Raw genomic sequence first — 72,089 nt, 5'->3', positions numbered from 1 at the left:
CTATATTCTGTTCTGAATGCTTCTTTATCTAATTTCCATTTGTGACCCCTGGTCCTTGTTTCTTTTTTCAGTTTGAAAAATTCCCTTGGGTCGACATTGTCAATACCTTTTAGAATTTTGAATGCTTGATTCAGATCGTTGAGTGGTCTTCTTTGTTCCAGACTGAATAGATTAAATTCTTTAAGCCGGTCCGACACGCCTTTTAAACCCGGAATAATTCTGGTCGCTCTTCTTTGCACTCTTTCTAGAGCAGCGATATCCTTTTTGTAGCAAGGTGACCAGAACTGAACACAATATTCAAGATGAGGTCTTACTAATACAGTTTTAACATTACTTCCCTTTATTTGAATTCAACACTTTTCACTATATACCGAAACATCTTGTTGGCTTTTTTTATAGCTTCCCCACATTGTCCAGATGAAAACATTTCTGAGTCAAATAAACTCCTAGGTCTTTTTTCATAGATTCCTTCTTTAATTTCAGCATTTCCCTTATGATATTTGTGATGCACATTTTTATTGCCTGTGTGCAGTACCTTACACTTTTCTTTGTTAAATGTCATTTGCCATGTGTCTGCCCAGTTCTGAATCTTGTCCAGATCATTTTGAATGACCTTTGCTGTTGCAACAGTGTTTGCCACTCCTCTTATTTTTGTATCGTCTGCAAATTTAACAAGTTTGCTTACTATACCAGAATCTAAGTCATTAATGTAGATTAGGAATAGCAGAGGGCCTAATACTGATCCCCGTGGTACTCCACTGGTTAACTCGCTCCATTTTGAGGTTTCTTCTCTAATCAGTACTTTCTGTCTCCCAGGATACTATTACCATATAGGCAATTTTCCATTTTGGAGCTTGTTATAGTTTCCATAAGTTTACATATAATAGAAGTCAAGCTTATTGGTCTCTGGTTATCTGGTTCAATTTTGTCTCCCTTTTTGTGGATCGGTATTACGTTTGCAATTCTCCAGTCTGTCTGTACAACCCCTGTGTCAAAAGATGGTTGCATGATCTTGGTTAGCAGTTTGTAAATAACTTCTTTCATTTCGTTAAGTACTATTGGGAGGATCTCATCCAGCCCCGGGGAATGTGTTTATTTAAGAGCTCCTAGTCCATTTAACACTTCAACTCCAGATGAAAAAATGAAACCCGTCCCCAGCTACTAGATTTTGTAAATAATAATAATAATAATAATAATAATAATAATAATAATAATAATAATAATAATAATAATGTTTTCAAACCTTTAATTTCTATAAAACATTAACATATGATGAGTAAAACACAAATAAATGTTCCAAACTGTGTTTTTCATTAACGCTTTGTACTCCTCTGTACTACATACCCATGTTCAATATAGAGATAAAAACAAAAACAAAAATTCTGCTAATAACGCTAATAACAATAATAATCAGTCAACAGTAATTATCAAATAAAAATCAAACAACTTCAAAACCGGTGCCATTATCGACATGCTCTGTGCCATTTATTGAAATGTTCAATACAGCAGAACCCGGGGTTGCCTTTGCAAACCACTGTACATTTTTCTTGTGTCCTTTTCTTTTGTTTTCATTTTCGTAGTAGACCCTGCACCTTTTTTGCAGTCTCTGATTCCCTTGTGTTGGAGGGATAGTCACCAATGCGTGTACAGGGCTACTTTATGCAGGCAGTGTGATGGATCTGGCTGGCGCAGACGCCTGCTTTATTGCCTTGTACCCAGTGCTGTGTTTTGATAGTATTTCCTCATAGCACTGCCATTTCAATCCAAACAGCTTCCCGTTTGCAGCTGGCTTGCCTGTAAAGTAGCTGCATGCTCTTTTGTTGTACAGTTTGTACTGTTCTTGGCTCCACATCCTCTTCATCATCATCACTGAGTGATAAGTCAGCATCACTGTTGCTGGTATTGAAATCCTCCAAACCAACTTCACTCCTGTTGCTCATTATAGAAAGAACACGTACATTGCCATGTTTAGCTTTCACTAAAAACTACAGAAACTACAACTAAACAAGTACAATTAATAATATAACAAAAAATAATAATTTAAAACACTATTTATATATAGTGTAAAACTTTAATGGCTTCCCTCAATATATTTTAGTCTTCTAAACACCCACAGGTGTCGCTACATGACACGCAATTGGAAACAAATGTCACCTGACCCTCCCCCTACTTTCATTGCACATTCCACAGTACTAGCACTGCTTTGAGAATGAAACCTGACATGCAAGACTGAGAAACTAATCATAGAATAGAAATGGAAAACTTGACGTACTTAGAAAAAACATTTTGGAATTGGTTTTAGCCCCCTTATCAATGCTCATTTCTATCTCTCTCTTTGCCTTTCTATTTCCTTTTTGACTTGTGTTTCCAGTTCCTAGTACTCTTTCTGTGTACTTTGTTCTTGGTCACTTTAAAATGCTCTGTAAAGTGCCTGTTTTCTCTGAATATTTTTTTTTAAAATTCATCTATTAAACCATTTTGGCAATTTTGTTTTAGATTTTGATTTGTCTACTTTTGAAATGTAATTGTTTACATTTTTAAATAACAGCCAGCCTTTTGTTTTCTCAATTTTACTCCATTCTACTTCTGTTAGTCTCTGTTTCATACCTTCATAGTTTGCTTTTCTAAAATTGTAAACCTTACCTTTAGTCATTACTTTTGGGGTTTTAAAAAGTGCTTCAAATGAGACCACGTTGTGGTCTGAGTTTGTCCATGGTTTTCTGACCTCTGTTTTAGTTATTCTGTCTTCGTTATTTGAAAAGACTAAATCAAGGCATGCCTCCCCTCTAGTCGGTGCCTTGACAAATTGCATTAGAAAGCAGTCATTTGTCACTTCAACCATTTCAATTTCGTCTGTTGTGCTTCAGTGAATGGCACAGAGCAAGTCAATAATTGCACACTTTTTAATGTTGTTTGATTTTTATTTGATAATAATAATAATAATAATAATAATAATAATAAATAATAATAATAATAATAATAATAATAATCTTTATTTTTATACAGCGCCTTTCATATTGGACCTCCATCACAAAGTGCTTTACAAGATACAAAACTAATTACTGTTTACTGATTATTATTGTTATTAGCAGTGTTTTTGTTTTCATGTTAAAAAAAAAAAAAAAAAAAAAAACATGTTTTTATCTCTATATTGAACATGGGTGTGTAGTACATAGGAGCATAAAGGGTTAGAAAAACACAGTTTAGGAGATGGAATTGTGTTTTATTCATCTTATGTTTACATTTTATAGCAATTACAAGTTTGAAAACATTATTATTATTATTATTATTATTATTATTATTATTATTATTATTATTATTATTATTATTATTATTATTATTATTATTTTCAAAATCTGATACTTGGGATGGGGTTTCATTTTTACATCTGGAGTTGAAATGGTTAATATATTTTGTAATTAAAGCAATTAAAGGTTTAATTTCTCCTTACTGCTTTGTATTCTATTGTGCTGGTAACTCCTCCCCACCCCTTGTCTTAGAAAGGGGCCAGATTTGAATCAGCTGCTGTGAATTCAGCTTGTTAACAGAAAAAGGCCCACAGCTGTTAAAATTTAGGTTGCAGTAATTTCACAGTTAATGTATTTTCTAATTAAAGCAGTTAAAGGTTTAATTTCTTCTTACTGCTTCCAACTGCTCTGCACTTTTCAGCGATGCACTTCTCACACGATGGCGCTCCCACGCTGTCACTGGAAGAATTGCCCAGCATGGAGGAGGCGAGCTTCCGTCACTCTCAAAGCAGTGCATCATGGGAATGCAAAGAGTTCCGGTAGCGACTTATCCCCTATCTGTATAATGTAAAATCTGCCTCATTTCTTATTCCAAGCCTTCTCTTTTTAAAACAATTTCATTTTTAAATGCAATTAACCTAGATTTAACTCCCAGGGTTCATTCAGTACATGGTTTTTGATCTAACCAGCACTGTAATATTTATTTTACTATCTTCACTGATTTATATTGCATTTAAAACATTCAAGAGTCATAACAAATATCAAGATGAAATGAATAAATGCAGAATGTTTTCTATGCTACAAATCATGTGTTTATCATGTGATTAACGTTACATGTACAAATATGTTTATATTAACATCTGTTGTTCTTTTTTAACAGAAATGTTATGATTTAATTTTTCCTACCACTTGCGAAAAAGTCCCACTGGATTCCTACAGGAAATCCTGTTGAATTTGCAGGAATTGTGAAGGTGTCCTGCAGGAACTGAACCTAAACGCATTTTTAAAAAAAATATTTTATATGTTTTGCAGACTTCATATGGCCCGAATATTGACTCTCCCATATTTCCGATATCAAAATCTTTCACACATTTTTTGCAGTGCACAAGGTTTATAACCGAGTCTTTGATTTTATAAGTACAGTATTTTCTAATCACATTGAATGTCTTCTCATGCAGCTCTGTTATTATATTTTCCATGAGTACACTGCACATGTAGATTACTGGGGAAATCTGTGATTATAGTCATCAAACATTACCAGCTGCTGGGACAATACGTTCTTCGCAGTGTCCCCCCAAGGACTTTTCTCAGCAAATTGTTGATTTTCCAGGTTTTCCAGTACTTGAATTTCATTAGGTGAAATTCAAGCACATTCTAGGACTTTAAGGACCTGTGCGAACCCTGCCCTCCTTAACACATACATGCAGTTATTTCTATGATCAGTGTTTTCAGCTTGCCTGACACCGAAGTGCTGTCAGAAACTGCCACTGATATGCATATTCATTCTGATGAAAACAATCCAACCACAAACTGTGGACTATACTGTTAGGTACTGGCTTGTACTGTCTAAATAGCAAAAGTTAACAAATGTACATTACACAGAATTAATTTGGTGAACAAAAACAATAATAAACAGTTTACAGTTTCACACAGAAATCAAACAATATCGATTGTTTTGCATGAAAAACACGCGTTTTGAAAGTTCTGCTGACAAGCTTGTTATCCCGAATAACCTGAACTTTAAAGCCAGTTGAGTGAGATTCACTAGAACTAATTTTTAGCTTTTGACTCATTGTGGAGAGCACTGATACTGTAATCAGCTGCACTTGGTAGTTGCGAAGGAATGAATGATTTATCCATTTCCAGTCAGAGTTCATTCATTTGAAATGGCAGTATTAAGTTATCCACTAGTCTTTTTAATAGTTTGTATCCCTTCGGTACCGATAATAAGTGTTGAGTTACAAGTAAAGCGTGGTGTGGAATTAAAAAATGTATATATTTATGTATATATTTTATATGGAGAAAATCCAGGACTAAGACTGTCAAATTAAGCAAAGGTGTTGAGTTATCCACTAGTCAAGGTAACCAAGGTTGACTGTATATTGTAAGGTACCAGGGAGGGGGTTAAAATCCTTCCCTGCGTGAAACCTTGTGAGAATGCACATTTGGGTATTATGGGGTTTAATTGGGTAATTGTTTAATTGTTGAGTAATCCCCTGCACCTGATGGTAGTTGTAAATTAGAGCCAGGTGCAGGGTATTTAAGAGAGGCAGCCAGCCTGTTCCAGGCTGCTGCTGAGAGAAGAGCCCGACTGTATGAGTGGGCAGTTGTATTGAAGGTGAAGTACGGAGTGAAGCCCGTTTGTATTTGGTGTTGGTGTCAGGTAAACGGCTTAGCTGTCCTGGATGTTTAGTTAGGTTCCCGTTAATGTTAGTTAGAGCTCCAAGAGAGAGCTAGGTGTTTGTTTCTGTTTTGTTTGTTATGTTTAATTTATTTGATTGGTGTTTATTAAAAGTGCGCGTCAGTGCTAAAGCAATTCCATTTCTGGGTCTGGTCTTAAAGGGGCAACGAGCTCCATGAGTGTGAGGATCGTTTACAATATATTAAAATAGTATTAAATAGGTAAAGTGAAGATGTAACAGAATGCATTGTACAGATGACATTTACGTTTAACAAAAACAATGTTATTTTGATTCTTGCACCCTTGCATGTATAGACGTTATCCTTTGGGTTCCCTCTGCTGCAGCAAACCATAACTCAACTCCCGCTATTTATTTGAATAATGTTGCATGACTCTCCCAAAGTATAATGCTAGAGAGCTTGCTGAGAAGATGCTACAAATATTTAAATCAGTATATTGCGACTGTCTTCGTTAACATTTTCTCTTGGTACATACAACTAAACGTTTACTTTGTTAACCCTTTGTGGTCCTATGTCGGACCAGGTCTGACATTCCAATTTTCCCTTTCCAGTCCAATGTCGGACCCTGTCCGACATCATCAAAAAGACATAAAGCACAGGTCTGTAGAATATCGTGGACATTTACAGAGCTTTTTGAGATGTTATAGTAATAAAATCATGACTTGGATCGCATTATCGAGTTTGGTGATAAAACAAGTGATCAGGAGAGGAATTATCAGTATGCACGATTATGAAGAGGTATGTGAATAATACAGCGAACAAGGAGTGGAGTTTGGCTGGAGATGCAGTACTGAGTGTCCTTGTGCGATTCAATGCCTTTTAAACCTGTTTTATCCTTAAAAAAAAAAAAAAAAAAAATTTAAAGCGCCCATGTAAAGTAAACAGCACGTGAGAATAAACTGGACCTGATGCGCCTGACAAGCGCTGAGTAAATGGAATGCATAGGGTTAAGTGTCGCAACGAAAATGAAAGTTGCGGTATGTTTGCACTGCAACTGGCCCATCTTAGTAAACCTACCCTTTAATGCGGAACTTAATTGTCACTGGTTGGTACTCAATTGTAAAGATGATGGAAGGTCAGCTTTTCTTGTTTTGAAATCATGATGTTCATGACTGGATTAATTTAATAGGTAAAGGTTATTAATGATAATTATTTTGCAAATACGGGTTTTGGCACACATCTGATAAGTAGTAATTATTTTTTTAAGAAAAACAATTTTAAAAAATGTAGTAGAAATAGGTTAAGAAGAATGACAGTGCTGTGTTGAAACTGTGCACATTGCAATGATTGCTACTCTAATGTAGTTTAAGTCAATGTCAACAGTGCTTTAGATCTCAGTCTGGAGTGTCAGCCGGGATCTAACCCATGAGGTTCAGAAGCTGTCTCTGACATCCTTTCTTAATTGTGAAGTTCTTGTAAAAGTGTCATTTGGATTCAAACATAATGTTCTTCACAAGCTGCTCAGGCTTGTCTAATGAAGGTAATTCCAGATTCATCAGACTACAGATCAAACAGCATGGGCAGTCTGGCATCCATACTCCTTGGCACAAGGTATGAGAGTATGTTTTACCCAGTGCTATAAAGAGTCAAGGTTTCTGTATTGAGATAGGATAACAAGTATTTGTATTTAGAGGCGTAATTTACACGGGGGACGCGGGGACACGCCCCACCCCCTCACTTTTTCAATGATTGAGAATTGTCCCCTTCACATTGCATGAGTACTACAACTTTTATTTCATGATAATTTATTGCTATCATCACTAGTCAGTATAGAAGGCAATTGGAAGAAAAATGGACTCGGATCCTGGATCACTGGAGCCGGATCACGAAATTGTTTTACTACGAGGATCTGGATCAGGCTCCACTGATCTGTAATGTTGATCGGATCCTGGAGCTGCACACACCTTAACTAGGGAAACTGACCACTGAGAACTGAACATACATGGCACGTAGTTTAAAGACCCTGGATGACAAATTTGTATACAGCCTGAATTCACAGTAATGTTTGGAGGGAAAATGGCAAACGGATGGACAAAGATAGAGGAGGATGCATTATGTTGCTGTATCCAAAACACAGGAAAATGTTTCAACTTTGTAATTCGCCATAGCTTGTGTTATTTACTAATGCTATCACACAGAGGTGCCTGTCTACTTAGAGTTTAACTTTTCATTTTAAATTTAAACAGTAAACTTAAAACAGCAAAATGACCTTTGTGCAAATAATAGACATCAATAAAAACTAAATACATTATCAATAACATTTTACACAACTATTATACCAAATTAATCACCATATTACTGATTCTAAATTATTTTGCGTGTTTAAATACATTGCATAGACTCTTGCATCTCTATTTATCAATGCTCCAAAAACTTACTCTTGGGCACATTTTACAAAACATTTTTAAACTAATAAACAATTATCATAACGAACATTATCGTATTCATCATAGTAAAGTTGAGTTTTTACCTGTAAATAGGAACACGTTTAAAGTTTGAAACTCATTGTCTGGATCTTAAGATTATTTACACAGTACACAGCGGTTTGAGTTTCAAGCTAAATCTGCATATTAAGTGGATGGAAGCTGAAAATACTTTTTAAAAAGACCCTTTTCTTATACCAGTACAGTACAAGCATCATTTTATCAGCAAAACTGTATTTATCTTAAGTATTTCAATTGTTGGGAAAACCTCAACATTTTTAGAAATATATTTCAAGGGCAATTTTCATCCCTCATTAAATCTGCATTATGCCACACTCGCTTTAGTGCTCAACGCTGCCTCAGGGGCCGGTTGTAAAGGGATCTGATCCTGGATCCAGGCTCCGATTTGAGCGCAGCTTCAGTGCTCTTCAAAGACTAAAGTCATGGCTGCTTTGTAATTCCATAACTCAGAAGCAGCTGAATAATATAGATATTTGCCACTTGACAACATTGTGCCAACAATATATTGTTTTGAATGATTGCCGCAGGAATGTCTTTGGATCTTTTAATTAGATATATAAGGGATGCAACGTTTTGTTATACTTGTTTGTAACATATTTTATTATTTCAGGTAGAATAATCATCATGTATACCCCAGCTACAGAAACTGTAAATATTTCCTGTTTTTTCTTTCTCCCATTTCTTAAATTGCTCTTTAAGAAATATTGGACCCAATATTTCTTTAACAGCAGTTTAGCTTACCATAGTCACTCTGTTTGCTGTCTGTCTGAGACTAGCGCTCATCTTGTGTGGAAAGCTTTTATTCTTAGTTTTGTTTTCTTTATTAAATGTGACACTAGGGCTACCATTGCTGGTACCCTAGTGGCAGCACCTGTGTTGTTAATAAATCTGTGTGACTGTGCGGCATGTCAGCACTCAATGCTCTGCATCTGACTCATTATTCAGTGATGACCCACACACGTAACACTTCCCCTGTTACAGGGTCAGTTCACATAAATAACGTTCTTAGGGAAAAATTCTGTGCATGACTGCGTGGACATTATTTATTTTACTAAAAACACACACACAGAAGTCACACAACACAACAGCCACCTTGGCAATGTGATGAAGCAGCTGTCACCAGTCACCTGTGGCCATCCTGCAGTAACCATGGCAACAACATAGTTTCTATTGAACCAGCCAGGGTGTTGTGTCATGCCTATCGGCTCTCCAATCATAGCTCCACTATGATTGGTTTTTGGGGAGGGAGAGGGGCTAGGGCAGCCTACCATGAGAATAAGATTCTGATTCATCTCACATTGGCTGACATTCTCACCAGAGAGCCATTGTTCTGCTAAATTGAAGCAGTATGTACTTTCTCTGAAGGTGAGTTAGCAGTTTGCCCAATACAGCTAAGAGTTGAATAATATGCTTAACACCTTTTTTTTCATAAAGGTCGATGTTTTTATGTAATACACAGAAAAGAGCAATGAAAGACATCTGAGACAATTGTAACCTGTTTATGAAGGCTGTGAAACATGCATCTAATGCAGATTGGGGTTTTGTGTGCTATACAGGAAATGAATTGCACAGGTGTGTATGATGTAACTAACTGTAAAAGTTGATATAAACTTGGTAGAGGAATAGTGAACTTACAGATGTCAGTACAAAGGACAAGATTTTTTTTTGTCTGTAAGTGATGGCAAAAAACTAAATATTTTTATTTAATTTATTTTAATATTACTACCATGACACATGTTTGCACCTTAATGGAATTTACTCTGGCATATATAGATATATATCATATATATATATATATATATATATATATATATATATATATATATATATATAGATAGATAGATAGATAGATAGATAGATAGATAGATATGCCCGCTGGAAGGTTGAAGTGCTTAACTGTGAATTAAATTTTAAATCAATCCACGCAATACCGGCTTTTTCCCTTAACATATTAATCTTCTACCACACGGTAGAGCCTGCATCGAGAGGGCTCTATTGCTATTGGAAAATGATTTATTTATTTATTTATTTTCTCTTTAAAAAAAACTTTAAAACTTATTTACCTTGAACTTCTGATATTTCATCAGTTAACATTCCACTGAGGAAAATAGTCCCTAACATAATAAGAATAGAAAAATGACACACTGGTAGAGAAAATGTTGTTGTTGTTGTTGTTTCTAACATAGTGTAGCGCGCACAGGGAAGAGAGCAGCAGGGCTGGTAGGTGACGTAGTCACAGCGGTATCAGGGCTATGTTTTAGTGCGAGAGGTCACGCGTTCGCGCCGGCCCTCCGCTGTTGTGTGGATTTCCTTACCCTGTGTGATACGCCTGCCTGTGTTAACCTAGATTGCTACAATATATATTTTTTTATTGGTGTCTTACTCTTTCTTACTATAATTTATCTGGACATGTACAATTGTTGAATAGTCCGTATAGTATTGAGTCTGACTTGAAACTTGTTGCAGGACCTTATCTATCTACCAAGTAAAAAAAATAAATAAAAAGCCTATATAAATAGTAAAAATACTATTTATTAAGCCATTCAAATGGGAGGTGGAGTCTAAAGTGCATTATTTCAACTTGCACCACTCAAGATAGGATGATGTTAATGACATGCAAAGTTCTCAGGATACTGCATATTCAATTTGTATCTTTAACAAAGTAAAAACTTTAAACACAGTAATTAATTTAGAATCCTATTTATCTTGGACTTGCAAAACTTTAAGACTCCAAGCTTAGAAGAATAAAAATAATCTAGAAAAACCGCAGTAAACACCAGGTACCTGAGTCCCCCAATGAACCTTCTGAGTTGCTTATTTCTATATTGAAAGAAAGCATGACCTTAATAAAAGCTGGCTCAATGCCTTTACCTTCAAGAACAACATAGTTGTGTTTTTTTTTTCCTTCATAGCACTTAAAAAAAAAAAAAATAACAACCTCTTATGTGTCATGTCGTCACCGTACCTTGCATTTGTTTATTTTTATTGTCACAGTGCTGCATCAAAACTGACCCCCGCTCTGAAGTTTGCTGTCTGCAACCTGACAGCCCATCCATCACTGGCCTCAATTCCTGTCAACAAACAATTTGCTCCAGCTTGTAATTCTCCTGCATTCTCCTCTGCTCCTTTCAATAGTCACTGCCTGAATGTTAATCTAATACACTATTTGCCTCTTTGGCAAGTACATGAAACTCGTCTTATAGGCCTGCAAAACAATACATGACTCCCTGTTAACCCAGAGGGTTAAGTCTTAACTGCAGCCATTATGTGGCATTTAAATGAGCCTGCAGCCTTCTTTGTCTCTTTTCTCTATAAAAAAAAAATCCACTGGAGCCAGGCTTCTTTCTCTTTTACAAGCAGCTCATGGCTGAGTCTGATTGCTAATGGTCACTGTGACACTCATTCATTTGGCTCTCACAGTCTGCTGTCTTGGAGTTCAATCTCATTACAACCACTGTAAACTATTGTATAATGAATCTGGGGCATCATGGTGGGGTGTACAGTAAAGATATTTGCAAATAAACTTTGGAAAGGTACATCAGGGTTCAAATTGTTGTATAGAAGCAATGAATGAGGGTCAGGCTCACTGACCATCTAGCCACACTGTCAAAAATACAATTGTTGATCTGGCTCTTTAGGTTTAAATTGTTTTATGAATTAGTTGAATTGCATGCAAATCAGTAAAAAGTGTCTGTGGACATGGTACTGCCAGTAAGAACTCCTACCACCATGGGAACCTGGCGGTACATTTTTCACACACTGTAACCTCCACTGTCCTGAAAGGCACTCTATAAATAAAATGTTGTTTATGTTGTAATTAGGAATATTGTAAGCTTTTGCATTCTGTTGTGAAGGTATATACAAGGAAGGGATTGAAGTACACCATGGGGACTCCTAGCCTAGTGTATATGTTAAGATAAAAATCTGAATATTGGCAAATCTCAAGGTCTACTGGTAAATGTCATAATTTACCAAGTGGTAAATGTCTGTGTGATACGGGAGACCTGTGCTGGCTATCAGGCGCATGCATGATCCTGCAGGGGGTGGTCCAGAGCCCTGTGGGATTCGCCTGCCGATTATGGCAACGACACAGAGCGGTTGGGTGAGGGTGTGTTACATCTCCCTCTCTCTCTGAGTTGTCGGAAGGCGGGTCTTGGGGGTCGATCTACCAATAAAAATGACTCTTTGTTGTTCCTTTGTTCACCCCCTTCTAAGAGAAACAACAATGGGAGCTGGGTTCGTAAACCTGGAGTACAGAAAATAAAACCAGATTGACAGTGTTTTGAACAAGGGGCAAGAAAGCCCAGCTGAGGAAGACTACCAAATATTTAATAAATTATTATATACCCGAGTGGGACATTGCCAATTTAAATGGGGGAAGTCTGGACAACCCCATGAGTAATACTGAGGGAACAGCAAAGCAAAACTAAAACCTGAGCCGCACCAGATAGCAGAGGCTGCTTGTGTTTTGTGTTCCTTTTGCCTTTCACCTTCTGCTTTGAAAAATATTTTCAGCACCTGCATGTACACAATAAATCACCTGACAACAGAAACTTACCATTGTTGGTATTTTTCAGCAAGCTGCCGTGGAAACAAATTGTTCAGCAGTGCCCCCTTGTGCCTTAAATATAAATTAGACGCCAGTGAGGCAATCTCAAAGAAACTTTCTGTCTCCCATGTCTTCAGTGAAACCCCACACCTCCCACAGTCTGAAATAAGCATGATAGAGCTTTACTTCAGACATTTACAGGTAACTCTCAAGAATAACCAATGTCAAAAAAGCAATATATTTTTTCATAATTCCGAACATTTGCCAGCTTACTTGGTAAATGTTGACAGTTACCGGTAAAACTTAAGATTTACCAGATTTTTTACTTTTACCATAATATATACATCCTCAAGCTTCAGTGGGTCCTCACCATTCATCAACTGCAAATCATATAATAGGGGAAGCAGCTGCTTAGTTAATGAAGGGAAAGAAGGTGTTGAGAGGTAACAGTCTACCTGAAAGTGAAGTGCGAAACTGACAGCATTTCCTTAACTTAGTAGAGTAATAGATGTCATGTTTTTCAGACTTACTTAGCAAATAGATGTTTGCAACAGTCTTCATAATTGCATACACCCTGAAATGTTAAAATAGTTCTATAAAAACAGGAGTTTATTGGAATATAACTAAATGCAATCCAATTCATCTATACGATGCTTGGAGTGTATGATAAAACTTTGATGAAGATTGGTGCTAAATCAAGGCAGTTATGGTGTTCACCATGTGGAGTGTGACAGGCAGACAGACAAACAAACAGCACAAACACAAACAATGCATAAAAGTCCCCCAGAAAAACCTAAATTATACAAAAGCATGTTTTACAGCACATTGCAATTTGAGATATTTGAAAACTATAGGTAACCAGCCATAACATTAGATTTAATTTGGATTGTTTGCTACATCAAGCCTCTGTATTTTTGTTTGCATTTGTTGATACATCTCTGGCATCATTCTGAGATCCAGCGTGAAATCAGCTGACTACACATTAATCAAACTGGTTCTTCGTAAACTCCAGTCTTTCTTTGTAGAGAGAAGAAACAGACAAAAGCTCTGTTTTGGCATCAATCAAATCATTTTTTTTTTTCTGCAGCGTATCCATGGGGTTAGTAACATTCAGTGTTTAGTGCTCACAGCTTGTGCTTCAATGAGGTCCCCATCCAAGGACTTATCCTACACAGTTTTAGAGATGCAACCTCAAAACACAGGTTTTTTCACAGTATGAAGAAGTGCAATTTCTCTGGAGAGTATAATGGGGTAGGAGATTTCAATAAAAGCTGTTCCTTTTATCATACTTTTATGTACTGGCTAAAACACCAGTCTCTAGTGCTTCAAATATCTTTCAGTGTTCAGATCGGAACATTCCTATTTGAAGATCGAGGATTCTTAGAAGTACGAAATAAAGTGTGGGATGACAAGATTGTTTGGCACAGGATCAGTCTTCTGGAACAGCAGGAGCCACCTTTGATTGAGGTGTGACCTCCAACATCTGTCAGAAGTCAACCAAAGGTAATGGAGGACCACGACCCCAGGAAAAGATACAATAAAGGGGGAGAGAAGGAAAAAGAGAAAGGTCAGAACATTTAGTGAAAAGTGGGCTTAGTCTTTTTAGTATTGGGTAGCCAATAGGTTTAGTATAGTGGGTTGAAACTTGTTCCTAGAATTACAGTAAGCGTCCAATCAAACATGAAACATGGTCAGGATTTGAATAAGTTTTAATTTTTACAGACTTTTCGAAGGTCAGGGCTTGTCTGTCTTAGTGAGGGACAAAGAGACACATGCCAAATAATACCTAACTTCATCAGTGTGGGCTTTGAGGCTGGCAGGAGCTTGGGGAGTGTTGATTGACAGCAATCTTAAAGTCATGCCAAAAATTTTTGATTGGATTTAGGTTGGGGCTCTGACTGGGCCACTCAAGGACATTTACCTTTTTGTTCCTTAGCCACTCCAGTGTAGCTTTGGCTGTGTGCTTTGGGTTGTTGTCATGCTGAAAGGTGAACTTCTGTCCCAGTTTCAGCTTTCTTGCAGAGGGCAACAGGTTTTCCACCGGGACTTTTCTTTACTTTACTCCATTCATTTTCCCTTATAAACATCTTAGAAACATCCCCATAAGATGATGCTGCCACCACCATGCTTCACAGTAGGGATTATTTGCAATAGGGATTAACTATTTATGCATTAATTCTTTGGGTGATGCACTGTGTTGGGTTTGCGCCAAACATAACGCTTTGCATTTAGGCCAAAAAGTTCCATTTTAGTTTTGTCAGACCACAAAACTTTTTGCTACATGGCTACAGAATCTCCTGAGTTTTTATTTGCATACTTCAAACAGGATTCAAAGTAGGCTTTCTTGAGTAATTACTTCTTTCTTGTCACCCTACCATACAGGCCAGATTTGTGGAGTGCTTGGGATATTGTTGTCACATGCACACTTTGACCAGTCTTGGCCATAAAAGCAAACAGCTCTTGCAAAGCTGCCATTGGCCTCTTTGTAGCCTCTTTGATCAGTCTCCTTCTTGCTCGGTCATCCAGTTTGGAGGGACAGTCTGTATTCAACTCCTTTGCTACTGCAGCCCTAAATCAGCTCAGGTGCAAATGATTTGTTTGAAAGGCCATACAATTAGTGAAATGATTTCAGCCTGTGTATCCTCAAAGTGGTTTAACTTGTAGATAATTTCCCACAGGTAAATAAAGACTTTCAACCTGCAACTCACATAGTGATCCAACAAAGCAACCCTGAAGACGAAGGAGCTTTCAAAACAAGTTAGAGATAAAGTGATAGAGAGGCACAGAGCAGGAGAAGGGTACAAGAAAATTTCAAAGGTGCTGATTATCCCTCTCAACACAAGCCCAACACTGCACATTTATTCAGTGCTTATCAAGCACATCAGGTACAATTTATTTTCACATGTGCTGCTTAATTTTTTATTTTTTTAGAGTAAAACAGGTTTAAAAGGCGCTGAGTCACTCAGTACTGTATCTCCAGCCAAGCCCCACCTCTTGTTTGCTGTATTTTTCACATACCTCTTTATAGATGTGTATACTGATAAATCCTCTCCTGATCACTTCTTTTATCACTCAATAATGTGATCCAAGTCAGTATTTTATTACTAAAACATCAAATAAAAGCTGTAAATGTCTGTGATATTCTTTGCACTCTGGATGCTGAAGCAGCTATTTCCTTTGTTATGTCTGTGTTATCTCTCTAGTGCATGGGGCTATGAGATGTGCCCTTTTTCGGTTTCATTCAGCTCCTATCTATCTCACTTGGCCATTGAAAGGTTTTCTCTGCTTTTTCCCAGAGACTGGGCCTCTCATTCACCTTCAGCATTCTGCACCGAATAGGAAGATGGGGAAGAAGCCGATGCAAGCTCCAGCGCCCACAAGGGGGAGCCCGAGCATCCAGGGCTCATGAGGGAGGACCCAGAGCATCCAGCACCCACGAGGGGGGACCCCTAGTGTCCAGCACCCACGACAGGGGACCCCAAGCATCCAGCAGCCATGAGTGGAGACCCCGAGCATCCAGAGCCCACGAAGGGGGACCCCAAGCGTCCAGCATCCATGAATGGGGACCCCAAGCATCCAGCACCCATGAAGGGGGACCCCAAGCATCCAGCACTTACGAGGGGGGACCCCTTGTGTCCAGCACCCACGATGGGGGACCCCGAGTATCCAGCACCCACAAGAGTGGAATCGCACCGCCAGGGGATGCCTGTTCGTCACCACAGGGAGAGGCCTGTTCATCACCACACAAGGAGGCCTGTTTGTCACCATACTAGGAGGCCTGTTTGTCACCACACGGGGAAGCCTGTTCGTCACCACACGAGGAAGCCTGTTTGTTACTGCCTGGGGAAGTCTGTTTGTCACCACATGGGAGGCCTGTTCGTCACCACACAGGGAGGTCTGTTTGTCACCGCCCGGGTAGGCCTGTTCATCACCGTTCTTTCAATGCTGGAGAAGCCAGCCTTGCCCCTGTCAGCTTTTTAACTGACTACATTGCCACTGCCAGCATTGCAACTACCAGCATTTCCGCTGCCAAGATTTCCCTGGCTGGAGGAACCAGCTTTGCTGGGAAGTGGGAGGATGTTTTCCAACTCAACCAACCCAGGACACAGAAGAACAAGGCATTAATAAAGTAAAGTATTAATAATAATAATAATAATAATAATAATAATAATAATAATAATAATATTAATATTTATTTATTTACTTACTTACTTAATAGCAGATGCCCTTATCCAGGGCGACTTACAATTGTTACAAAATATCACAGTACAAAGTATCGCATTACAAATTATGACATTGTAAAGTATCACATTTCAGAATATCACATTACAGAACATCACATTAAAGATAAGAGCAGTTGCAAATTAAAACCAGTAGCAAAAGGGTATATTTGACATTGTATAGAAGCAGGGCTTTCTTTTTTTATCACCTACTCTGTTAATCTCATTCCAATTCTTCAGACTCACCTCAGGATTCTCTCAACCACTTCATAGCACAGGCCCTTTTCTCTCACCCTATCTCTCTGCCTCACGGTCTCTTAGCCTCCCTTCAGGTATAAGTCTTGATGAGGCCTCCCTCTGCAGGGGCGTGCCCCTCCTGTATAGCCGCAGAGGGGCCCCATCCACCACCCGGATCGACCAGTCGGATCCATTCCGCCCACAAACACACAATCACACATTCACATGGTCTCTCCCTTTCCCCACTCTAACATTATAACCTGTTCCCTTACACCATGTAACAGATAGGACAAGACAGGACAAGACAAATAAACGATAGACAAAGAGTCTTGTATGTGTGTGGGCCCCCCTCTGGAGTCAGGGCCCCAGCGCTTTCCCAGGTTGCCCGGGTGCTGACACCGGCCCTGTGTACAAAAGATGCAGATTCTGTGTCTGGAACAATAATGTAACTCATTGTAAGTAGAGTTCACAAAGTTCAGCTTCACACATACACACAGTTAGGCGAGATATTTAAGACAGGCACTTGTGAGAAAAGCTACCTGAGTCTCCCAGAACATTAGGTAACTGATCACTATCTGATTTCTGTTTATAACTAGTTGGTACATTGTTGTGTCTAATGGTACATGTGTAGCTATATGTGTGTAACTTTTGAATATTAGAATTAATTTTACTAACTTACTAACACATCAATTGGTATTGTGCTCATTTGCATACATCAAATTATTTTCCTTCCATAATGTTACTTGAGAAAATAAATTAAGATACTCCACCTGGTATGTCATTTTGGTTATTTTTTATTTATCCGATGCACATTAGATGTATTTCTTGATGCAAGCGGTTCTATATAGTTTTGTCTAATTGCTTTCGTCTTGGTGGATAGAAGATAGACGGTTTTACTGGTTTGTATTAATTGCTTCAGTGTCTCTCATTTCCAAGCTACCTACTTCATAACTTTTTTTTTCATTTTAAATTCTGCAGGAAAATGACTGTGATAAATTTTGTGTGAAGTGTGGACTCGCTGCCAGACAAGCCAGCATTTTAATATCTACCAGGGCAGCACACCAGGCAGGTCTAATAAATTCAGACAGTAATAATATCTCATAGAATTTTAAAGCATGAGATGGTCTAGGACAGGGCTTCTCAAACTCAGTCCTAGGGACCCGAGCTCTTAATTACTTAAGTAGACCTTTAATTGAACTGAAATATTGCTGCTAACTTGAAATCTGCAACTGTTTAAAAGCTGAAAACAAGTAAAAAGGTCTAATTAAGCAAATGATCAGTTCACTTAAGGGTCTAGTTAAATAATTGAGAGCTTAGTTGCAATGAAAACCAGCAGACACAGGCGGTACACAGGATCAAGTTTGAGAAGCCCTGGCTTACGAGAAGATAATATAATTTAACATATTTGCAAACTGGAGGAGACTGATGACACATGCATAACCGAGACTCAGAAAGAGACAGAACTGTGCATCATTGTGTTGTCAATGTCAGCACTCCAGTAAAGTATTGAGTGGGAAGAGGGTCAACCAAGACTAAAGCTTTGTGAACCCCTTTGAGCAAATGTTTTGAATTCAGAGATTCACCCTGTGACTCTCAGCTGTAGGATGGATTTGTTACTGGTATCATCAATATTGAATAGCTTCATTGAAACCTGCATTGGCAGAATGGCCTTTATCTAAGGCTTGTGTGGTGGATGACGTTCATTGTTACAGTATTTATAGGAAATCTAGATATAGATGCTGTATGAGAATAGCTTTGATTGGGACCTTTTATTGAAGACAGCATTATTGAGTATCTTGTGATTGAGTGTATTATGTCACCTATGTTGGCAGGGCATAAGCTAGATGTGTAAAACTGTGTTTTGTTTGTAAATGTTCAGTGAAGGTGAATGCCCAGCCTGACAGTAGTGTTTGTGCACAGTATTGTTTTGTTTAACACTAGAACCCCCATGCAGATCATTGTGACCCATTTTGATAGCCACAATCGCAAAAATTATAGTTATAAGCAGTTCTACCTAGAACCACCACGTGTGTCAATGTGACCCATGCATTACATGTCTTTTTTTTAATATAACTTAAGATATTTATTATTTTTGTAAATGCAACCAACAAGACACGCCCCCTCCTCCTAGCACACATGTTGTTGTTTTTTATTTTTATTTCACACCTTTTTCGTAGACTGACTACGAGACAGAGATTGCTATGATAGTGGATTTGTCAAGATGCCAACTCAGTGAAAGCCTAGTTGCTTATTTTTCAATGTACCTGGGAGACAATAACCCTTTGTTTTGTTCCACAAATGCAACTGGGAATATATCAGAAGGAAATATTTAATCTTGCAAGTAGTCATTTTGGTTGGAATACGGCAAGCTGCATTGAGATGCATACAGCAAACTGAAATGACTGGAAAGATAACAAATTATGTGCCTAATATGAAGCATATTTTATATATTCTTTTTTTATACTACTTTTAGAAAAAAAACATTTCGGTTTTGCAGGTTTGTATGTACCAGTTTATACATGTTTACACAATAGTGTTCAGTGGAACTGCGTCTGTGTTTACAACATAGGTCCTGTGTGGAGGCAGTCAGCTGGCAGACACGTATGCTCCTCCATAGAGTACAATGCAGCCATCATAACAGAAGTAGTGTTTTATTTTTATGTAGTATTAGAAACAATCATTTTTGTTTTATAGTTTTGTGTGTACATATACCCATTTACACCTGTACACGGGTATATGTATATACTTGTTTCTTTTGAAATGTATATTTTATTATATTTTTTCATTGTTTGTAGTCGTGCCGTATATGCGCTTATTATAAAAATAAAGCATTTTATCTTTAACTTTTCCATTTAAATATGGTGTATCCGATAGTGTGTCTTTCATTTTCATAATGAAGCAGTATAAAAATGTATGGGTCAAAGTGACCGGCTTGGCAGTTCTAGGTAGTTCCAAAATGCGGCGGTTCTAGTGTTTAACCTGTTATTTTGACACTCTTGCTAGCTCATTTGTTCCTATGTGTTGTTTTGTGAATAAAATGTGTGAACCAGTGCTTCACTGCAGCTTCTGTCTCTGAATCTCAAATTCCTTATGGTGACATCTTGGGTCATAGCACTATCCTGTCACACCTTCCTGCACAGTTATACCAGGACAGCTCACAAGCCCAAACCAGCTTAACAGTGACCTTTGTAGGCCTTGTAAAAGTTTACCACTGTATTTTGGCACTGTATTTTGCAGTTTCCCCATTTTTTTCTCATGGTCATACTGTGCATCTACCATAGTTTAGCCTGGTTTGCCATGTTTACCATAGTTTACCTGGTTTGCCATGTTTATTAATACTTCAAAGGGGTCCAAGATAACTAGTACGGTCGAGTGAACAACTTTGATTAAATACCTGTTACACTTAATGTATCAGCAGGGACCCACTTGTATGTTTTGCCATTTTTATGGTGGATTATCTATAGACACTGGGGGCGATAAGAGAGAGTGATAGTATCGTATCCGAACCTTATACCACTAGAGTTTACTGCAGTCAGACCAAATACACCTTGCATAGGACCTCTACACGTGAACTAGGTATTTCTCAGTTGGCAGTCCTGGCAATTAATAAAGCATCTCAAGTTTTGTAGTGGCCTCAACCCTCAGGGAAAGACAAGCGAACATCCGAAATCAGTTGTGGCACAAACAATGTTTCCTACTGATGGGAAATTATCCTGTACCATGGGTATGTTGGGTTTTTCTGCTCTTTTAGAAGGGAGGACACCATGTTTGATTTCTGCATTATCTATTAGCACTGGATTAATGAGAGTGAAAGTAGAGTCTGATTCCCATCACAACGCCTTATTGCCAGGTATTATTTTTAGTGCAATGCAATAAAGCATCTCAGTTGGACCTCAGGGTAGCAAGCAAATCCGATCAGTTGGCACAAACAAGTTTCCTGGATGGATTTTGAGCTATCTTTCCCATGGTTGTTTTCTGCAAAGGCTGCCATTACAGAAACAACTGAGAGACATTAGTGACATTCTTGATTGACATGTTGGTCAGCAGAGTTGCTGCTTTGAGAGAAAGCCAGTTGGCATCTCCTTGAGTAACCAAGCTTTTGATGAGTAAATCTGTCCCATAAGTGCAGTGTTACCTCTAATATTATCAATTTACTACCAATGTAGAATCACAGGGAACAAGGAATTTGTTCTTCCTTTTGCCTCCAAAATAAATTTTAATGCCAGTCTTGCCAAGCACCACTACAGAAACCCCTTTTTTGGAGAGGTAGGTAGAATAAAGAAAAAAATACTCCCACCCCCATTTATTCATTTATCCCATGCCTTTTTTTGTTATTATTATTGTTTGATTCATAGGAAGAACCTTTGCAGAAATGCCGGCAGCTGTTGGGAGCCTCTTTGTTAAGTTCATACTGTCAAGTTGATTCACAGGGCCTCATTTACAAAAGGACATTACATTTGGAGTTAGCATGCACGTAAAGTAGTGAGCCTAACGTGCGTGATAAATCTAAATTTACTGCCCCACTTACTAACAGAGAACACATTCAAATATGTGCATGGTATTTAGATGATTTACATACCATACCGTGCACACTGCATGTATTTGGATGATAATTTAATGTGCACAATAATGTCAGCGACTTACCGTGACCACTGTGCTATCAAAAACCTCAGCAGTACAGGCATATCTTTTGGTCAGTAGCTTATTGTGAAGGTGAAGATGGCTTACATTGACCGAAAATAAGCAATCAGACACAGCATTCAGCAGGGAACTGCTTAACTACATTTTGACATGTATTCCTTGTATGATATTAAATAAATAAATAGATAAAGCCTTTTTCCTTTCTCTGATGCATATACAAAAAAGTCATGTTGTGCAATGGCATATTCTCCATTCTGTGAAATATTGATTGAAGACTTACAATGTATTCCTTGTATGATATTAAATAAATAAATAGATAAAGCCTTTTTCCTTTCTCTGATGCATATACAAAAAAGTCATGTTGTGCAATGGCATATTTTTCTTTTTGTTTTGCTTACTCGAGAAATATTAATTGACGAGACTTCACCTCAATTCTCTTCCGTGTCGGCATTGCCACCCTGCAGAGCAGGCTCTATGGGTGACAGTGCTATGTGAGTACGATCAGTAGCACACATCCTGTAAACCTGTCCTCTGTCTCAATGAAAGGTTTTTCTGAAAAAAAGAAAACAAAATGAAAATACTGTGGCTGCCATGAAAAACACAACTACCGGAAAGGACTTTTTTAAACCATGGAAACTGCAGGATTACCTTTGAAGAAACTAACTGGAATTACAACAGAGAGTGCACCATATACGACTGGACATAAGACTGCACTGGCTAACAGAGTGCTGGAAAATATTAAAGAAACAAATGCAGAAGTACCAGTTTCTTACACTGGATTCTGCATCAACAGGCACTATGTGGAAAAGTTGCAGAACTAGAACACGTAATGAGCATTGACAGAAGTCATAAAAAGGTACATGTAACAGTGGTACTGTTTACTATTTCGCATTTTCACAGCTTGTCAGTGTCTTATTTTCAGAGCTGTTAGAAACTTTTTATTTTGGAATACTAGTTAAATATTGAGCATTCTATACTCTGACATCTTTATTTATTTTTTTTTTTTTACTGTTTGATTTCCATTGGAAGTAAAATACTCTAATCGCAAGATTTTATTTCATTTTATGCCTCATTATACACATTGGAGTACAAAATATACTCTGACACTCATTTTATTTATTTTTTTTTTTTTTTACTGTTTGATTTCCATTGGAAGTAAAATACTCTAATATTTCCTCCATTATATTACATTTGTGATACAGAGTTTTTTTGTCAGTGTTCTTGGAAAGCTGCTCCGAGTAATATCTGCCTATTTCTGAACTATAAATTATATTCCGTAATATGTTGATTCATTCATTGAAACTGTGCCTGCATACCTATTGATGAGTATATTGGCCTACATACAATTTATATAGACATTTCCACGTACATTACGATGTACAGTATATTTATATTTTTTTACAGTGCGGCCCACCAAGTGAACAGTCTTAACTTAAATGACCCTTGTTGCCAGAGTTTTCCATTCAAACTAATTCAGCAAGGTGTATTTATTTCACGTTAGTGAATCAGTTAATCAAATGAACAAATCTGTTGAATTGATTCACTAAACTGAATGAATCAAACGAATTGAGTCAGTAAAAATATTCAAACTGCACATCCTCTTTTTCTGGCCTGGAAACTAGTGTTTAAATAATGTGCCTGTCAGTGGTTAAAGCCTGGTTTCCATACACACTAATAACTGATCACTTTAATGTGTGCATTAAAATGAATGTCCTTTGCATTACAATAAAAATCACGTATTCATTTTGATTACCATTGTGTGAAACACTACATTTAGTGAGTGCCATATTGTGGCAAGTATTGCACGCAATAATTAATAAAATTGCAATAGTAAATCTGTCCACTCCAGCTCATCCAAAACTCTCACCGTGTCTTCTCCCTTCCCCATTTCTCCCACACTACACTACTGCTCAGCTCTCTGAACCACTGCTCTGCTCTCTGCACTGGCTCCCTATCACTGCTCACATCCATCCTATCTCCAGATTATCATTTCTCCCTACATTTCACCCTCTCTTTTCCTCCACCTCTGGCAGAGTAGCTGTACCCCCCCCTGCTCCAGAGACTCCAAAGTCTGCTCCTTCTCCACCATTTCCCCTCAGTAGTGGAACGACCTACCCACGGATATCAGGACTGTTCAGTCTCTGACCACCTTCCAGTGCCTCCTCAAGACACACCTGTTCAGACAGCATTTGTAAACACTACAACTATATGGCACTGTATCAGGGCGAGGTCTGTGCTGGCTATCTGATGCATGCATGATCCTGCTGGGGGGAGGTCAGGAGCCCCGTGGGACCCGCCTGTCAATCATGGCAATGACACGGAGAGGTTGGGTCAGGGTGTGTTGTCTATCCCTCTCTCTGAGTGGTCGGGAGGCAGGCCTTGGGTGGTCGCTCGACCTATAAAAATAACATTTTGTTATTCCATCACTCTTGCCCTTGTAGGAGAAACATAGCGAAGCTGCGTTTGAAAAGCCGGAGTAAACAAACCTGAGAAAGAACTCCAGGGTCTAAAGGCGAGAGTTCAAAAAATCAAGCACGGCTGACGAAGACAGCTGCTATAACATATTATTGATTTTACGTACCTGAGTGGGATGTGCGTAGGTAGCTTGAGAAAGTTGGGCAACCCTGAAAGTACAGTGAGGGAACAGCAAAGTATACCTTGCATTTGATTTTACTCTTCTAAGTATCTGTACTCACAATTTCTGTAATTTTTATTACATGTAGTTGCAATTTAAGTTACTGTATGCTTTATTTTGCTCTTACTTGAATTGATTTGATTGTACTTTTATATCTGCTCTTATCTGTATTATAATATTCTATAATGTGTTAACCTGTAATGTGATCTGTTATAATGCAATACTTTGTACCATGATAACTTGTAACAATTGTAAACCACCCTGGATATTAGCATCTGCTAATAAATAATACTACTAATAATAATAAATACGCAAATCATGAATGTGCACACTAATTGCAATTATTGTTCACCATAAGGTTTAGTGCCATTTTGTAAATGGGGTCCATAGTTTGCAGAAATGTCACCTGCTCCTGGTAAGAGAGGACTGGGCTCTTAATCTTAGCGCCTCAGTACCCTGGCTGTTTCCAGATAGATGAGGTGTTTTTTTTTTTCTCTTGCTGGAACCAAGAAGATGATGAACAGAAGCATCCAGTTATCTCAACCTGTTCTGCATTCCTGCCCACAGCTCACTGATTGTGAGGGATCATTTGTAAATCCTGACAGAATCAGCAGCACACACTGTGCAACACCAGTAATGAGTGCAGGGTCAGCAGGAGCTTTGCAGGCGCTTTTCATTTATCAAGAAGGTTCAATCACACTTGTATACAGGAGGGCAAGTATCCAATTTATGAAAAACTGCATCCCAGGAGAATCAGCATTTTGAACAATAATTGTCATTCCAAGCTGCCGAGGTGTTTGCACCTCTTGACAATGCAAAAGGAAAAACTCACATTTATGTGAGTGGCTGTTTTATGAGCTGCCATTGGATAAAGTCTGCTTCAAGATTTGAATGCTACACTATTTAAAGTGATTGTAGCTAAAAAAATAGATCCTTCCTGGTGTGCTCTTCTGTGCATTATATACTGTATGTCTAGTTTTGAATGAAACACATTATAGTAAACATAGTTTTATTTTAAAACTTCATATCTGGTACTACACCTGGTTAAATAAGAGTTGCCTGCAATAGATGGTGTGTGAAAGTTCTGAGGGTTCTAAAATATAATTAATCTCTTTAGCCTAGAAAAAAGAAGGAAAAAAGAGTGGACTTAATTGGTATAGATAAATGCATGGAATTGCCTACTGGGTGAAGTAGTAGGATCTAAAACACTGGGAATATTGAAAAAAAAAAACTAGATTCTGTGCTTTTAAAGTAGTTCCTCCCAGTAGGGGAGAATGGTGTGCTAATAACAAAGTTAAAAAAAACAAGGGACAAACTGTTTAACACTGCAGACACCACTGCTCGTTATAAATCATTTTCATGCATTATGCCTTTACTTCAGTGCATTGGTTGCATGTTTTTCTTTTCTCTAAAACAAGACAAACATGTCAGTGCCATTCATCCCGCCAGCTGAACACCAGCTGTTAGTAGCATAATATAGACAGAAAGACAGATGCTCCCATATATTCTGATGCCCTCAATATCATGTGCTAAAGAATGTCCTTTTCAAATTGGTCCAGCCTGCTTTTCAGAATGCAAAATTGCTGGATCAATGGACTGCCAAGCAGAGAGTTTTTTATCGATAAGAGTAGGCTGTTCTTCTGCTAATATGTGAAATAAATACAGGGTAATTATATGTGTCTTGTACAGTGTTACTAGATCTGCAACAGTGTTTCCATAACATGGTGTCAATCTGTTCTAATTACAGCATCAGAGGGCCAGTGAGTAAGACACCAGCTTGACATGTCCAGCCTTTGGAAGCACACCACTTAGCAGCAGAAGAGACCCGAGGTGTTATTCAGTTACTATTTAAGTGTGGATTTCACTTGATGGAGACTGGACGCTTTCATTAATAATGAACAAGGGATTCATTTCTGTGTTTGTGCCACAGGGAACCCAAGGACATTACACCAATGACAGTATGCATTAAAGCACTGTAAAACCTTGAAGATTCAGTGTGCCTTTTGAAGCAATATTACCTTAATAAGTTTCTCGGTCTAGGTGTTTTTGTCATATTAAGTCAGGATTGCATTCTACTTTCAAGGTGAAAAGATCTATGAAGAAGATTATTCTCTGTGGTGTATGCCAAATTCACTTTAATAAAAACAGAATTTGAAAGGGGCACTATATATATATATATATATATATATATATATATATATATAGAAATATATATATATATATATATATTTATTTTTTTTTTTTTTTTTTGACACAACCTTCAGTTACATAAATATATTTAGAAAATAATTGGGTGCGAACAGCCAATCAGCTTCCAGATCTAGAGGGCTTCTATTTTGCATAGATGCCCGCTGGAATGCTTGGAAAAATACGTCTGCATTTATTAGAATCAAAGCAGACTTCATTAATTTTAAAACTGTGTTGGTAAAAAGGGAGTTTTTAAGTTTAAGCTGGCTGTACAAAGTTAATTTCAACAGAGTTGATTGTGCAGTGCAGCATTTATTTTTCACGATTCATTCATGTGGCCTGACATGGTTTCAGGCGAGTAAATGCATTTACTAGTGTCACAAGCTGCGAATATAACATGTTGTTGAATTGATGTTAGTACCGTTAATATTACATTACTGTTCAAGTTGTTTATGTATACCGATTTTTATTAGTTTATATTGTGGAACATGGGTAGGAGAGCTGTTTTAATCGATGTTTACCTGTTTCATGTTTTTTGGGTTTTTTTTTTTCATAAGGAGCCATAAGTGTTATATACGGTATGTTTGCACCAAAGACAAAAAAAATGAAAAATAATAATTCAGTTCTTGTGCATTATATTTTGTTATTAAACTCTTTCATGGATTGAAGTTGTTCTGTGAAAATGTGTTACATTTACTGAAATAAAAACGCTTTTAAATGACCAAATTCTCACCGGCTTATGTTATTTTAAATTGTATTGATTTTTTTATGTATTACTATGCAGGACAGCCACTATGAGATAAAATGTGTAGCGATGAATCTACTGATTAATCAGCTAATGCCCAAAAATTAACTGATCAAAAATGTGAATCAAGTGACAGCTATATATATATATATATATATATATATATATATATATATATATATATATATATATATATATATATATATATATATATATATATATATATATATCAAAATGGATTTAATTAGGAGTTTTTGTCACTGATCAACACAAAAAAAGTCCATAATGTGAAAGTAAAAACTAAAATCTACAAATTGTTCTAAATTAATTACAAATATAAAACAGAAAATAATTGATTGCATTATTTTGTATTCACCCCCTTTGCTATGACACACCTAAATAAGCTCTGGTGCAACTCAATTGTCTTTAGAAGTCACATAATTAGTTGAATGGAATCCACCTGTGTGCAATTAACATGATTTCAGGTTAAATACACCTGTCTGTAGGAGATCCCACAGTTGGTTAGTACATTTCCTAACAAACTACATCATGAAGGTGAAGGAACATCCAAAGCAAATCCGGAATAAAGTTCTTCAAACGCACCAATCAGGGTAGGATATAAGAACATTTCCAAGGCCCTGAATATCCCCAGGAGCACAGTAAAGTCCATTATTAAAAAATCGAGAGAATATGGCACAACTGTGAATCTGTCTAAAACAGGCCGTCCTCAAAAACTGAGTATCCAGGTGAGAAGGGCACTAGTCAAGGGGGCCACCAAGAGGCCTATGGCAACTCTAAAGGAGTTACAGACTTCCATGGCTGAGCTGGGAGACTGTGCACATGGCAACAATAGTCCCGGTGCTTCACAAAACTGGCCTTTATGGGAGAGTGGCAAATAGAAAGCCATTTTTGAAAAAAACTCACATTAAATCTCGGCTGGAGTTTGCCAGAAGTGGAAGAAGATTCTATGGTCTGATGAGACCAAAATAGAGCTTTTTGGCCTCAACGCTAAGCACTATGTTTGGCACAAGCCTAACATCGCACATCATCCTGAGAACACCATCCCTACCGTGAAGCATGGTGGTGGCAGCATCATGCTATGGGGATGCTTCTCTGCCTCAGGGCCTGGAAAGCTTGTGAAGATAGAGGGCAAAGTGGATGCAGCAAAGTACAGAAAAATCCTGGAGGAAAACTTGCTGAAGTCTGCAAGAGACCTGGGACTTGGGAGAAGATTAATCTTCCAGCAGGACAATGACCCCAAACATACAGCCAAAGCCACACTGGAGTGGTTTAAAAACAACAGGGTCAATGTCCTGGAGTGGTTGGTTGGCCCAGTCAAAGGCCGGACCTCAATCCAATTGAGAATATGTGGAAAGAGTTGAAAATTGCTGTTCACTAAAGGTTCCCATCCAACTTGACGGAGCTTGAGCAGTTTTGCAGAGAACAATGGATAAAAACTGTAGTATCCAGATGTGCAAAGCTGGTAGAGACTTATCCAAATAGACTCATGGCTGTAATTGCTGCCAAATGAATGAAGTTGCTATGCATTATGTTAATGTTAAATTACATGTTAAATGTGTATTTTGCGATCTAGGGAAGTAATAGTTTCCAGACCAGATCCGCAAGTGTCCGAGTGACTGTATTGGACTGGTTTCAGGGTAATGAGGAGCTGTACATTTTACATCCACACACAGGAGTAGCTAACAATGTATTTGGGGGTCACTGTAGTCACTTCAGCCAACTAAAAATATAGTATGGAGGGAAATTATCATGACCGTCTTTACAGGACCGCTAACCTGGTCATTTTTATACATCTGCAACATTTTTGCACTGATTTAGAATGACTGAAAACAATTGAGTGACTAAAAAGGATGGAACAGTCATCTCAGACTATTGAATTGAATGAAAAAGCAAAGTTAGTCTCATAACTGCAAATACTAGCCTTCTCCAAGGATTCAGAGCAACATAATTACTTATCTTGTAAATGACCTGTTTCAAGCACAAAGGTCAACATTCTTCCCATAGGTCTCCACTGTAATGAATTGGCAGCTCAGCCCACTGAATTGAATGGAAAGTCAAGGGCATGATGCGAACCACAAATCATAATGTTCAAAGACGAATGACTTACCATTCAACTAAAGAGCAAACTCTGTAGTACAGAGGTCATTTCAGGTCTTATGCTGATGTCAGTATTGTTGACTCATCAGTCGCTAAGAGGAGAGGAGGTCCATTACTCCTGTGTTTCCACATTCTGTTCTCTTGGTGCTTGAAAATCAAAAGCAAGTCTACCAGATACTCCCCCTGGGATTCTGCCCATATTGTTTTCAAGTTATGCAACAACAAGCAACAGCTTTACTTGAACTCTCCTCTCTATGCTAAAACCAAAAGCATCTGTACCTGCAGGTGAGAGACACGTGGAATAAATCCCTGCAGCATTCATTATGAAACTAATACCAAATTCTGTCTTAATTAGCATGAAACGCTGAGAAACCAGTAGAAAAGCTGGCTCATTTGAATATGGTCTGTTTACAAGTAATTTGTATTAAAAATAGACCTCAGTTGTACAATTGAATTATTTTAATAACTAAACATGTTTTATGGATTTGTGTTGCATAATATCAGCCTTTAAGGCTCCAATAATATATTGGGTCAGCCCAAGAAACAGGGTTCACCATAATTAATAGGCATACAAAAAAAAAACATATGTAAACAGTTTGGATGTCATTTCTCAATATTGCCTTGTGGCAGAGCAAAGCTCTGCCCTTTTTAAATTGGCAAGGATGGGGTTAATTTCCCCTAGCTGCCTGGGTTTATTATGTTCAGGTGGCTAGGGTTGATTAGTTGATTAGGTTAATTAACAATCAATCAGCGCCCAGCCACCTGACTTAAAAGGAGGCCTCTGCTTCTCATTTGGGAGGAGGGAGCTGAGGAGGCAGGTTGGTGGGTTTGGGTTTGGGTTTGGGTTTGGGTTTGGGTTTGGGTTTGGGTTTGGGTTTGGGTTTGGGTTTGGGTTTGGGTTTGGGTTTGGGTTTGGGTTTGGGTTTGGGTTTGGGTTTGGGTTTGGGTTTGGGTTTGGGTTTGGGTTTGGGTTTGGGTTTGGGTTTGGGTTTGGGTAAATTTGAATCCAGTGAAGGCATTGCCCAGCCTGGAAACCTTGTTTTTGTAAGTTTGTTTTTGTATTGGGTTTTTTTTTTGTGTTTAAATCCCTTTATTTTGCCATTGTGCACCATTGTGTTATTTATAATAAAATTTGTATTTTTTTTTTAACTGCAGACTGTCTCTGGGCCTCTATCCACTTGCCAGCCTGCCACATGCCTGTTTTACATATTTCCAGTGACAGAGATACAGAGAAGACCATACATACTGTACATGGATGATTGACACATCTAAAACAGGGTGGAGACTGGACTAGAGCCGGCACCCGTGCACACCACAACCAAGTGTCTTAACTTCTGTGCAAAAGAGCTGTGCATCGTCTACAGTGATGGTTTTAGAGCTTTTAAAGCCATCTCATCTTGCCGACAGGAGTAATGGCAAGGTCTGTAATTGCAGATATGCAGCCTCTTAATTCATCAAAACGCATTATCACTGCTCTGGAAATAAGACATAGCCAGCATGGAGAAGAGTGAATGTTGTCATGGTGACAGGTGCAGTTCAGACCTGTCTCTCAACTAGAAGAACAATCTGTGGCTTAGCAGAGCTTCAGGGCTCACATACAGTACTGCAGCACAGCATCTAAATTAAACTGATAACTACTGTAGGAAAAAAAGGAAAGGAAAGAAACCTAACTAACAGTATACAGGGTCTTTCACTGAACTATCACTGAGAAGCAGACACAAATACAAAAACATCTGAAAGGCTTACAAGCATATTTGTACCACCATTTCAACACATTAGAGCCGCCATTTGAAACACACAGCTGAATACCTCCCCATCATGAGCTACAGCCAAGGACTGACAAGTAGTAAAGACACACTCTGCCAACCAAGAAAGCACAAGGTCTCTGACCCATACTGTTGGTTAAGCATGGTTTTACAAGCTTGGCTTTATCTAGCTTGTCAAAACCTCTCATCTCCTGCATGTGCACATTGTTGGTGTTTTTACTTCTGGCAAAGTGGTGAACAGTGTGCAGATGCAGGTGATCAATAAACAGACTGACGATTATAATCTAGGTGCAATGTTGTTTAATGGTTTAATTCAGTTGATTTCTGATTTTTCTTCTTACCATTTCAGGAATGTATATGGCAACCTCTCCCCAACAGCTGTAATAAAAGGCAAACTGTATTTTGTAGGTACCAACAAGTTTTTAATCAATTTTCTACCATTTTTGTTGGCTATTTAAATGTATTCTTTACTGTGGCAAACTTGTTTATTGTAGACAGGTGCAGGGGTGATGCAGTGCGTGAAAGAAGGAGACAGAGATAATTATAATCCAGTTTTAGAAATGTTTTTATTTTATTTCCAGGTCTGGTGACCAAACAATAGTTCCCCAGCAGTACACACCAATGTGCACAGCATGGGGTATAACACAAGAACAGACAGTCCCTAATAAACAATATCCATCTCACAATAATACCAACACGGTCACCAGTCCTGGGTGTATGCAGTAGTGCTTGTGGCGGGTAATATAGTTTTATATTTGTGACAAAGGTGCAATGTTGTCCAGTTTCATGCTGGCCCCTGGCGACAGCTCTGTAATTGTATTAACTGTCTGGTAACGTACAAGACAATTACAAACAAATAAAAGTTTACCAATAAAATGACCTATAAATATTGGCAATATGTGTGCAAATAACGTGTCAGAGTCAGGTAACCATTTAGCCTTTTAACCCCTTGTGACAGGCTGACGAGTGGATTGAGGCTCAGAGACAGAAGAGAGGCAAAAATAGTTATTTTATTAAATAAAATAATCAACTAAATAGGCACAAGGGCCAACAGAGGTTCTAACAGAAATAATCAAAATGAACTCACAAAACAGTCAGGTTCTAGGTTTTTAAACAAGATATTCCTTTCTTTTAAAATACAAAACTCTCCAACAAAAGCAAACTGAAACACAAACACACACCCTACTACTACCTACTCACACTCTACTCTACTGCCAGCCAGGCCCTCTCCCCTGGCTTTTATCCCCTGTGGCTGGAGCCCAGTTAATCAATAATTATTCAATTAGGGCTCCAGCCACATTCTAACATGTTTTTCTGGCAGGGAGAAATTTAACCCCCTCCCTGCCAGTTCCAACCATGTTCATATAGACAGGGAGTTCCCCGTCACATATACCCCACCTTGTGCGTAGCACACATGGCCCCAACGGCCACCTTCCCCCTCAAGTCCCAAAGTCTTTTATCTGGTCCCGGGATGGGGAGAAGTCCGTGGTCCATGGGGGTGGCCAAGGTGGAATGTCCAATTTCCCATCTGGCATTCTCCCATCGGGACTGAACCCCCGTGACCGGGCGCCCTCTGATGGCGGAGGCGGGAACGGCGGACCGGCTCCCTCTGGATCCCTTGGCGATGCAGGACCCCGTAGCGACCCCAAGCAATGGTGGACCAACATCCCTAGGAGGAAGCACACAAAGAGTCTCTCTGCGGGGCAGGCAGGCAACCCCAGGCGATGGCGCTGTGCCTCTTAGCCGCCTGGCAGCTTGTCTCCGCGCTCCCCTCAGCAGCTGGTACAGAAGCTGGGTGAGTCCTCCAGCATATTCTGCTGGCTGTGGAGGGAGAGACAGCACCTTCTGTTTTCCCTCTACTGGCGGTGGAGGGAGAGACAGCTCCTGTTGTTCTCCCTCTACTGGTCCCTTCAGCCTTGGGCCTGTGGACTTCCCCTTCTTGGGCCGTGGACGCACCGACTCCTCCCGCTCGGGCCGTGGACACACCGACTCCTCCTGCTCGGGCTCCTTCCCCTCTGGCTGCGGTTGTTCGGGCTCCTCCTCTCCGGGCTGTGGTCGTTCGGGCTCCTCCTCCTCTCCGGACTCTGGGAGCGGCGATGGCAGCGGCTCCTCCCCCATTTCTGCAAGGTGTGGGATCTCCCCCATGTTTATCGCCAGGACCATAATGAAGATTTCCTGGAGGGATCCTGGGTGATGCTCTCCCTCCCACTCCTCCCACCTCTCCCCATCTCTATGCTACAGCATGTTGATGGCGACGGGAAGGTCGTGGGAGAGGTCCGCTTCGGGGTGCAGCAACCACTCCCAGATCTCCCGTGATGGTGGTGAAGGCAGTGCTGGTGGGGTGACTGCCGAGGATGGGGTTGTTAGTTGCTCCTGGTCTGGGTTGTGGGGACATCCTGCCCAGTTGTGACCGTCCTCCTCACAATGCCCACACCAGTTAGCAATTGGCCCATCTGGACATGACCTCCACCGGTGGTCATCCTTCCCGCACCACATGCACCACGGGAACAAGCTTGCTGGGTCCTCCCACAGGGTTTGGGTTGGTGATGGCAGCTGCTGCTGCTGCCGCTTCTGCTGCTGTTTCTGCTGCTGCCTCCGCTGCCTTTTGCCCATTTCTCAAAAAAAAAAAAAAAAACACAAAAGAATCTCCACAAATTCAAAAAATTCAAAAATTCTCCAAAAAGAAAATTCCAGAAAACAAACAAAAAATACTGCTCTGAATACTTTACAGAATAAAGGCAAAAATAAAGTTATTTTATTAAATAAGTCAAATAAACAGGCACAAGGGCCAAAAAAAAAAAAAAGGTTCAAACAGAAATAATCAAAATGAACTCACAAAACAGTCAGGTTCTAGGTTTTTAAACAAGATATTCCTTTCTTTTAAAATACAAAACTCTCCAACACAAAAGCAAACTGAAACACAAACACACCCCAAAGAGAAAACACACACCCTACTACTACTACTACTTACACACACACCCTCTTCTTCTTCTTCTTCTTCTTCTTCTTCTTCTTCTTCTTCTTCTTCTTCTTCTTCTTCTTCTTCTTCTTCTTCTTTAAAATCATTACAAACAAATCATAACAAATACAAAGAACTGTTAAAGGACCTGCTATAGGTTTTAACAGGAATTTCTGAATAACCAACATTGGGTTGGGTAAGGTCATTCAAAACCTACGATCTTAATAGATAATTAAAACCATAACCATAACCATAACCAAGTTGATTTAACTAAATGATAAAATCAAAACAATCTTTAAATAACAAGTGCAATGACAAAGGCAACATTTCTGAAACGAGCAAAGCTATTTTAATGGCAAGTGACTTAAAAAAGACCATTTACTTGCAAGTTGGAACAGTTCTTTTATGTTATGTCTTTATACTGTTACGATTGTTTAATCTTTTTCACAAAGTTGCCCTTTGCATTGACTTAAAAATAGGATAAATGAAGTGTTTAGGTTAGATGCTGCTCAATGTAGTGAAGCACCAGCTCTTGTGCATATTGGTGGAGGCAGCAGTGCCTTACTCTGGAGGCATAACACTAAATAATACATGACCAATTATCTTTAGCCATGGATGTGTGCTTTTCTTTGTAGTTATCCATTATTAATTCTATCTGTTGCAGATTACTTTGAAAATTAATTCATAAGACAGAAAGAAGAAAGACTCCAGGGAACGAAATTGAACAGACAAAGAGTGGAGCAGATTACGTTTACTGAGAGATTAGTGTTAATGGAAATTGTATTAACCAGGTGAGTTTATTATGCAAGGACAAATCGTGGAATGTGGAGGTATTTAACAATTAATATTTAGAGAAGCAAAATGTTTACTTTGAGATAAATGGCCAGACAACTACATGATTTAAATTCTGGTTTGTCGGACAGACTTGCATAGACATTGGAAAGCATCTCCAAATCCAGCATCATCCAAAATTGATACCTGTGTTGGGCAACACTTTACATTAATTGTCTCTAATTAAAATTGCCATGAGGTGGTTGTGAGTTCCCAATGAAATGAAAATGAAAATGAAATGGTAAGATCTTGTAGTGGCTCCATCTATCTCTAAGGTGCGAGACAGGTCAGGTTCTGCACCTATCAGGATGTGAGTGGTCTTCTACAGAACTGAATTTTCAAAACAGGTCATTATGAGTTCCTGAGTGCCAGAGGGGACCCCCAGCAAACTATCCAAACACTGTCTCAATTTCCCATTCTCTATCACTCTAGGTTCCCGTTGGGATAAATAACATTTGCTTCCCAGCCTTGCAAGCCAATGAGTTCACTGTAACCTCCGTGAGGGCGGCTCTCCACGAGACAAGGAGAAATCCTGCCCTCTTTCTAAAGTCGCAAGCACATATGGAATGTGGCCACATGGGTGGAATGTGGCTATTCCTTAATTAGGTTATTGAGTTCTAATTGGGGAATGGCCACATGTATATAAAGGAAGAGAATACCCTTTGTTTGGGTGATGTTGAGGCGGAAAATCAGTGAAGGTCAATGCCCAGTGTGTCAGTACAATTTAAACCCTGTTTAGTGCACCTCATTGCAAAAATAAGAAAGTTAGCATCATTTTATTTGTGGGACACATATGTCCCTTATAAGAGTTAAACCAAGCCGTCTCTCAACCCTGATACAGTTATCATATCACACTCCGATACCAAGAGATGTTTCACTTGTCACACAGGTGGAATGTGGCTATTCCTTAATTATGCTAACTGTCTTATTTTTGCAATGAGGTGCACAAAACAGGGTTTAAATTTACTGACCAGCTGAGCATTCACCTTCACTGACTGTCCTCCTATATGTGAGTGTCTTCCCGAAATAGTCTGTCTTTTGAAATATTTTTGGAGACTTAGGAAAAGGTGACGAGAGGGTAATTGCCAGGTAATTTCCCTAGTTGAGAAAAACAATACTCTATTTTCCCCCCAGTGCAGCCTCCAAGGCACCCATTCCAAATATACAAATAGCATGTGGAGTCATGCAGGGTAATAATTGCACTGTAATGAATTCCTCTATGTTTTAATCACAGGTGTGAAAGAGGACAGCGCTTTCCAATTGCCTGTCGCTACTAGAGTCACTTTGCAGCTGCGCTCTACATCCTGCCTGTCTGAGGCGATTGCTTTATATTGAAGATACGTTACTGCTCTAAGACTTTAGTTCCACTTTGGCGACAGCTCTGATTGAACAGGAAGCATTGCACAGCCAGCTGTGGAGAGGGAGGCAAACAAACTCTTAACCTTTGAATTGTTCCTGTGGGCCCTCAAACTCAAAAGACACAGAGAGAGCAGAGTCAGCAGGAACCTCATAGGACAGGAAAACAGTAATGCAGCTGTCCTGCAAGTCGCTTCTAAGTGCAGCAGTCACATACTTTATACACAACTGGGTATGATGAGCTGTTCTGTATAGCAGCTGATCTAAGTAATGGCTATCTCAAACTTCCTAAACCGAACTGAACGTTCATCGCATTTTCATACTGTTCATTGGTGTTGATTAGGTGTTCGGCAAACTCCCCTGGGATCAATAGTCAAAGGGAAGAGGCTGCGGTCTGGGTTTAAATCATTCAAATAGACCCCGGTGAAGCTTGTCCTACAGATGTAATTTATGTACAGGTTGATCTTGATACGTTTGTCTGCTAAAGTTTTACTCAGTTCAGTTGCACGTATGTAAATAGAACACAGGTCTGCCAGACAAGACTAGTGTATGTTATATTTGGCAATAGGACAATAGCAACTGAATATATGTTTTGTTTTCTCTTCTTCTCTTGAGAAAATTATGCAAGTTGACTGGTATGATGGAGTTTAAAGCCTATGACCTTTTTTCATTAAAAAAATGTAAAGACTGATCTAAGGAAGAATTATTTAAAAAATGTTTTGGATGGGGTAACAATCCTTTCAAAAGTGAAAATAAACTTCGAACCCTCTCTCCAACAATTGAGAATTTTTCATAAAATAACTGGTTTATACTGGCCCTTTAAGAGACACCATGTTCCCTTAAATTGGCAGCAATGTGTTACTGTATAGTTAGTAAGAAATATCTATCAATTAGTGTTTGGCGGTCACACTTGGTCCTTCCACGTATCTGTGTGAGGGTCATGGTTATGAACGTGTCAGCCAGTACTGGGCCTTTTGCCATTAGATCTAAATCTGTACACATCTAACTAGATAACTTTCTAGTTTATTTTATTTGTTCCTATATTGGTAATATTCATTAATCTATGCAAATGGGTCTTTTTATTGTTGTATAGCCTGCATTGCAATGTGAATCTGTTTTGAATACTACTGTTATTTTGTTAATAAATGGAATATCTGAACGTAGGCACTGACTTTTTTTCTGCCAATATGTGCTTTGAAATGTGCTTTGAAGTTTGGTTTCAGTGCGTTAGCATGAACGATCATCAATCACCTTTATTGAATAAAACAATTGTTATGGGGTTGGTGCTGAGCACCTGCTTATTGTCACCTTGGGTGCTGGAGTCAGCGTCTATGTATCTGGACCATATACAAACTATTTGGTTTGGACTTTATTAGTGTTCTGGATTGAGCTACGCTAGAAAAGCCTTACAGGTCACGCTGCATCTTGCATGTTGACTTTCTTTTCATCAACATTTAATCTTCAGTTTCCAGTTGTTCGTCACTGTCACCCTGTACCTGAATACCAAGCACTAAGAAACCACACTCTTAACTCTCTAGCGCTGTCACCCTGCAACCCACAGTGCCCTTCCTTTGCACTCTCTCTTTTAACAAGCATTAAAGAAAAAAAAAACATTTCCAGTTAAAAGAAGCTCAGCTATATTACTATAATTGCTTATAGCAGTCACCAAGACAACCAAGTATCACTTTATTTTTACTGCACGGTAGATGAAAACTAAACAATACAAGACCCTGAGGCAAGACGCCCTGGCTCCTGATGTGTTACCATAACAACAGCGAGCTGCGGAGGCACTCCTGCAGAGATGAAGGGCTGGCCAGTCTGTGTACACTTATATCAATATGAGTATTTATATAAATTATATTTATATTTCTTAAAGAACTAGGTGACACAGACGGGTGTCTGCCCACAAACATTCCGCTGTAATGAAAACATTTGCTTTGTGAAGTGTGCTGTTTATATATATATATATATATATATAATTATAATATATATATAATATATATATATATATATATATATATATTCACTTGAAGTATGAACTTTATTTAAGAAAACACTTTACAGAGAAAGCGGGGTGTGTTAGGTTGATCAACTATAGACACAAGCATGGTACTAATATCATTCATGGCCTCTGCGCTCCTGTGGGAGCTAGGGAGATAAGTCAGCTGGGGGTTCATCTCATCTCACTTCAGCGACCACACTTGTTATTATTTTATCGCTGTTCAATAACTTTATCCCCTCATTGCAGCAATTCCCCATACAGCCCAGGAGAACTAAAGGTTCAGTGGGTGTCATCCAATACCACGACCAAGCCAGTGCTCCATTCAGCTTATACTGATATTAGCACTGCTGAAAAGAAATGGAAGAAAAACGATCTCTCTCCTGCCTTGAATCTCTATTGCTTGCTCCTCGCTTCCCTCTCTTCTACACTTACCTCTGCCAAAACACTCCTACTTCCACTTTATCACAGTCTTCAACTAACAATCCCCATAAACTTTTATATACCCTCTGCTCCCTCCTTAACCCTCCCCTCCTATTCTACCCTCCTCCATCTCCAAAATCAGACATCTGCAAACTCTTTACTACCTTGCCTCCGTGGAAGCCTGGGGAACCTCTCTGATCGCAAAAAGAAGGGGAGGAATCAGCTGGTCCCAGTAACGCACATCACTACGAAAAAACCTGCACAACATGTTCTTAAGGATCTTATTAAAGAGCTCCACCAAACCGTTGGTCTGAGGATGAAACACCGAGGTTCTAATGGTCTTAATTCCCAAAAGTTTACTTGTTCCGCAGATTAGCTGGGACATAAAATTGGTGCCTTGATCGGTTAGTATCTCCTTGGGAATCCCCACCCGGGAGAAAACCTTGACAAGCTCGTTGGCAACAGACTTAGAGGACATAAATCGGAGGGGAATAGCTTCTGGATAACGCGTAGCGTAATCCAGAATGACAAGGAGGTGGGTGTATCCTGCCGCGATCCTCTTTAATTGCCCAACTATGTCCATCCCAATAGGTTCAAACGGAGTTTCCACTAGGGGCAAAGGCACCAGTGGGGCTCGTGGAACGGCTCTAGGGCTGGCCTTTTGACATTCCCCACAGCTCACAAAACTGTTTGACATCGCCATCCAGCACCAGCCAGAAGAACCATGACACAAGCCTTGCTTTAGTTTTATCCCTTTCCAAATGACCAGACAGGGGAATAGCGTGAGCCAGCTGCAACAAATTCTCCTTAAAGGGCTGAGGAATGAACAACTGATGACGCACTTCACCGGTCTGGGGTAATTTATCAACACGGTACAGTAGGTCTCGATCAATTTCAAAGTGGGGGTACGTGGCGGCGCGTCTGGGCTCGACCACCTGACCATTAACCACCGCTGCTTGGTCAAAGAGCCTGCCCAGCACGTCGTCACGCTGTTGCTCGAGTCGGAAGTCACGGGAGCTCCCATGGCTTCCGACTTGGGGTGAGGTCGATCCCAAGCAGAGGCAGCCGAGCCAGACCCCTGCGCTAGTTCCGCGACCTCCCCACCAACAGCCCCCACCTGAAACTTTTCCAACTCCCTCCATTGCCAGCCCTCATTCTTGGCGATCAGGCGCTCCTGTTTAGTTTTACAGGGTTTAAATTTATGGCAAAACCATTCTGGATCGTGAAAGGGAAAAATCTCTCCAATTACTTCTTCTTTCTTCGCCAATAAAGAGGACGGGGCTGTCAGGGAAGCCAACCAATCTTTAAACTGCTCACAGTCCCGTCCCAGAACTACTGGTACCGGCAATCGAGGACATAATCCTACCTGCACCTGCGTCACCTGCTGGCCAATAGTCATACACACATTGATCTTGGGATAGGAGCGGACATCCCCATGAATACATTTAATATGCACTGGTCCCAATATACGTTTATGCCCCGGTGAGATTAGGCTCTCCTGTACTAGAGACTGACCACACCCTGAATCCAGGAGAGCCTGGGTTTTTGTACCATCCACTGTCACAGGAATAACAAAACTCTTGTGTTGAAGTGACTGAGGTAATTGAACGCGCCCAACTGGTCGGCTGAGGTCACACTCCACGGGACAGTCCTGGGCGAGGTGGCCCGCCTCCCTGCATGTCCAACACCTCGGTGGGCTGGTTTCTCTCCCCGAAGTTTTGGCAAAAGGGGGAAACACTGGAGCCATAAAAGGGGCTCGCCGATAAGGCGTCCGCGTGAGACCCCGGTCCGACACTGCAACAGCCCGTGGGTATCCCCACCCTGCCCCACTTCCCGGGCCGGGAGCTCCCGCCGACACCCCCCGACCAAATCCTGGACTATCCCTTCCCCCCAGTCCCTTCGCCCTCTCTGGGGCCGGTTGAGGGGGCGATCCAGGATTCCGCAATCCTGTAGCTGGTGGGCAATAGCTCGGGTTGCTCCCCCACCACAAACTGCTCCTCCCGGAATCTCTTACGGTAGCCCTCCGGGGTGGCCCCCACATGATTCAGGATGGCTGTCTTTAGCAGGGGGTAATCCAGCATGTGCTCCGGGGACAGCGTCCTCGCAGCTGCTTGAGCCTCCCCGGTGAGTTGGGGTAACAAACAGCTAGCCCACTGGGCTTGGGGCCACCCGGCCGAGATCGCCATGGCCTCGAACACCTCCAAGTAGGCGTCAGGTCGATCCTCGGCCGTCATTTTGGTGGGTCTCTGTAGAGAGTGGTCTGGAGCTGCGGGTCTAGCCGCCCCCTGCACTGCCGCGGTGAGTGTCTGTCGCAGGAGGTCCATCATCGCGGCAAACTGGGTAGCATCCATTGCCAGTCTGCTCCTTATGTAGATGCACTGCTTGGGGCAGTGCCAGTGAATCCCACTCTGACACCACGTGTGGAAGGGTGGTGGGTAATTCACTGACACAGGAGACAGACAAGTGGATTTGGCAACACCGCACAGGTGCCCAGTTTTATTTCTGGATGCTATTTTTCTTTTAGCCCGCAGATGGCGCTGTGGGTCTGTGGTCTGATTTACCAACGATGGTAAACAGAACCACAGGCATACCAAGCGATGGTACGCAATACCGGCGCCCTTGCAGATGCTTCAAACAATAATTCAAAACAGAAGGCACAAAGAAACAGGGAAAATAAAACAGTAACAAAACTACAAAGAAAAGGTGCTGCACTTGACAGCTATATCCCAGTCGTCGCTACCCGTGCGACCCGGATCACCGTCCTACACTGCCGGCTAACTAGTCTGCTCTGTTACAATACTCCGGGGTCTGCCCAAGGGTTCCCCGCTCTCACTGTCTCGCTTTGACACACTCAGTTTCGGTTTCTCCCGAGGCCACCTCTCGGTCCTCGACCAGCGCTTTGGCACTCTCGGCGCGTTTAAAGAGCAGACCTGAGGAAACAGCAGAGCATTTTTTTATAGGGCTAGCAATCTCCCAAGACTCACCTCTCAGCCATTCAGAGAGGGGGAGAGTCCACACACCCACTTTCCCACCTCCCCGTGTCACTGCCATGACTCACAAATGGTCGTTGGACGACTGCCGCTCTCTTCCTGCAGTACTGTGAACAGGCCAGCACAGATCTCCCCCCTGCTACACAGAGCAATAATTGATGTTTAGACACAGTAATCATGGTAAATTTCTTCATTTATAATTTAATGTTTCAGCCTTGGTGTCAATGAAAACTAAATTGAGATTTATGTTCCGCAATGCAGCTGTTTGGACATGTTCTTAATACTCAATTCCACTGTGGAGGTTTCAGAACAAAAAAAATAAAGATGTCATTTACATGTGTACATGATATCCATTGCACATAAAGAATGATTAGAATCAGTTCAAATTACCTTCTGTGGTGTAAAGCAATGTGTGTCACAAACTGAAATGCCTCAAGTGATGCTGACACTGATAAAGGCAGTATTCATTTGCTAAATGTGCACCAGCATCGAGAGCACTACTTTAAAAGACATATCTTTTGTTGTTACTATTTCTTTTAAAGGCAATAACAGTTCCAGGCACACTAAATAATAGATGCACTTTTATAGCCCCATGTGCTCTGAACGCCTGCAAATTGGAATAAAGGGTTCTACTTTCGTGTCCCATGAAATTTATAGCAACAACTCTAACTGTATCCCCCTGTGGATATTGCAGAATGTTAGTGATAAAGAGGTAAGCCATGCAGGCACCGCACGCAGCATCCTAATGAGAGTGATGACATATCTCACACACTGCAGACTTACCGGTGTTCAAACATAGCACACAAAGGTCCCTTACTGGAGGCCAATCCAAGTGAAAAGACAACAACTGCAGTGTCTCCTTCCCTCTGTCCTGTCTATCTCCACTTAATTTCCAACTGTTTCCCCTGGTCCTGGTTTTTGTGCTGCATTTAAAGATTCTAAAATTGTTTAGGGTAAACAACGCCTTTGAAGATTTAAAAATTAATTATTCTAGGCTAATACAAATCAGTTCTTTCAGACTACCTTGTTCCTTTAAATGCTGGGATTAGTCTAGTTGTTCTTTGCTAGACTCTCCCAAGAACTGAACATGCTCACTATGATTAATTAGTGATTTAGCAGATGCTTTTATCCAAATAGGTTAAAATTTTATGTCTCATCTGAAAAGACAGAGCACAAGGAGGTTCAGTGACTTGCTCAGGGACACTGAGTCAGTGGCTGAGCTGGGATTGAACAAGGAACAAGCTCCTTTCTTTAAGCATCGGACCACTGAGCCTCATGGCATTATACTCAGTAAAAAAATTCAGGACACGTTTATTCTTAATCAAGGTGCCTTTGAATATATCAAAATCTGACTGGACTATGAATCTAAAATCAGCCACATTTACACCACTGGCACATAAAATGGTGTTGTCAGCATATGAGTGTGCAGGACAGAACTGCAAGGAGAGGTTATTTATATAAAGGCAAAACAGCAGAGAAGCAAGGACTGAGATCTGTGGAATTAATTTATTTGTCTCTATGAAATTTGACTTCACATTTTATGTCTATGCATTGCTCTATGCCAATTAAACAGTTTGAAACCCATTGAACTGCTATCATTCAAAACTTTTGGTCTATTTAACAGCGAATCACAATCTACTGTATCAAAAGCTTTCTTTAAATCAATACAGATAGCTGCAGAAAAGCACCCTTTATCCATGGAGTTACATATGTGGAAAAGAACATTTGTGACAGATAGTATAGTTTTATGTTTAGAACAGAAACTTGACTGACTTTCGCACCAATTTCTCAATTAACGTTGACAGAGTAGGTCACTCAGATGAAGTCTGTGAGAGGTTCTTAGCTGTAAAATACAGGGCTACAGGGCACAGGGGGGCGAAGCTGGAAGGAGGATTTAGCCTGTATTTCCATGGTCAAAATGAGAATTTTCAAAACCACAACGATTTTGAAGGTGCATTTCTTTGTTATATATATATATATATATATATATATATATATATATATATATATATATATATATATATATATATATACACACACACACACACACACACACACACAACACATGGGATATATTGTACTTTATTAATGATTCAAGGGAATCAACCAAAATTACACATTTCTCAAATTATAAATTATACAAACTTTTTTGCTCATCTTTATCAAGGGTGACAATAATTTTGGAGGTGTAAAAAAAGCAGCTTAGGTTCATCAGTACTTTTAAATCAGATTGTTCTTGCCTGGTACTGTCTTTAAATAGCTAAATAGATACAAAATGGTGTGCACACACTGTATAAAGTGCAGCACATTAACAATCACTTGGCAAAGACCCCTTTTTTTTTTTGTTTTTTTATAGCGTATTAAATTCCAAAGAAATCGATTAATTGCACATGTAAAGGCAGCTGCAGGGACGATAAACTGTCTGGAAGAGCAGGATCCCTTTACAGAGGCTTGATGGCCCTTCTTTTTGTAAAGGAGCTGGGACGACCCTGCTCGAATCTTAGAGATATCAACTCCCTGGCTCGAAGGCTTATTGCACCCCTGATAGTTGGAGGAAGGCAATGTTCAGGGTCTGATTACATTTAGTGCTTCTGTCTGTGAGCAGGGTTTCTGAATCAGTCAATACCAGGGAACACTGGACCATCAATAATGTTTACATTATCCTCACTGCTGTGAAAAAAATCAGAATGATAGTGCATCTCTTCTCAGTCTTTGTCTGTGTGCAGGTATCTATCTGTCTGCATGTCTGTGTATGCCAATCTAATATTCCTTTTTGAAATACTTCACATAGATGCTGACAGATGATGGTAACTGAGTAAATGGTGGCTTCTCAGATCGCATCATGTGAACCCTCAAGATTGAATTCCTGGTTTTTAATACAATGCAAGGCAGCTACAATATGACCATATAATGTAATCAAGTATAACGAATCAATGGGATGGATGTGGCATAGATTTGCATAACAAATAGGGCTTCAGTGAGTCCCCGCCATGTGTTGTTTTTCATGTTCAGTTGATTGACATCACCAGCGCTGGTCCGGGAGCTCTAGGAGCTGCTAGAGAACGTGACGATGAGTTACAGGTTTTTCGTTGTCTAAATGATAAACAGTGAAGCACTATATAACTGAGCTGTGAACTGGTGTATGGGTTCTGTTCATACTCACTAAAGTATATGAAACAGTACACAGCAGGTTGCTTTCACTTGCACCTCCTACACATGTGTACCTCAAACACAGACACTCTCTTCATCTCTGTAATACTGCAGAGAAGTAAGACAGCCTTAATAAACACATCTCACAAAGGCAGGAACTTGGGAGGCAGAGTGAGGATTCTTTCTTGTGCTTAGACCTAACATAACCCACCACACACAGGCACACACATACACACACAGGCACACACACAGGCACACACACAGGCACATAAATACACACACACACACACACAGGCACACATAATAATGTGACTTGGTGGCAACTGCACTACCTATTGTGTCATGTGCCCACAGGAATGTTTTAGTAGCAACAACACTTGTTTACCATATTATATTTGTGCCTGTGCCTTTGCATTTCTCTTGCATGCTTTCCATACAAAAGAAACAGCATGCAATACATATACTCCCAAAATGATAGCGGTAGCCCACTAACACTTCTAAAAATATAAAAGAGACCCATCTACTGTCCAGGAACATGGAGAGCTACACACAGGCGTTTCCGTGCTGCATTCATGGTTAGTAGTTACTAGGTAAGGAGGCATATATTGATAGCTACTTTATTCAGCCACATGTGACCTATAGGGACAATTGATGTATATCAGGGAATGAGATTTTAATAATCATGACAGTGAAATAGAAGCTTCTATACCTGAAATTACATTGTAGTTTCCAATTACTCATAAATTACCCAGTAAACTGAATTTGGTTTCTCTGTATTGGTAGTGTTGAGTAGTAATGATATAGATGTTTCTTTCCACTCTACGGGTGAAGCCTGACTTTTTTAGTAGAGCCGCCAGCATGTTTCTCTCAATCACGAAGATTGGGGTTTGTTATTCTGTTGTTACCGCCAAGATTATGCTACGGATGCTGAAGTACCTTACTAACATGTCTTTACAGACAAAACATGAATAAAACAGATAAACTCAGAGCTAAACAGAGAAACCCTGAGCTGAATTATAACAGTTTATATAGGGCACATAGAGGAGATAAGCAAAACAGAGTCTGGGATTTTTTTTTTTTTTTCCTACCAAGGGGACAGTTGTCTTCAAGTACTCTTTGTGGCCTATAGATCTTGTACCAGTTCTGGGGGAGTAGCCCCTATAAAACTATGCAGGTAATTTTAGAGGTAATTTGCTGCACTGGTCCACACATCTTGTGAGCTGTTATGTGAGATATACATGTTCAACTTGGTATGTTTTTTAGTCTGTGATTTGGTGGAGCCCTAGCTAAATTGAACCCCTGTTTTTATTCGGTTCTATGGGGGTAACTGATGAGCAAAGCACACAAGAGTTTGTTTAGGACTGTATAAGCTCCAGTCAAGAGTGCTGCTTTGCAGTTTGCCAGGAAAGATCCAGGCTCTACTCTGTGCTGAGCAACAAAGACACCCAGAGTGAGAAACTCCTCAGCTGGACTCAATATTGCTTTGGCCATCTAGCATCAGTGTCAGCTTCTCTTTTCTTTATTTTGAAGTATGTCTTTAGTTTGCACAAGGCTCGGAAATGGTACGCTGCTATATGTCAAGTTCTTTTGTCTTTTTTTAAGGTGTTAGATTTTAATTAAAAAGCCAGTTATGTGTGTTTTCCACTACCATCCTTTTCACATTATCCTTGCAGTTACAGTGCACTTAAAGTATAATATTTGAGCACCCTTTTATAGTTTAACACCTAAACACAATTTCCTGCCCTGTAGCGTTTCATGCACACAGAAGGAGGCAGGGTAGTGGGGAGACAATGCTTCAGGAGAGGCTGTCTTCATAACGATGTGCCCTTAATTTTATTGCATCAATCCTTTTTTAAACGGAGGCAGTTATTAAAGATGACCCTGTCACTGCTGGGAAGCACTGATAGATGAGTTCCATGTTTTTTTTTCATATCGGGAATTTTTTTATCACAGTAAAGGCAGCTCCCCTCTCTGCACAATGTTTTACAGATCTGATTAACTCTTTCACTTGCATTGCTTGTATTGCTAGTTTAAGGGTCAGCCAGTCAGTACTGGGGATTGTAGAGCACAATCACTTTTCTAGAAAGTGTCTTTTGTTTGTCCTCTGTTTTGTTTAATTTGTGTTATGTTAATATGCCACAAAATAAGCTATTAATTAATTTAATGAAGCAAGTGCTGGTAAACCTCATGACCTACAAGGCTGATTACCACAATATACTTTTCAAGGGACAAATCGTACTTACCTATGAACATGTGGTTTAGGATTCTTAGCTTTTAGTATAATGTTCTATTTCAATGGTGAAAGCAAAACAATAACTACAGCAAATTCTTACATAATAATCCACACGTGAAATAGAAGCTTGTATACCTGAAATTTCACTGCAGTTTCCAATTACTCAGACATAACGTTGCCTTCCCTCCACTCCACCTTCCTGTGCTCACTCCTTCTCTTCCCTAGTCCCTCTTGTGTAAATAATATGCTGTAGATATTGTTTTTTTAGACATTGTACTATTAAAATATACTCTATTATTCCATTTAAATAATGAGAAAACACATTTATGAAATTATTTTAAGGGAGACTGTGACAAGGCAGCTGAGTGAATGCAAGTGCAGAGATGATGCAGTGGGGTAATAAAGAGGCAGGGAGGTTTATAATCCAGTTTGGAAAGGGTGCTTTTATTTATATCCAGGTCTGGTGACCAAATAATAAACCCTGGCAATGCACAACAATGTATAGTGTAAGGAGGAAGCAATAACGGGTTGCAGTCCAAATATTGAACACAAAATATGCGTCCCACAATAATATTAACATGGTCACCAGTCCTGGGTGCGTGCAGTAGTGCTTGTGGTGCTTGATAACAGTTTACTTTGTGACTGTGGTGTAGTGTTGTTCCGACTTTGTGCTGGCCCAAGGTGACAGCTCCGGATACGTGTTTAGCCATCTGGTGGTTCACAAACAAGACAATTACTAACAACACGAAAACAAACAAAACACCCACGATTGGGTTACATTTCACTGGCGTCTCTTACAATCCTTTTAGGTTCAAAATACAAAACTAAAGACGAAGGAACAAATTACGATTATCCGTCCCCTTTTATGCTGTCATGCATGACCCTTTGGTAAATGAATGAAACCTCCAACCGTCATTGGTTATTAACAGGAAAGAAGCTGGTGAAGGGGTGGGAACAAAATTATTCTCCTGGTGCAAGACAGTCAGAAAGCATGGCTGTTTTATTTTCTTTACCACAGTGTAATACCAGATATCATGTTTTGTATCATGTTACCTTCGAAACTGCACATTTGATTAAATGTGCATGGGGGAGAAATTCTCTGGGGCTGTTTTGTCAGCTACAGTTAAATTGAGGATAAAGGGCCTTGCTTCTTGTTATTTGTCTGGACCTGTATTCCCTTACATGTCTGAGCTCACATTGCACATCCAACAAACAGACTTGCTCAGTTTTCTAGCTTTGAGAGTGCTCTCTTGGGGAGAAGGGGCATTTTGTTTAATTACTCCTAAGCTATGAAATGCACTGTCCCGAATAATCAGAGATGCTGATCTGGTTATCAAGTTTAAAGACTGTTGACTTTTAAATTGGCCACTTTTATATATTTATTTACAAGCCTTTCGATCCCTGCATATAGACTTGTGCCATGTTAAGTTTCCTATTTATACAAAACGTATTCTATAGTCATGATGCATATATGTTTTTTGTGTTTTTTCTAGTACCCCATACATACGCCATTGTGCAGTTTTATGGTTTTTATTTTATTTTAGAAAAGATTGTGAGAGAAGGGGGGGGGGGTTACTTCAAAATAAGTTGCTTTAAATAAGTGGAAATTCAAAGATCTATATCTTTTTTGTTTTGTTTTCTAAAAGGACCATGTCGCTATAGTTGACTGTGAGAGTGATGAGGTTGTTCTTGTTGTGGTTTTCTTCCCAGTGTGTTTGCGGTTTGAGCCCAGCCGGCTCTGTGCACAAGGAGCAGCTTGTGCGCTTCCCCTGCACACTTCTCAACAGCTGCGCTTCCATTTCCCACTGGTATCTGTCTACCCTGGCAGGTCGGCATGGAAACTGTCTCCAGGAAGGTTTAGATAAATAGGAAAGGAAACAAAGCTACCAAGTTTTTAGTGCCTGTAGGTATCAGAAATCTGTAGGCATCGAAAACATTTTGTTTTGTTAATTAAATAGAAATAAGGGGTCTTCTACTATATTGCCCCTGCTCTTCTTCCTTGCATCTACTCCCTGGCTCTTTTCCCTTCACCACCCTTATGCTGATGATGCCCAGATATTCTTCCTCTCCTTTCTCTCCTTTGACTCCCACATCTCTTGCATCTTGGCTATCTCAAATTGGACGCATTCTCTCAATACCTCAAACTCTACCTCTCTATTTTCCTTCTGCTAACTCTCTCTCCATCTCAGTATCCCTTGACTCTATCACTCTTTCTCCATCTTCTGCTAAAAAACCTAGGTGTTATTTTTGACCACTCCATCTCATTCTCTCAACATATCTCTTCCCTGACACAAACATGTCGCTTCTTTGTTAGCAACATCTATCGAATCTGTCCATTTCTCACTACTTGTTCCACCCAACTCCTGGTCCAAGCTCTTGTACTCTCCAGATTGGACTACTGTAACTCCTTGCTGGTCTCCCTGCTTTTTCTATCTGCCCCCTTCAGCTCATTCAGAATTCTACTGCTCGTCATATATTGTCCCAATCCCACTTCTCTTATTCTACCCTTTTGCTTCACACACTCCACTGGCTACCTATCTCTGCTCACATTCAATTCAAGATCCTTATTCTTGCCTACTGCTCTCTTCACTACATGACCCCTTCTATCTCCAATCCCTCATGTCTCCCTACACCCCTTCTTGCACTCTCCACTCTTCCTCTACAGGCCGACAAGTCATGCCTTCTATCCACTCTCCATCCTGATGTGCCTGCTCCTTCTATCCACTCTCCATCCTGATGTGCCTGCTCCTTCTCTTCCTTAGCCTCTCTGTGGTGGAACCAACTACTGGAGAGCTTCAGAACTGCTTGGTTTCACTGCCTTCTGACGCCTCCTCAAGACCCACCTGTTTAGACTGCACTTGTAGATCGATTGATCTACCCCTCTTCCTATGCACTGGACTTGCCTGACCTATGCATCACATTACTGGATCTTCACCTAATGCATTATCCTTGCACTATTGCACTACTGATATGTCATTGTAGATAGAACTTGTTGTAATCCTAACTTGTTCCACCCTAGTTCATATTTTATTTTAATAGTACAATTTGCACTTACTGTAAACTGTACTGCATTTAAATATTAATCTTTCATTGTAACCCTGTACTGCCCTACAACACCTGTAAGTCTCCTTGGATAAAGGCATCATAAATAAGTTATAATATTAGTATGTAGAAAGTTAGTTGTTTTTTTTGTTTGTTTTGTTTTTCCTGCTGAACTGTTATTCTGTTGAAAAAGAGCCCTTATTAAATTTTGAACAATAGTATGTACTAGTGTTTCATTTATGGAACCACAATTTTTGAAGCATCTAATAGATATGTTAAACAGTGCTTAGTAACTTTAAAATAATGCCTGCAATTCATATACATTTCATAGATTTTATAGGAATAATATCTGAATAACAACTGTTAGATTTTGTTATTTTGTAATTACTCTTCTTGTCCTGAATATTTTCTTTTAAATATAGCCACAGATTCATAATTAATTCAATTGGACCACCGCAAGAATAAAAGCTGAATGCATTAGAATTCAAAGTTGTCTTCATTTGCAGTTCACCTGAACATCAGTGCATTTATGATGTAGTCTGTACTATACTCTGCTGCACCTGGTGTGTCTCTACTGCACTTCTAGTGTAATCTTTGCGCTCCTCACCCTTCCTTCCTGAGCTCGTCTCTAATGACATTCAGCTCACTGTTCTGTTGTGTTGTTCTTGAGGATCAGTACATGATTTACACAGGTACAGCACACCCTTAATAACAGCAGACATTTCTCCCATTGTGTGGATTCACTGAGAGCAGTAAGAGGTCATGAAAAGCAAACACATCTTACATCTTTAATCTAACTTTATTATTATTATTATTATTATTATTATATATTATTATTATTATTATTATTTGAACATTTTGATCACATCAGAATGAAAATCCCTTCAAGCAGGCGATCTTTCCCACAATCACCTCTTGTTAAAATGTGTCTTGGTACTGTCCGTCATGTACATTACAGCATTGTATTTTCATGGACTTTAACTTGCACTTTATTAATGTATATGGCATCTTAGGTTAAAAAGTACTTTGAAACAGTATAATTACATTATGACTGGTTTCATGAATACCAATATAAATAATACAAACATCTTGTGCTGCATAACTTGCCCTGTGATGAGAAGTGTTTCACTTGTTAGTGATATCCTTGCAATTCCAGGTGAAATGATTCAACAGCAAGTCAAAAAACATCATTGGCACAAAACTGTTGAAAAAAATTATAATAATTGATACAGAACCTGCAATTGACGATATTGGAATGTTCAACTGATTAACAGCATCTATGCTATGAAATCATCCTAACCCTCCAGAACTGCATTACATCAAACTGCTGAATCAGTTACCAAAGCCTGCTGTCTGTCAGACACTTTAAAGCATCTTTACATCGTGCTTTGTCTTCCTCACAACACACACCCAGCAGATTACAGGAGCATTCCTGCATACCCACCTACCCAAACTTCTCTGTGAAAAGCACAAGCAGGCAAGAAGTGTGGGGGGGTTTCTGCAGGGCAAAATATGATTTAAAACTGTGCATGAATACACAGCTCTGTAGTTTACTGGTTGCATCATGAGCAGAATGTTTTGGCTTGTTTCTTAGCTTTGTGTGTGTGTATTTGTATCACTTCAGGTCATGTATGCTCAGATTCAGCATTCTCAAAACAATAAAGCCTTGCTTCCTTCTCCATACAGTGAAGTCAGTTCCACTTGCACTTAATGATCAATGTTCCCCGTTCCCTTGCTTTTAAATTAAATGATGCAATACTGTATTTTCAGTCCCATTGCAGTCCTAACCGTTCCCTGTCACTTGACACCTGGTCGTTACAGAATGGAGTTCTTACCTGCACAGTACAATACAGATGGATTCTTGCTCATCCCTGGCACAGTTCACAGTGTCAAAGTCACACAGACAGTGTTGTTGTAACACCGTTGTCGGACATGGAACAATGCAATTAATTCTGCGGTACATGTTTATTTTGTCTTTGACCTTTATTCCCTTAATTTTATCAGGGGAAAACTGCACCAGACATGATGTGTTTGCATTAATGCACATTTGTTTTTGCTGCTAGGACAAGACATAGCACAACACCGGTGAGACAATTCAGATGATGCAATGACATGACTTTCACGGCAAGTACTGCTGTGCTTATTCAGGTCTTTCAGTTGAGACAGGACAAAGAACACTGATTGGAAAACTGTTTAAATCTTCCAGAGTGATAGTAGTGATATTAAAAAAAAAAATTGCTTTAGGAATTTTACTGAATTTTACATATCTACAAATTGATATTAATTTATATTTCCCATTTGAAATCTGTAATCAGTTTGATCTCCCTGAAACACTAAATATGGACACCTGAAAAACAATAACAGCAGAGCGAAAGGGCTAAAAACCACACATCCTTAACAACTTGGTCATTTGCTTGGACATTTAAAGAAAAAAACAAAACAAGTAATTCAACATTTACTCCTAAAGATGGGGAAGACAAAGCCCCCTCCTTGATATGGACGAGAGTAAATAATATAAAAAATATATACAATAAATAATACCTACCATTTTATATAACCCATTATGGAAATATTACAATGGCTCTTTGTAGAACCAAAAATAAATAAATAAATAAATAAATAAATACATGAATAGCACGATTTTTTTCTGGAAGTGTATCTTATGAGAAACAAACTATTCTATATGATCTTTACCAGCTAATTTAGTATTTGTTTTACTAGTGATAAAACTATGTGCCATCTGGTCCCTGTGTACAGGCCAATACATCAATTCATAACACCCCTCCTTTCCCTTACCAAACAAGTGTAACAATATACCAAGACAGTGTTTTGCCATTAATACCTCATCTGCTTGACCATATGAAATAAAACTTGTCATGTTCCCAAGATGTCAGGTGATTTATAACAGGTTGTATATATGCACAGTGTCAGGCTTCCCTGTTCCTTACAGTCTGGCTGACCAAACCTTTTCTGAGTATCATACACTACAAGACAGGCAACCTTGCTTCTTGTCTCAATAACCAACATCATTCAATTGCCTATTTAGGCTGTGCTCCAATTGGCATGGCATATGAAATAGCATTGTGCCTACAAAAATAAGATAGATAAATAAATAAATAGATACAAATACAAAATAAATAAATGATTGCATTGATTTTAAAAAATGCACGCAATAACAACATCATAATATAGAAGTATTCTTCTGTTAATAACAGTTCACAATATAATAGTCAGACAAACAGCTGTACAAGGTAATGCTGTGGTAGATGAAAAGCATGGTTGTTTTTTTTTTCTTCGTATTTTGAGAATTCATCTACTGTCTTTGGATTGTTGATGGTCAGATGTGCAGACAGTTCCTCACTGAACTGAACCCAATCATTTGATGGATTGATTAATTAATTAATTCATTAATTAATTAGTAAATTAATTGGCTGATTCATTAATTGATTAATTAATTAATTAATTATTTAATCACGCTTTGCACACGGTAGTCCTGCCCTGGACGGTCCGCTGGGGGAACACTAGCCCTCACTAAGGATGTGCCACTTGGCGATCTGTCTCCGCGGGTGCTCACAGATCTCCCTCCAGTGCTCGCCCACAGTGCCCTCCGCAGTGGCGCACAGCAGCAGCTGCCCGATGACGTCGTTGCGTGACAGCCGTCCGGAGTCGAGCAGAAGCAGCTCCACCTTGGTATCCTTCAGTTCCCCCTCTGAGGGGATGTCGAAGACGAACAGCTCGTTAAATACGGGGTTCAGGGAGCACTTCTTCACGTGGGTCTTCTTCTTGCAGACGCGCTTGTTGCCTTGGTACAGGTTCACCTTCACATATGGGTCTAACAGGGAGAAACAAAGCCTGTCATTGACGAATGGGGCAAGGGAGCATGATAATCAGCCCGATTTTCAAAAGGGGCAGAGGGAAAAACAGGTAACAAAACACCTTTGCGACTCCAGATAAGTCGTCTAAGTCAGTGGCGAAATTGAATTTTAGGCTTTGAGCTTTTGTGAAAATACACACGTATTACAGCTTGTTAAGCAATTGAAATTCATACTTTGTTCTATTTTACAATGCCTTATTTTGAAATGGTGCAAAGCACCAAAATACACTCGCTAATTAAGACATGCCCCCCTCTCGTGTCTTACTTAAACTGTGACTGCTGACAGGGCTACTGAGCCGAAATCTAAAGGAGGATATCGAAGCCCTTAGTTCTTTGACTGCCGCCTGACAGACATTTCTAGATCTAACTATAAAACAAGCTATGTGTAGATACAGATTGGACATGGGCACTACAATAGAGCTGTGTGATCTGATTAAGTTTGATGTAGAATCACAAACAACCCGCAGTCAGTAGCCATTCATTTTCTTGCAGCAGGTGCCATCTAGACAACAGCTGGGGACAGCTCACTCTTCTATGTCAAAGATACTGACTGATGTCACAGATGCACTTTTCTGTAGGGCCAGGGTAGATACTATTTCCAATTGGGGATGTGGAACAAAATAGAACCAAACACAAATATTATCAGTTGTCCAGCTTCCCAAACATGTTAGGTGAAATAAATTGCACACATGTTGCAATATCCCCAGATTCTAGGAATTAAACCTTCATCATTCTTTAACTGTACAAGTTTTATGTGATGCTCAATGTATTATCACAGAAGCAGTTGATAAGTACCCTGGCTCATGCCATGACTCATTTATAGTGGAGAACAGTGCCTTGATCAGAAAATTCGAACAGGAGCGTGGAGGCTGGCTAATTTTAGACTAGGTATATTAAATATATAATTAACATATGACCATTCAAAAACCTGTGTAACAAACGCATATTAATGTTTAACATTTTTATAATGATTTTTCACAAACATACATAAACATTCAGATATTGCATGTAAAGAATATGAATATGAATACTGCATCATAGAACACATTGTGATATTGAAATAAATTAAGGATTTTTTTTTAATAATAATAATAATAATAATAATAATAATAATAATAATAATAATAATAATAATAATAATAATAAATTATTTAGCAGACTCTTTTATCCAAATCGTCTTACAGAGACTAGGGGGTGCATCACAACTTTAGGTCCCAGAATCTTTTTTGGACTTCTTTATTTGATCTTTTTATGGAAGAGTTTGTATTTATTTATTTTTTCGGTTATATCCTTTTGTATTTTAAATTTAGCCCAAAATAAGTTTGTATGTGTTACAATCTCTTCGAGCAAAAGCTCAACTTGTGTGGCTAAGAATGTATTTTTCCTTTTTTTTTTTCTAATTGTTGCAACTACATGTGCGTTGCCTCGTTGTTTCCCATTTAAAAGACTATTGAAATGTGATTAATTGGCTTGTTAATCAACCTGAAAATTAATTGTCGTTTCAATTAAATCAGCCATAAGCAGCAGTCACAAAGGGTGGTTTTAAATCACAAGGGACAAAATATAAGATATATATATATATATATATATATATATATATATAATTATATTATATATATATATATATGGGTATATTACCCAGTGCTAATGCACAAAAGTGTTTTTTGTAAATGTTTTGCAAATATAGCCAGGGTTGTGATTATTGTATTGTAGAGCCTATTTCAATTTGTATTTAAATCGAAGCTGTTTATTCAACTGTGCCCTCTAGCCCTCAGGCAATATCATTGATTAAACACGTCTGTGAACGTTAATACTCTTAGCTCATTTCTTAAATTTTTTTTAAAAAAATCCATATTTGGAAATTCATTTTAACATTTATGTGCTATTGAACATTGAGTTGAAACACCTGCTACCAACTTGAAAACATCAGTTATTTTACATACAACTGGAATGTGTGCTCAGTACAAAGAGACAGTGTTATACACACACATGTATATATATTATATATATATATATATCATATAGTATATATAATATATATATATCTATATATATATCTATATTTATATAAAAAATACAAAAAACGGCATAGATAGTTTCTATTGGTTTATTAGATGATTTGGTCACACTTTAAAACAATAACTGCAAATTGATATGCATTTTAATATACTTTCACATGATTGCACAGCAGTCATATATTGTTGTTATTTTGTAATGATTTTATGGTAACACTTTAAAATAATGAGCTCCGTCTGAATACCACAATAATAACGTCTGGATATCTTCTGCTCTTCCTCTAAGTTCTGAAGATTCGTTTTGAATTCAGCCCTCTTAATTCATCAAGATTTAAAAACATTGATATTACCTGTTCCTAATAAATGTAGCTTACTCTTTATTCTTCCTCAATTGTTAATTCTTACTCGCTCACCTGGAGATGTGAGAAGTGTTAATTCGTGCAATAATTCTCGACTTTTACATGTGACAAACATCATTGGTTGTAAATTAGCACAGAATGACTATGAGTAATTAAATCCATATGAATTAACAGTGCTGAATTCAAAATTAATTATTTCAGAAATCAGAAAATTGTATATTCAGGTGTTATCCCTGTCGTATTTCAGTCAGAATTCGACATGAATGTACCATAATTTTTAATTGTGAATGTTTTTTTTTTTTTTTTTTTTTTGTTGTTGTTGTTGTGTTTTTTTTTTTTTGTTTTTTTTAATCCTGGAGATCTTCTTTTAACTATTCATAATGAATTTGAAGTGAACATCGTTATTTATACTGGTCACTTCAAATAATGGCTGCAAAACCATATGAATTTTACTGCATTAGCTGTTGATTTCTGTGCATTCTGTTTGCACGTCTTTTACATACCTGAGAGTTCAGAAGATTCCGACTTCTGAAGGTGACGCGCTTTCAGCACCACCACGGTCAGAGTGTTCGTGGTGGATTGATAACACAGGGACACCAGCAACTCTCCGCGGCCAACAGCTTTCTAAATAAACACATTAAAAAACAGGAATAGTCTTCAAAATACCCCATGCTCTTTTTCACGCAGTGTTCATAATTCAATTCAATGTTGACGCCGAATAACTCGGGAGTGGCGTACGTTAGGGAGCTATTAAATATTTAAGCAGAGATAAAATTCAAAAGACGATCGGATATGTGTTACACAAAATATGCACAGGTTTTACAGTAGATGAGCCTTCATATTTATAATAATAATAATAATAATAATAATAATAATAATAATAATAATAATGTAACTAGGTAGATTAGATACATACATATATACATACATACATACATAATCGCTACTTCAGAAAGCTACAAAATATATGTTTTTACTAAGTGCAAATGGGGTAAACCATAATTATTATTATTATTATTATTATTATTATTATTATTATTATTATTATTATTAGTAGTAGTAGTAGTAGTAGTAGTAGTAGTAGTAGTAGTATTAATAATAATAATAATAAATAATAATAATAATAATAATAATAATAATAATAATAATAATAAAACGTTATATTCATTATTCTACAGTGTCAGACCCTAAAGAGGTCAAATCACATGTTTCTTGTGCTGTAGTAATATTACCCTAAGTGCATAATTGATAAGGCGTCCTTTCATCTTTCTCTGTCTATGACCTGCGGTGCTGTATATCACATCAAAAGCTTCCCCGGCACCCAGTGTGAACCTCTCCCTTTTCCCTTCCCCTGAGGTTAAATTAAAATCTACTTACCCTGACGTTGCGTTTGCTGATCTCCCGGTTCATCAGAATCCGACCTTGTGACAGATCGATCCCAGACAGTGGTACCAGGACCTCCCCGATCACATCATCCCGGGAAAACCTGTCGAAACTAAGCACAATGAAGTGGAGGGCCAGGTTTTCCACTTGACTGTAAAGGATGCCATAAAAAGAAAAGGTTTCATCAAAGGTGGGGTCCAAAGTCTTCCTCAAGACCCGGGTTTTGACCTTGTGTTTTTTGTCCGGCAAGATGGTCATTTTCACATAGGGGTCGGAGGTCATAGACTGCTCGTCCATGGCGGAGAGTCCGTGCGCTTCCTTGATGTTGACGACGAAGGCTTTCTTCTCGAAGTTGTATTCTAAAGAAAAGAAGAGTGTCCCAAGTTTGGCTTTCTTTTCTGTTTTCTCGGTCGAGGAAGGCGCTTTATTTGATAGCAAACACTCGGGAGAAACCAGCTCCTTACCCTCCTCCACAAAGTATTTCTGGGGCGAAGGGATGTCCAGGTCGGGCGAGCTCCGAACCTTGTGATGGGGCTGGGTGAAGTTCCCGTTCAGGTCTCGCTTGTCCAGTTCCAAGTGTAATGCGTTCTTGGTACCGATGGGGGACGCGGCATTTTTGGTGTTCAGTTCTGTTTTCTCGTCCGCCCCGAACTTCTTTTTGTTGTTCAGGTTTTCTGGGTAAATGTCCACGCCCTTGAGCATATGCACAAACTTGTAAGAGGGAGTTTTGTTGGTTTTTGCAGATTTGCGCTGGCAGCAGATCCATGCAAACAAGGACACGGTGAAGACCAGACCGAATGCACTTATGATACCTACGGCAGCAGGAACCGTGGCTACAACAGAACAGAAAACAAGTACAAAATAACAGGATTGTATAGAATTTTTAAAAAGATAATGGCATCTGAAATATAAAACACTGAAATATTTAACCAAACCCTTCACAGAGCCTGCTATACATACACGCTACAGTACAGTCTATAGTAACTATTGCAGCAACATGATCTGATCATGATTTCAATATAAGCTGTTGTTAACAATGTCAGCATTCGAAAATCAACCAGTGCTGTGTCAGCAATTAAAAACAGGGTTTACAAAATGCTGAATTAGAGAAAGAGAATGAAACGTATTTTTTTTGTAAGAAACACATTAATTAACCACCAACTCCACATTTAGTGCATTGTAACATGACCCCTCCCCCCCAACACACACACACACACACACAGCCTATGTTCACGTCTTGAAATTTCTCCAACTGCTTCTTTTTTTCCTTTAATAACGCAGCTAGTTATTGCGGTCAGGTTAATCCCACGTCCAATTATGTGTTTACACCTCCTGTATATATATATATTAATATATTATCTATATATATATATAAAATTATATATATATATATATATATATAAACACTGCCCCCCTGTTATCCTCAAGCAGATATTTAATATAAAACACACATTTCCCTTGATCAATCACAGTCTGTGTTAATTTAGCATATTCTTTTAGAATGTAACAATATCGATCTATCGTTATATCTCGAGGTATGAGGATAGCAATAAAACAATTATTATATCAATATTAAACTACAATAACCATATATAGGCAGTGACAGTCTACCAGTTGATGCCATTTACAAGGAAACTGGTTATTACAACGAAATTGTGTTAAAGTGAGAGAAAAAAAAAACAATCTTGGTGTTGCCGTTTCAAATATTGCATACATAACCTCAGTAGCAACTTATGAAGTCAGTCCATTATAGAATACTATATTAACTAGATGTATTTATATGAATGATGAAAGAGATCGCTTACCAAACTGAGCTTCCCCTGTCACAATGGGAGCCATGTTGATCTGAGCTCTGTCCAAGGTGCTGAAAAAGGCACTTGAGGATTTCAACTGCTTTCGCTCCTTTTCTATGTCTTTTAGTTTTTACCTTCACTGCAATTAGGTTGTTTCTCTTGTTATTTCTGTTCAAATAACCAACCTGCACGGAGTGTCTCCAGTGTTCGCTCAGTGTCGGTGCTCCACGCTATCGATTGTGTTTAGTATTTGGATGCAGTTCTGTGTTGCCGCCCTGACTGACTGGCCTGCAGGCTGACTCAGAGATCCGTCTGGATCTTGGTCGCTGACGCAGTTTTGACGAAGCCGGGGCTGAAATCTCCGCCTTTCCTCAAAGGAATGGGAAGATGAGCTCATCAATTATTTTAACTGCTTGGTTGCAGGAGGTTCGACCAAACTGTATCTTATGACAGTAAAAAAAAAAAAAAAAAAAAAATCTGCCATCATGGAAAATTACTGCGAGATGTGAGATGTGTGCATAACAAGCACCGAATCACAGATATCAATTAACTGTGTTAGCTTCTAGGAGACCGGAGTCTCTGTTCAGTATAAACGAGAAAGGGAAAACGAAGAATGTATAATGTGTATGAAATATTTTTTTTTATTATTATTTGCACGATTTATCCTTTATTTAATTCAGAAACATTGGTATATAGCAGTACTAGTACTGGGTAAACATTGTTTGTAATAATTGTATTAGAGTGTGCTTGCGATTATGGAAGTTGCCGCCGCCCACCCTGCACAACGCCCAACTGCTTTGGTAATCAAGAAAACAGATCTAAACCTCCTTCAGTGTTGTCTTGTACTGTGACATGTTTATTCATAACTGATTTTAACTAAGGGACTGTTTTTAACCTACTGTAATAATTTTTCTTCTGCCTTTTTAAATACATTGTCTTTAGTTGGATTAAATAAAGCATGCCCCATTATCTTTAAATTCTTTATATATCAGTTTTAACAATTAGGACCAACTGAGTACAGGTTCAAAGTCACATCAGTGACCTGGGGAGGACTCTGGGGTCCCCTGGAATCTTTAACATGCAAATCTGTAATTAACACTGTGTCCTCTACATTGACACCATGCTGGGATGCTGGATAAGCTTTTGCTCAGAGGGACGAGACACATCTAGCCTGCCGCACCTATCACTTCCTGCAGCCCCTGGTTTTCAACTGAGTTCCCCTTTCCGGGTACTGAGCAGGCCTAGCGTTGCTTTGGTTCTTATAGGATCAAGCTTCTAGGAGGTATGTTGCCTGCAGAACCAGAGCACTTACTACTGAACAGATGCCATACCAAATCAACGAGGAAGCATGAAAGCCTCAGCAATTAATTCTCCACCTGTTACTTTGAGAGACGTCCCCTTCTAGAATAAACAACACTGTCATTCCAAAGGCATTGAGGCCATGTGTTTGTACACAGTTACTCAATGTGGAAGTCCCTGTAGTACCAGTGGGAGGTGCTGCAAGCAGTGGTGCAGTCGAGCCAGAATGTGCTTATTAGGAAAGCTAAGTCACTTGGCTCACATCTTCTTCACAACTGTCTGATTCAGTCAAGTCCTCTTCAATGCAATGGAAATACGATTAGGAACTTCTTTTATTACAAAGTGCTTCTTTAAAAAGGCTAAAATGCTGATGAAGATGACAGCAACATTGCATCTACGACTGTGACAGTCACACTTAAAGTAAAGAAAAGCATTCTGACAAGATGGAGAAAGACACTTTGTGGAAATACTTGTAGAAATGAGATAAACACACCTATTATATGTATTACTAGCAGTTCACTATACAAATAAAATGTGAATTCATACAATAATTCCTATTTTAGTGGTGTTCTGGTACCTTCAGATTTAGGACTACATCACTGGGTATAAAGTAGGGCTGACCCCCTTTCATACATTTCCTTTCTGGAGCCCTGAGTTACAGTCTCGCTGCACAGGTGTGAAGGAGTGTGGTGGTCTCAGACTTGGTAAAGAAAAGCACAAGCATTTTATAACAGATTTCACCATGGTGGAGTAAATACTGTGCTGAGTTGCATTATCCCAACAGACACAAGCAGTCTGTGCTCTTGTTTATTTTTCAACATATCCCTCTCTGGAGGATCTCCAGCTGCACATCCACTCCAGTTGCCTTTGTGGATAACTGCAGGGAAGCCATAAATTCACTGGCTATTGAGTCTGGTAAATGTAAATGTAATTTTAATCATTCATTTTTAATTATTTAAATTTTAGAAAGCTGTCTTTTTGTTGTGTAATGAATTCAAATGAACTAATGTCATTTTAATAACCAATGTTTTTTTTTTTTTTGGAAAGCTGTCTGTTCACTACATAACAATTGAGTAAAACACAATGTAATTGATCATAAATGTATCTCTGTGGTGCAGCTTTCATATAAACCAATGTCACACTACTTTTTAGTAGTATGGCGTTGGTTTATATGCGAGACAGAAATTCACTAAGGCATTTTAGACAGGCACTTGGAAAGGAGTACAGCAGGTATCATGTCCCCAGTACCTAAGAACATAAAAACATAAGAAAGGCTACAAACGAGAGCAGGCCATTCGGCCCATCTTGCTCGTTTGGTTGTTAGTAGCTTATTGATTACAGAATCTCATCAAGCAGCTTCTTGAAGGATCCCAGGGTGTCAGCTTCAACAACATTACTGAGTAATTTTTCATTACCCACAATTCTCTGAGTAAAAAAGTGCCTCCCATTTTCTGTTCTGAATGCCCCTTTGTCTAATCTCCATTTGTGACCCCTGGTCCTTGTTTCTTTTTTCAGGTTGAAAAAGTCCCCTGGGTCAACATTGTCAATACCTTTTAGAATTTTAAATGCATAGGACATGCCTTTTAAGCCAGGAATAATTCTGGTTGCTCTTCTTTGTACTCTTTCTAGAGCAGCAATATCCTTTTTGTAGCGAGGTGACCAGAAGAGAACACAATGTTCTAGATGAGGTCTTACTAATGCATTGTAAATTTTTTACATTACTTCCCTTGATTTAAATTCAACACTTTTCATTCTACAGCTAAGCATGTTGTTGGCCTTTTTATAGCTTCCCCATATTGTCTAGAATAAGAAAGTCAGCATAAACTCCTAGATCTTTTTCATAGATTCCTTCTTCAATTTCATGATCTCCCATAAGTAGAATGATTTCATTTTGTTATTAGATATTCTATCTTCAGGATTTGTCCACTGAGATGGAAATTTAATAGTCCAGAGGCTGGGCGCAAACCAGCACTCCCACATATTAACCGCTGAGCTCCTCTGCTTTCATGGTTATAGAGCTTTTAAATTAACCTAATCTCATCTCACCGACAGGGGTCAGACTCCATAACGGCAGTGCATCACACAACACTGCTTGTTACACTAGCACCTCATTCACAGGGGAATCCTACCAGCAGCAGCCTGACAACCCAACAATCAATGTATCAGATAAGGTATCATAATTTAAAACAACCCAAAAAGAATCAACACTGGGAGTACTGTGTTCTTCTACCAGGAGGGTGCATCGAGGATTCACTACTAGGAGTGAAAGTATCAAACTTGCTAGCTGATTTTACCAATTGAGTACCACTTTCAAATCAGTCTCCCAGCAATTAAAATGTTTGTAAGGATTTTTATTATAAATTATATGCATTTATTATTATTATTATTATTATTATTATTATTATTATTATTATTATTATTATTATTATTATTCTATGTACATGGAGACGCCATGCATTCTAGATCCTTGCACAAAAATCCCTTCTGAGTAGTAGTCATTCAAATGAATACAGGAACTCAGGCAGAAAACTTGTTATTAAAACAGTAATTTTTAATAGCTTAAGTCACTTGCATCATTTAACAAATAGTTTACCATAGTTTATCATGTTTTGTAATGTTTTCTTACTATGTTTTACCATACCTCTCTGGGCTTTACAATGCTTACCTATACTTTGCCGTGCTTTCGGTATGTTGTACCAGTGCTTCGTGTTTTGCTTTATTTGCTATAATTTTAAAATGTTCTTTTCTTTTGCTGTTTTTATGTTTATATTGTTTTTATTGTACTAAATGTACTTCCGAATGTTCTTTTCTTTTTTGTTTTTTAAAGCGCCTTGGTATGGCTCGCCATGAAAGGCGCTTTATAAATAAAGTTTGATTTGATTTGACTTTGATTTGTTTTACACTTTGCTAAGCTTTTACTGTGGAAAACCTTTATAAGGGTATAGACAGGTATAAAGCTATGGCCAAAATGTTTGCATCACCCTGTAGAATTAACTCATGTTGCTTCATATTCAAATTCAAATTAAACTTGTTGAATAATGTTATGTTAACATATTTAATTACATAAATAGCTTGCAGTTTTTCATATACAGTGGTAATTTGGACCAATGGGAACACACACAGACAGGACCAATCACAGAGGAGACAAGCAGACTGACTCACACAGACAGAGGTAAACAAAGCAACGGCAAAAAAAATTCAGAGCTGGGGAAGACAATTACAGCAGAAACAGCGAGAACAGGGCGCGAATCAAAAACATTTTTTGACGCTGTGACGTAGCCGTTTGTGTTTCTGTTAAGGTTAATGTTCTTCAAAAAAGATAAGTGTTCTAGAAAGTATTCCACAGTGACAATGCCACACTGTTTTGATAAGACACGGGTTAGAGAGGATGAATGGCAGCCACAGAGCACTTACAAACATTTAATTTAATTCCAACCTCAGCGCCAAAATTCACAATGGATGGTCTTGCTAAAAGAATACTGTAACCAAGAAATGTGCTGATTACATGTTTCAGTTCTACTGTGGAAAACACTTAGAACTTAGACCTGCAGCTGCTTTCGATAATGGCTGTTTCCACAAAGTGAAAGCTGATACAAATTGTACAAAGACATTTTGTACATTAACCCTTTCATACCATTCACAGTTCCCAGTACAAAAGACACTCCATTTATGCAGTCCACTTGGTGTACAAAGTGACATTAATATTTTCCAGCAGGCATTACTGTAATCCCATAACATTTTTCAATAACTTGTAACTGTTCCTTTTTCAGATAGGTAATGAAATGTTGTAACAGATAGCACTTCATTGTAAAGTTTTAGGTCCATTTAAAAAAAGGACTACAGTTAATGAGTAACGTGGAAATCAGAAAGTGCTTCAACAGTGCAAGTCAAACCTTACAAGTAACACGAATGTGCTATTTACATCATATTGCCAGAAAATGGTAATTGGAATGTCAAAAAGTATTTCGAGTTGCAGCCTGATCAAACAAATATAATCCTGTTTATTTCAGGAAGCAGGTTGCGTGAGTCATCACATTCCGGACACATCCATTGATTGGAGAATACAGTACAGTGAAATACGATAATAGTTTCATATTAGTCAAAACAATAAAACATGGAGAAATCTAATCCACTATTTGTCTAGCTGTGTAGCTCACTTCCCGTTGTGTACACACTAACTCTCTAACTCTAAGCAGAAAACTATATTCTAAGGAGGACTATCAATTTACTTACTCTCTCAAAGGCATAATCATTTAAAGGGTTCATCACAGGGTGGTCATCAGTCTGCATCCAGAATCTGCTCTCATACACATCCTTGCCCAATACTGCCCCCATCTTTATTTTTGTTAAATCTGGTTTAGTCCAGGCTGTGTGGCTATTTTGAATATAATTGTAATCATGGTTAATAACCCTATCTTTGTTCTGAAGGTTACTTCAACTGTTTACTCATCAATAAGAAACCATCTGAAATGAAGGATAGTGTGTTGACCCTGTGCAGTACTGTTGTACTTTTTGAGGAAAAACTAATTAAGACCTCTTCAATTGAGCCCAGCCAATAGGAGCTGTTGTAAGGAAAATGTAATTTGGTGTCTGCAAATGTGTGCACACAATACCAGTGGCTGTTAGTACATTTCCATTTAATGATTCCAATATTCAAGTTACACATATATAGCATAAACATTTATCATTAGACACAACAAATGTGGCACTAAGTTTTAATACAAACAGAAATCAGATAATTACCAGTTACATTCTTCCCTGGGAGGCAGCTCAGATATAGAGGTGGTCTGTTATCAGGAGAGGATTCAAGTAAGCTTGTTTTGCTTGCACTGATGAGTGCCTGTCTTGTATATTCTACCTAAGTGCATGCGTGTAAAGTTGAATTTTGTAGCTTCTGCTCCACTGTGTTTATGTAAACACTACCATTTCCTGGCATGAGTGATAATGTGGTTCCAGTTTATCAATGCCGTGTTCCTGTGTCCGGGCTGGGCCAGTAGAACGAGTCTGATAACATACTCCCACGGCTGCAGCTGGGCTCTAGTGTTATTTGTTTAGCCTTAGATGATCTTTACACTGTCGTAGCTTCAGAACTTCGGTGTCTTTTTCTTATTCATGTGTCTGTGGCCGACAGTTTTCTATTCATGAAACCTGGAACAGGCCCTGGGGTTATGTCACTGATGAAATGTGAAACTTGGTGCGATCAAGACTAAACCAGCGACAATCTCATTTAAAAATGTAAAGTGATCACCACAAGACAATCGTACCTCCAAACAAGTAATCTGAACATTTAAAAAAGGTTATTTCCCCCCAAAAATGTTAAAATAACTCATAACAAAACATTGATGCACTGTTATACTGTATAAATTACCATACTGCATCTGTGTAATGTCAACATCTTGTTGCCTAACAAACTAGGATAATCAGCAAGTACTTTTACTTTTATATGAATGTGTAACTTTTGAATATTAGAATCAATAAAAGTAAACTTACTAATATAGCAATAGGTATTGTGTACAACTGGTATATGTTTCCGTACAATTAGAGTTGGTAAATAAAATCTGAACAGAAGAAAATATTATATTCAGCCCATCAGTACACTCCAGTTCCAAGTAGCTGATTGATCTTAAAACTTTGTTGGGTCTTAAAGGATTCCAGTGATTCAGCATCAACACCATGGCTAGAAGACAGAATACCTACAACAGAGGTCAGAGAACCATTAGCAAACTCAGATCACAACATGGTCTCATTTGAAGTGCTTTTTAAAACCCAAAAAGTAAGGACTAAAGCTAAGATTTACAATTTTAAAAAGGCAAACTATGAAGGAATGAAACAGAGACTAACAGTAGTAGACTGGAGTAAAATAGAGAAAACATCCACAGAAAAAGGATGGCTATTTTTTAAAAATGTAGTACTAGAGGTGCAAAACAATTACATCCCAAATGTAGACAAATCAAAATCTAAAACAAAATGGCCAAAATGGTTTAATTGATCAATTAAAAAAAAAACATTCAGAGAAAAAGAGACACTTTACAGAGTATTTAAAAAGGACCAAAAACAGAAAGACTACTTAGGAACTGCAAACATAAGTCCAAAAGAGAAAGAGAGAGAGAGAGAGAGAGAGAGAGAGAGAGAGAGAGAGAGAGAGAGAGAGAGAGAAATGAGCATTGCTAAGGGGACTAAAATCAATTTCAAAAAGTTTTTCAAAATCCAGTTTTATATAACTTTAGCATAACAGAGGCAGAAGTGTTAAAGGGACTAGGAGCGCTTAAAATAAACAAATCCCCTGGGCCGGATGAGATCCTCCCAATAGCACTCAAACAAATCAAAGAACTTATTTACAAACCACTTACCAAGATCATGCACCAATCTCTTGACACAGGGGTTGTACCGACAGACTGGAAATTTGCAAACGCAATACCGATCCACAAAAAGGGAGACAAAACCGAAGCAGGTAACTACAGACCAATAAGCCTGACTATTATTATAAATGTAAACTTATGGAAACTATAGTAAGATCCAAAATGGAAAATTTCCTATATGGTAACAGTATCCTGGAAGACAGTCAGCATGATTTTAGGAAAGGGAGATCATGTCTGCTTGATTTGTTTGAGGATGTAACATCCACAATTGATAATTGCAAAGTATATTACATGGTTTATTTAGATTTCCAGAAAGGTTTTGACAAAATCCTGCATAAAATATAAATTCTCAAACTGAGTGCAGTATGGATTTAAGGAAACACATGTACATGGATTAGGGAGTGGTTAACGTGTAGAAAACAGAAAGTACTGATTAGAGGAGAAACCTCAGAATGGAGTGTGGTAACCAGTGGAGTACCACAGGGATCAATATTAGGTCCTCTGCTATTCTTAATCTACATTAATGACTTAGATTCTGTTATAGTAAGAAAACTTGTTAAATTTGCAGATGACACAAAAATAGGAGGAGTGGCAAACACCATTGCAGCAGCAAAGGCCATTCAAAATGTTCTAGACAGCATTTAGAACTGGGCAGACACACGGCAAATGACATTTAATAGAGAAAAGTGTAAGGTACTGCACGCAGGCAATACAAATCTGCCTTATAAATACCATATGGAAGACAATGAAATTGAAGGAATCCAGGAAAAAGACATAGAAGTTTATGTTGACTCAAACGACTTCATCTAGACAATGTGGGGAAAGTATAAAAAAAAGGCCAACAAAATGCGAGAATATATATTGACAAGCATTAAATTTAAATCAAGGGAAGTAACGTTCTTTACAATGCCTTAGTAAGACCTCATCTAGAATATTGTGTCCAGTTCTGCTCACCTTGCTACAAAAAGGATATTGCTCTAGAAGAGCGAACAGAATTATTTCAGGTTTAAAAAAGGCATGTCATATGCATTCAGAATTCTAATTTATTGGTATAGACAATATTGACAATATCGACCCAAAGGACTTTTTCGACCTGAAAAAAGAAACAAGAAACAAGGGGTCTCAAATGGAGATTTGATAAAGGAGCATTCAGAACACAAAAAAATAGGAGGCACTTTTTTTTTTTTTTTTTTTTTTTTTTTTTTTACACAGAATTGTGGGAGTCCAGAACCAACTCCCCAGTAATGTTGTTGAAGCTGACATCTTGGTTTCCATCAAGAAGCTGCTTGATGAGATTCTGGGATCAGTAAGCTACTAACAACCAAACAAGCAAGATGGGCCGAATGGCCTCCTCTAGTTTGTAAACTTTAAGAATAGTGACATATCCTCTGTCCTTAAAAAAAAAAAAAAAAAAAAAACAAACACTCTATGGTTCAGTCTCTTTATGATCCTTTGGCAAGGTCCCAAAGTCTTCTATACTGACTGTGAGTTCCAGCTTTGTGTTATCTGTACATTATACCAGCTTGCTAACTAGCCCCTTTTTGGTCATTTATGTAAACAATAAATGTGTTCTAGAATGTTCCCATTTAACATTTCATTGCCATATGTAAATAGAATTAGGCTGGCTCTCACCTTTTGTGGTGTCTATATATGATAAAGTTATTGTAAGCACAAATCAATAACCTATCTTGAGATATAGACACCATCTAGAGACGCATCTTCAGTTATGCATGATGAATATTTGACTAAATTATCTAGGGTTTTACCACAATTTACTACTACATTTTCACAAAACTACTCATACTTTAAGTGGAATCAAAGGTTTCACTATACAGATGAATATCTATTTTACAGTAATAATAATTCTGGCTATATATTGCATTCATGTGATATATGACCCAGTATTTTAGACAATATTCAATTTAATGTTACCACATATCAGTGCTTGTTTAACATTAAAAAATAAAACAGACAAATTGGATTAAAAGAAAACATGCTTTTATTTTAAAAGTTACAAAAATATGAAGTAGATTGTACGCACAATAAAGTATTATACTAGGTATGTTTAAGAAAAAAAATATTAACCATATACTCAAACATTTAGGAATAGTCATTTTATCCAACCTAGAATTCAACATAGAGTATAGGTCAATGCCATTACATCATACAAAGTTTGAGCAGAATTGCTTACAGTTTATGTATGCACCACGGAAATTCATAAGTTTAGTTACCTTATATGTGAAGAAGGTAAGAACAGTCTCCAACAAAGAATTAGGTGTCTTTCTCCACATGGTTAAAAGCTTTTCAGTTTTTAAAGTTGGGATCTGAGCTGGGCTTTGCTGAGATTTGAAGAAATGTTACAATGTCCCACAATGCAACAAAAATAGGAAATGATATGTGTTGGCCTGCCCTTTTTAGCATGACATCCAGAAATGCATCTAGCACTCTGGAAAAGGTGGATTGGGCTATCCATCCAGACATTCCAACTGTGTTCTGAAAGGAACCAGAGGCTTAGTGCAGAGAACACAGCACTTTCACATGTGCAGGGATAGCATTCCCTAGATTGATGCTCAATTCAGCTATGATATCAAGGATGAGCTGCAGAGTGAGACCATAACGCTTTAGCACTGCATCCTCCAGCATCCCAAACAAAGGAATATGGGGGGGGGGGGGGGGGGGTGCGGGGCTCTTCTTCGTCTTGCACTTCTCCTCCGAACATGTTCCTGCCTCTCCTCAACAAGAGCCAAGTGTCACCGCATCAGGAAGTGAACCACAGCAGCCATCCTGAAGCCAATGACAGGTCTCTGCAGGTGTGTGCTTTTATACAGCTCTTAGTTATTCACTTCTACAATGGTATGCACCGTGTAAGAAGATGTGTAAAGTTTTTGGAGGGTCAGCAATTGCCAAAGTGCAAGGCAAAATCCTTACATCACATCCTGCCCAATTCCACGCTCTTTTCTTCATTTGGATGCATTTCAATATAAATAATGGATTAATGATGGCAGAGTGCAAATTTGATTGCCAGGTGAACACCATTCTTTACATGAGCTGCATTTTTAGCGTCAGGTAAAATCAGACTTTACGGCTTCTAAACACAATTTATGGCAGCATATCACAGATAGCTTTGTGTGGTGACATCAGACGAGGAAATGCCAGACACGATGTGGTAAATGAAGGCGCTGATATGCAGATTTATTAAACAAAGTATTTAAACAAAACACTTTTGTAAAACAAAATGGCACAATGGCCAAAACAGACACACACAAAGCAATGAAACAAACAAATACCATGCTGAGTGGTTTCAGCCCGAGTAGCATTTATTATTATTTTAAAGTTTTATCTCCTTCTCCCTCCCTTTTTCCACTCTGAACACCAACCACGACTGAGAAATTAATGCTCCTTTTAAGCAGCTGTTCCGGGACTTGATTGCTAATCATTCAATCTGGCCCTGGCACAGTCTGCACGTTAAGTAATTGTGACTTCCTCGTGCCCACATACCAATCGTACATAAATAACCCATGCTACATAACCCACACTATATAAATAAATCCAATACACCCAAGGGCTGGGGTTACCCTGTCACGCAGCATTATGGGGTTTTGCACCCACCAAACACTTTGTGCATATACTTACATCACATCTTCAGTCGAAGAAATTTGCAGATATGTTGTTTTTTTTAATCTTCCTGCTCATCAATTTTAGGGTGCAAGGTAATCAGGAGGAGACCCTCAGCAGGGTTTCTGGCTTATCAAACGCTCCCCTTAACAAGGATGAAGATCCTCCAGACTTCTTGTCAGAGATGTTTTAGGAATAAAGGTTCAGTGGGTACACTCTTATTTAAGCAAATATAAATTATACTTTTTTATACTACACTATGAATGAGAGGCTTTTTCATAGATATTTTTGTGTTTAGGGTTTTTTAAAGGTTTGGCACCTCCATATCTGAGTGCTGTGGTTGAAAGCACAAGCACTGGCTGTAGTTTATGCTCACAGGATTCTGTTAATTTTGCTGTTCTAAGGGTTGAACATAAGAAAATAAGAAAGTTTACAAACAAGGAGGCCATTTGGCCCATCTTGCTCGTTTGGTTGTTACTAGCTTATTGATCCCAGAATCTCATCAAGCAGCTTCTTGAAGGATCCCAGGGTGTTAGCTTCAACAACATTACCAGAGAAGTTGGATCCAGATCCTCACATTCTCTGTGTAAAAAAAGTGCCTCCTATTTTCTGTTCTGAATGCCCCTTTGTCTAATCTCCATTTGTAACCCCTGATCCTTGTTTCTTTTTTCAGGTCAAAAAAGTCCCTTCGGTCAATACCTTTAAGAATTTGGAATGCTCAACTCAGGTTGTTTAGAAGAATTGTCTTTTGCTTATCAACTCCTGAAGACATGGAATTGTTTCCATCACAGTATGAAGATGGAGTTTGATAATCTCTCCTGCTCTGGTTTTAAAGATTGTATGACAGAATTGTTTAGAACCTCTTGTCAATGCTTCTCTCTCAGTCCACATTAACAAATAGGTATGACTAGTTTAAATATTTTTTTTTACATCTTTCTATGCTGTCGATTAAGTTCGAACCACACATGTTTTTATTGTGTTGTTTGTACTTTAATTGTTTTTTATACATTGCAATGGTCTTTTTATTGTTTTCCAGGATCCCCTTGTAAACAAGTCCTCAATCTCTGTGGGTAAATCTCCTAGGGCTCCCAGCACCAATCCCTGCATGAGAACATGATCCTAACTGGGAGTTACTCCCCTTACAGACACTCTGCCTTGTTTAACCCAATTCTGTATCCAAGTACACATACTGTACAGC

General features: G+C 38.8%; 1 protein-coding gene across 2 annotated transcripts; it reads right to left on the bottom strand.

The window, feature by feature from the left end:
- Nucleotides 1-52,162: 52,162 nt before the first annotated feature.
- On the bottom strand, nt 52,163-59,945 carry LOC121294680 (synaptotagmin-4-like). 2 transcript variants are annotated; one of them, XM_041218656.1, is made up of 4 exons: nt 59,631-59,945; nt 57,820-58,658; nt 56,946-57,066; nt 52,163-54,026 (listed from the first exon to the last, which is right to left on the bottom strand). In XM_041218656.1, exons 1-4 carry the CDS (start codon nt 59,662-59,664, stop codon nt 53,716-53,718), a joined length of 1,305 nt encoding a protein of 434 aa, XP_041074590.1. In that variant the 5' UTR covers nt 59,665-59,945; the 3' UTR covers nt 52,163-53,715. The 2 variants fall into 2 exon arrangements, with proteins under 2 accessions (XP_041074590.1, XP_041074600.1); XM_041218666.1 differs by having other exon boundaries at nt 59,804-59,944.
- Between the last annotated feature and the right edge of the window lie 12,144 nt (nt 59,946-72,089).

The sequence above is a fragment of the Polyodon spathula genome, chromosome 2 (genome assembly GCF_017654505.1).
Source record: "Polyodon spathula isolate WHYD16114869_AA chromosome 2, ASM1765450v1, whole genome shotgun sequence".
Lineage (NCBI taxonomy): Eukaryota > Metazoa > Chordata > Actinopteri > Acipenseriformes > Polyodontidae > Polyodon > Polyodon spathula.
This window is presented reverse-complemented; position numbering and strand designations above follow the sequence as displayed.

Bases quoted from the DNA above. Each gene is read 5' to 3' on its own strand.
- LOC121294680 (XM_041218656.1), bottom strand. From the start codon at position 59,664: ATGGCTCCCATTGTGACAGGGGAAGCTCAGTTTG. The intron at 57,067-57,819 runs GTAAGTAGATTT...GTGTTTATTTAG, and splicing joins TCAGCAAACGCAACGTCAGG to AAAGCTGTTGGCCGCGGAGA. The intron at 54,027-56,945 runs GTATGTAAAAGA...TCTCCCTGTTAG, and splicing joins GGAATCTTCTGAACTCTCAG to ACCCATATGTGAAGGTGAAC.